The sequence below is a fragment of the Anomalospiza imberbis genome, chromosome 9, assembly GCF_031753505.1.
Source record: "Anomalospiza imberbis isolate Cuckoo-Finch-1a 21T00152 chromosome 9, ASM3175350v1, whole genome shotgun sequence".
Classification (NCBI taxonomy): Eukaryota; Metazoa; Chordata; class Aves; order Passeriformes; family Viduidae; genus Anomalospiza; species Anomalospiza imberbis.
The window spans coordinates 15482441-15554529 of record NC_089689.1 but is presented as its reverse complement, the minus strand read 5'-3'; the positions used below and the strand labels follow the sequence as shown (position 1 = coordinate 15554529).

General features: G+C 40.8%; 1 long non-coding RNA gene across 1 annotated transcript; it reads right to left on the bottom strand.

Moving 5' to 3' along the window:
* Positions 1 to 25903: 25903 nt before the first annotated feature.
* On the bottom strand, positions 25904 to 66728 carry LOC137479413 (uncharacterized). Its single transcript, XR_011002223.1, has 2 exons — positions 66590 to 66728; positions 25904 to 28798 (listed from the first exon to the last, which is right to left on the bottom strand). It is a non-coding gene; the product is annotated as an uncharacterized lncRNA (long non-coding RNA).
* Between the last annotated feature and the right edge of the window lie 5361 nt (positions 66729 to 72089).

The window sequence follows — 72089 nt, the reverse complement described above, 5'->3', positions numbered from 1 at the left end:
TAGTATACACCTGAAAAATATGCTATAAAATATCAGGGGGGTTCCCTTTAATACTGGTGTTCCATTTACAAACTGTCACATTTATAATGCGTCTTTAATCTTCTGTGGTCTGCTAGAATTTTATATTAAAGTCTGCTTTGTGCTTTAAATATTAAAGATTCTGCAGTACTTCAAAAGGTGATAATGCCTGATGCTCTGGTGGTGCTTAAATCTCAACAGCTAAATATATTGAGGAATGTTCGGTGGCCCTGGCTTAATTAAACATGTATGTGTATTTTCAAATGCAATCTTTTTCTGCTTGTTAGGTTTTTGACAAACCTCCAAACAGGTCCAGGTGGAACAAAGCATGTAAACAAGCTTGTGAATGCAAGCTTAAAACACTCAAATTAGCACCTTCTTACAATTAATATGCAAACCCTGGGATCTCTGTTATTGATAATGCCATTTAATATTGTTTGCAGCTGAGCTCTATATTCTAGCCTTTTAATTTTTCTAAGCTGTGTCCACTTTAATTATGTGAAAATGTACTGTTAGAGACAAGTCATCCAATGAGACCCTATTTACTATGAGCAACTTACTCTGCCCTGTGTAACATAGTATAAATTGCAAGGCTGTGGGAGCATTTCAGTACACCGTTGGCTTTACAGTGTTTAATGGTCTAATTTAGCACATATGACTAAACCTGGAGGCATCGAGGTACGCACATAGGTTAACACATAGTCTTTTTATTGTTTTCATTGCTGGTTCCCCACCCCCCGTGGGTTAATAAATTCACTTATTGCATCTTCTTCTAGACTGGATTGCAAGGGCTATAGGGGAGTCGAACTCTCTCTGGTAGGAACAGGCATGATACCCACTGGTGAGGCTCTGCTCAGCGCCAGGGAAGGATGCGAGCCCCTCTCAGCACCCTGATACATTTGTTAGGCATGTTTTCATGGGAACAAAATTGCTCTGACTGCAGTGTCTGCTCTTGCAGGTTTTTAGAAACAGAAGAATGTTTCAGAAGGATTTTCTTTGTTCCAAAATAACAGGACAGCAAAGCTTGATAGCCCCAAAAGATGCACAGAATGTGCCCCACGGCTGGTCCATCCACGTGGCACTTTCACTGGCAGTCGTGGTGGTCTGACTACTCTTGCCCAGTTAATTGGTGCAGTCACAGACAGTGTATATAGTTATGGTCTTGTGTTAATGACATGCTGCTTTGCCTACCTTAAAATAAGTCCATATCCAAATGACCTGACCTGTAATTTCTTTTTAAATTTTGCACTTTAAACTATAGGTTTTCTGATGAGGTGTTTCATATTTGTAAAAGGACAAACATGTGTAAATACAGACATATTAAGGCATAGGCATATGATTTGATGCATATATCAACAAACCAAATAGCTCTGCATGTATGTGGGAACATTGCCTTCCAGCTCTGAATAAATAGAGGCTGGCCATCATTCCAACAGGGAAGGAAACATTTCATATGTGAAGAGATATGGGGAATTATTTCATTTGTTTTGGTGCCAATATGCAGCAATTTTCCGAATGCATTTGAAATATGATGAAAATATCTATGCACGCACCCGAGAAATGTTCTTTTATTCTCCTGTAATAGGTGAGGCGATGGCAGAAACTGGGGAAGCTGAAATAGATCTACTGCAGTTTTACAGGTGAGGCAATGTTAGCAGGAAATGACAAGCAGGCTATAGTTATTATAATACCCAGGGCAAATCAGCAAGCACGCACAGTGATAGACAAATCTAAATTAATCATAGCAAAGGTGGTGTGGCATTTTAATGTAAACTTACTCTACTGTACAGGAACTTGTAAGAATATTGTAAAATAGGTGAAATACCAGTCATCATATGTAGCTAACAAAATATTTTTTCTAGAAAATACAAATGCAAGCTGGACTACTGCAGCTGCCTATTTTTAAGAGAGCTAACTTTTTAAATTTTTTATTTTAGCAACACCCGAAAAGCCTAGTGATTGCTTTTGGCAAACATAGGACTACAATAATTTTAGATCTCTCACACAAGCACCTTGAGAAATCAACCTCCCCATTTTATCTTGCATTTTAATGTACTTCTATTCAGACAGAAGGGGACTGGTTAGCTACTTGTCATTAAGTCCTTATGAGTGAAAACTGTTTGTTTCCCTGTAGAATTCAGCATGTTTTCTCAGCCTGTAACCATCACCTATAATTAAAATGTCATCCTAACAACATCAAGGTGCAGGGAGTAAAAGAGTCAGTTCACCTCTGGAGCTGCACGCTCTGTGGAGCTCCACAGCCCCTCAGAAATGGAAGCCCAGAGAAACTGTCTCTGTGATCTTTAATGGATTTTTAAAGATGACAAGAAAGGAAATGGGAAACTAAAGGCATGGAAGACATAAATTCCCTAAAGGTGCATTCTGAAGTAAATCAGAGCAACTGAAAAAGTGAATTCTTTGAGCCCTGGGATATCTCCCAGGTTTTTCAGCTGGACACTTACAGCTTGTCGGGTCCCTGAACACCTCTGCTCTGGGCATGCTTTGACACAGCAAGTCACAGAAAGATGAACAACATCACCTGAAGTGCTGTTTGAGGGGCAGAAAATTGCTCCCATTGCACACTGCTGCCTTTAAGTCACATGACTTACTACAACCTTCCTTCTATAAAAGAAGTGCCATTTAGGTATGTTAACTTCTCCAGCTGCAATAGGCATCCTTCTCTCCTTATTTCCACAACAGTTAAATGCAGTCAAAGAAAGAGGTGAAGATCAGGTTTTATAAAATCAAACTTGAATTGTTCTCAGGGCTACAGCTGTACGAAAGCTAAATAACAACAGGCAAGAGCAAGAAGCTTAAAAAAGCTCTGTTACCAAATATATGTTATTTAGATATGTCTGTTTCTGTAAACTGGTAGGGGAAAGAAGGAAATCAGTTTGCCTTCCAAAGATATCTGACTACAACTGTGCTTTGTAATTCTCAGTGACTAATACAGGCTGGGGCTGAACATTGTCAAACCCTCTGGAAGAAAAGAAGACTATTTCTAGGTAGTTTCATTTATTTATTCAATTTATGAGATCATGTAATAAGTATTCATCAATCAAATAGAATTTGAATATAGGGTTTACAGGCAAAATTACAGTGTCAATCTCATGTCTTTATAAAGAAAATATTTTGGTGCACGAACAAACACATGAACTGTATATATTTGAGTGGGAAGGGGGTTTGTGTACTGAGGACTCAGCCCTGCTCCCAAGGCTTAGCTCAGCATGAAGGACCCAATACAGCATGTTATGCTGGGGAACTAACAGGACCCAAATCTGTCAGAACCACCGGTGTCTGTGTGGGTGTTATCAGCCTGCTCACATCACACCAGAGCTTAACACTGAAACATTGAAGGAATTACTGCATTATGGTACTTAATTACTTTAGACTCTCCTGGATGTTCATTCTTACGTAAAAAAAAAAAAAATAGCCCATTAAAAAATTTGACCTCTTTCCTCCTATTTGTCTGCAATCTATTGGTAATCAATTTGATTAACTGTGGTTCTTGAGTTCCAAGATCACTTTGGAGAAACTATAATTTATATTTTTTTATGTGCAACACATATGTTGCATTTATGTCTCCTTCAGAAATAAAAAAGCCTTCTATAGAGTGAAAAGAGGGATATTGGTAAAGATGGTGGTGAGTATTGAATAAGGTAGTATTCTGATAATATGTATACAGGAGCAGTACCTGTAGACTACTCTGTTTGGAAGGTGCTATTCTGGCTTTCTTCTCTGGTGTGGATGGGTCCACAGAAAATGTTGTTCTTTTCAGTCAGTCACATTTTTACTCAACTACCATAAATAATACCAGTCAGATATGACAAAAGGAAACATTTTCTCTTTCCATGCTCTTCAGAATTGTGAATCATTGATTCCTATTTCAAGTATGAGCTAAAGCACTCAAGGAAGATGACTTGCTCAAAACTATTAGTATTATAAACCTAATTATTATGGCATGGAAATCAGTTGCAAGGTTCATGTACCAGCATCATTCCTTCAACATTTAAGTAAAATTTGTTTGGAGAAGGACAAGACAGGAGTTTTAAAAATCAGCTTTATTACCAGAGTGAAGCAGTGTGAGAGGTCAGAGGAAGCCACTGAAGGACAGGAATTCAGTGTTTGCTTAGGCTGAGGGCAAGACATGTAACTGCAGCTAAATCCTTTGGCAACAGGCACAGCAGCACCCTTCCCCAACAGGTAAAGGAGGAATGCAAAGGACAGAGAAATTTTGGGTGCAGGGCGACACAATCTATCACTCCACAGGTGCAGGATGAGGCTCTGCCATTAAGTCCATCTCCCCTTTGCTTCAGCAAGGGGCACGAGATCAGCCCCTTAATCTGAGCACCTCCCTGTTACAGCAGGGTTTGGGTTTATTAGCTCTCTAGCATTAGAGCCATATCGATTAATGAGTGTATCTAGAGACTCTAAGGAGGAAGAAATGAGAGGGATATAATCACATATCCCTACCTGATACTGCACATGGGGAATGGCAACAATCATAGTGAGAATTCAGGGTAGATGTCATAAGAATTTGTCATAAATGACTCACAACTCTCTTTTCTTTTTCTTCTTTTTACCTTGTACTACTAGCCAGTTTTCTACGTATCTCTCTGCATTTTTGCTTTCTGATGTCATTATCTCACAAAAAAGTTCCCCAAACAAACCCTTATTTCTGTCAGTCTTTTTTGGCACCTCTGTGTTTAAAGCACCCACTTGTAAGCAATTAATTTCCCCCCACATCCATATACAAGGTAATCACTTTTAAACAGAATTTAAAAGAAACAGATCATGGCATTGTATCAGTCTGTTTTCTCTAATGCTATAATTTTCAGTCTCCAATGCACTTTCTTCTGGTGAAATGTTCCTCATATCTCTCTCAGACTGATTTATTGGATTGTAGCTTTTGTTTTTCTTGGAAGGGCATTATTAGTGGTGGTCATTTTTAGTGGTGCTTTTCCTTCAATCAGTAATACATTTTTACAGCTTCAAAACACTCCAGGATCCACAACTTGTAAATGTCTCCGATTCTTGTTTTCTTTCAAGTTCCTGCTACATTGGAGAAAAGGTAATAGCAATTCCAGAACTGAAGGAAAGAGAAATCTTGCCATGTTTTCAACCAGCTGCTGCCTTTTCTACTGATAGCACTTAATTGCATTTACAATTTCCTCAGATTTCCAACTATTTCTGTCAGATTTGCTTTTAACTCACTACAGATTGTGTGCATTGACTGTGCAACAACCTCACTCAGAGCTGAAATATTTAATCACTACCCGTGGATAAATGTTTTCATACTTTATGCTATGTTGTTTAGAACTGAGGCATATATAAGGAACAAAAAATCTGTCAGTATGCATTTTATATTGGAATGTTGCATAGGTTTTTAATTGGAAAATAGGCTTTTAAAGGTAATCATAGCTGAAGACTAGAGTTAGGAAGTGAAGCATATTTTTGCGTGATTTTTCTTCTTAACATAATGAACCTTTTTGCGTCTGTCATGGAAAACATGGAAATTTCATTCTCTTCTCTGTAACTATCTTCACTTAAATGTTTTAGGTTCAGTTGCTTTGAATGGTTTGCAAGTAACCTAAAGGGCTGTGTTAATATTAGCCTACAGTGAGCACATACTGGCACTTTGTTGCTGTTTGGAGAAATGACCGGTTTACTTGGTTATATTGACAGCTCTACTGTAAAATTTGCTGGCATTAAAGGTCAAAAAGACCCAGTTTTTCCTCCAGTTGCTTCTATCCAAAAGAGAATAAATCTCAGAGCAGAATCACTTCTCTGACAATAATTTATGAATTATGCACTGACTGTGTTTGAATTGAGAAAGGCTTTCATATCCTTTCCATTAGCTCAGATTAAGTTTTCATATAGATGCTGGGAAGCATGCTAGCAATATCCTTAGCTCATTTTTATGAAAATTTTATCAGTGCTTTTTTCTGTACTACACTCCAATTGGGATGTCTCAGAATCTAAAGCTCAGCTTTGGACATGAACTTCTCTCAACCTGGCTGGCTGCTGCTCTAAAGGTTTCAATATTTTATGGGCTCTGGCTAACTCAGCCGTGAGATTCAAGCTGCAGAGATTTAACTCTAATGTAAAATCATGAACGGATGAAAACTGGGATGTCATAAGTAATACATCTACAAGAGCAGGATGCAGTTACCATTTTTAAAAGGTTTTTAAAAAGAAAACAGCATTCTCTACTCCCTCTTTGTATCCTAAAATGAAAAGCCTCTGAGCTATTGTACTAATACATAACCATATTTTCTTGCCTGCTTTTCTTCAATTGCTGCTTAATTGTTGTGGGTTTTTTCCTTCAGGTCCACCATCAACAAGAAAGCCCCTAATGTCAGCTTCCTAGAGAAATGGGCATCACATCGCTTAATGTTTATAGGCCAAATCCATTCCTTAGCATCTTCCCTTTTTGTCTCAAAACTGATTTAAAACATTTGGAAAATCTGTCTATTCAGCCGGAGTGTTCTGGTGCATTCTTTCCTAGAAACAGTGGGGTCAGATGCGATCTGTCTGATGGACTTTTTTGCTGCAATCTATAGCCGTTTCCCTTGAGTCCTGCCGAGTCTAGCAAAGCAGAGCAGCCCTATAATGGCCTCAATGACAATATGTTCTTTGTGTGAAAGAATCCAGGGGGAAGTGCTGGAAGGTGCTCTGGTCAGTAAAAAAATAGTTTTAGTGCTTGCTTATTTTTATCATTATGTACGTTGCCTCCACTGGAAATATTTTCTTGACAGTAAATAAGCGTCACCATAAAACATTTAACAAGCATGAAGAGAACAAATACAGAGTCCTTTTCATCTTAAAAGGCTTCAGTTGTTAATGTCTGTTATTAGCACGTTTCATTTGAGAGGGCATAAAAGAAGGACTGTATCTTGCGTATTTTTGGACTCACAGTCAAGAGTTTAATCTGTTCACAAATGTAAGTCCCTTATGTGTGATGACAGAAAGATTTCTCTCCCTCTTTAAAAATATGACCTAGCCCAAAACTCTGTTAGGACATTACGATGACTGAGCTCTGTAGTTGCATTTTGGCAGGGTTATTCAGGCGTAATGCATAGGTATAATCAGGGAAGCCCCTCTGCAGAAAAGACTTCATCTGCTCCCATAATTGGTGCCAATCTCTGCCTTCCCTAGTATGCTGGTCCAGGGTGCAAGTCTCACCTTCATTTTTTTCTGGGTGCCAGCAACACCTACTCACCCTGTTAACTGCAAATCACGCTCTGCTCTTTCAGCTTTGCACAGTATTCATTAACAGCTATAAATATTCAGAATCAGAAACATCCCAATCCTGTATCAACACTGCATGAGACAAAACACAACTGTGCTGCTCTGCTGTATAGACTCACAGTACACAGCTTAGCATTAAGTCTTCCATCCCCTCTCCTTAAGCACTTGCAATTAACAAATAATTTGAGGTGCATAGGAGTTGGACATGGACAGGTAAGTGGTACCGCTTTTTTTTTTTTTTTCATTTTCAGTCATTTGCCTGATCATAACCACACTGCAATGCTGTCACAAAAATGTGGCTTCTGCAATGAGGGGGTACCAACCTACTGTGGTGGAAGGAAGAAGACATTTAAAAAGGTCAGTAATAGACCAAATTTTACACTTTAACTTCAACCACCCACACCGGGCAAGGCAAAACATTTATCTGGGTTGGCATCACCTCTCTGAGCTTCCCCTTGGCCAGAGTCATCATCTGGGCAAGGCCTTACCATGTGGTCACAAGAGCATGGAAAAGAACTGCTGGCAGCAGCCACACTGAGCACCCGCTCAGCCAGTCCCCACGAGTGCCCGGTGCAGCTCAGTGCAGGGCATCCCCCTCCAGACAGCACCAGTGTCAAACCTTGCCTAATAATTTAAAGCCAAGTCCCCTGACTGATTCAGAAGCAATAGCCCCACAGGGGTGAGCAGATTTACCAGCTGTCCAACTTCTCTTGTAATTGATCTCTGAATGTTTGATGTTTGATTTGCTTTTGCTCCCTTTCAGCTGGGAGGCTATTTGCATCTGTGCTGTCCTCTACCCATAGTCTTCTCTCTTGGCAAAGGGCAGAATTTTCCCTCTGTGGTCCTTTTCTGTATTGAAGATCTGCAGTAATCCCCACCCCAACCTTGTTACTGTTTCAGGTGGGAGTGGGGAAATTGTGTGGAACCAGACTGAAAATAGCCTAAAAAGAAGAGTTTTGCCGTTTGATTACTTTTACTAGATTTCTTTTTTCCATGTTAGAGCTGCCTAAAGTTTTCATTTGATGTTAGGCATTATGTGAAAACCTTCACCCAGGACATCTGGCATGGCTTTCAAGGTTTTGCTGAGTATCCAGCATGGGCACCGTAACTGCACAAGGCCTTATGAGTGTGGTGTCTGCTGGAGACTCCCAAGGAGCATGAAAACCAGGTAATTCCAGGATATCCAGAAACTGCAAGGTGCTGCCAATCCCCAGAGAGGAAAATGTACCTTTACTGAAGAGCCTGTTTGGTTGCAACTATTTGTTCATAAGCATTTTCTCCTAAATGCATCTCTTTAGTGAAGTTCTCAGAAAGTGCTTTTCAGAAATGGTCACAATCACAGAGCTTAGGTCAATATCTGCATATCTTACAAGTGAATGTGATTAAGATATCTTTGTTAGCTGCTCATTAGAGATAAGATGGGTACAACTGGATAAGTAGGGGAAAAGGTTTCCCTATACTATATAACTCAGTGGGATTACAAAAATCTTGTCCTGCACAGTAGGAACATGGATCTCCTCTGGGAAAAGGGGCTGAAAGGGAGAGGGGTGGCATGGAGGAGCATTTGCAAGGTGATTTGCTTCCAGCACAGGGGAGACCAGGTCTGGATATCCCACACCCCAAGCAGGGTGCCCCGTTCCACAGGACGCTGCCAGTGGTGAGTTTGTCCCTGCTGGGCTGGGAGGTAGATGACACCCTCACTGATAATCTCCCTCGGATTTGGCTAGGTCGCTCCCTTTTGGATTTCAGTATGGTGTCATTGTTAGTAGTGGTGTGCCTTTCTTAGAAAGTAGATTTTATTCCTAAAGCTGGTATCAAATATTTGGTACCCATGGAGCCAACACAATTTTTCAGACCCACCAATTTATTTACTGGGCTAATAGGATTTTCCATCATGGTGAGACATGACAGCAGAGTGTAGCAGTATTTGCTTTCTGTTTTGGGGGGTTGAGGTGCTGAGTCTTTGGCCTACTCTGAGGCCTGGCTGTCCCTGACTGTTCCCCAAAATGAAGTTGTTCACTAAAGGCAAACCATATCTTAAACAGAGCCACCAAACAAAAAGATATCCTTGAGAGATCATCTAACTATACCAGATCCTGTCTTAATGCAAGAAATTAGAGAAGATAATCTACTTTTCTTTTCTTTATATTTTCTTACCTAACATTTCTTTACTATTTTTCTTTTCCTAACATTTTTTGGACTCTATATCATTGTCTCTTCATCACACAACCAAGTCAGGCTGTTTCTGAGTGAGAAGGAGGGCTGCCATATAGCTGATGAGCAGGTGTGTTTCTGGTAGCTGCTAGCCAGGTGTTTTGTTAGCAGCAACTCCACTACAATGGCAATATGAAGGCACCATCCCGTGACTCCTGTCCACTTGAGGCCTCAAGTGGAAAAAGACCAAATAACTGTGAGATCCAGAAGAAATGCTGCAAACAGTGTTGTAGCCTGAGAGTTTGCATAGATGAGAGTTTTTTCTTTTCAGAGCAGACCTCAATTGGCTGTCTGTAGACTATGAGACACCTTACTCTGTCTCAAAGAAAGGCAGTGACACACAGTTTTCCATGGAAAAGCATTGTTGTATGTGGGTGTTTGTGTCTTATAGCAGCAGTATGAGGCACACATTGCTGAAGCATACCCACAGATCCAGAGGCAGTCTAAAAAATGCATAGCTATTTCTAAAACAACATAAACTGTCATGCATTTGATGGCTTTCCATATCCAGATGGACATTACTTACATGGCCAATCATTAAAGGTAAACCATATGGCCATCTCTTCTTTATTTATTGTGAAATTCTTTCATATGTCAGAGTCTCAAATACTTTTGGAGTACTTGACTAATATAGGGGCATAAGTTTGTCCTTTCCACCCTACAAGCATTTTACCAGCCGGTGAGCTCTAACTGGCTGCAGAAAGGCAGATTCTGTATGTTTCCTTGCACTGGGTCTCTTTTTCTAATTCCACTATGCTGTCTCCAGACAATGCCATTAGAGCATGTAAAATTTAATTTCCATCTCGTCAGTGTCAGAAGCTGATCAAAGATTGCTCACAAAAAAATTATTGTGCTACTGGCTGCATCCAGAACATATGGGCATAGCATTAGTCACCATAGCCTCCACAGCTCCTCCAGCGATTGTCATCAAGGGGAAGAGGCATGTCGGATACTTTAAAGGCAGACACACTTTTCTCGGCGTGTTTCCTGATAGCAAACACCTCTAGTATGGCAGGATAAGTCAGAAATTGAGCCTTATATAAATCTGTAATGTAAACAGTTGACCTCATTGTCACCTAAACCACAATGCCTAGGGCATTTGTGTTATCAGCCACGTGTGTGTACTTTGTCTGGGGGCAGCCCTCCAGTGCGAGCAAATACAGCTCCTGCCTAGGGCAGCAAGGCTGACGCGGTGGCAAGAAACAGCAGAACTGGGATTTTTCCTCGTTTAATACCAGCTTCTTTTTTCTGCCATAATGTACTGAGGAATGACACATTCCTTACACTCCTCACACCAAGGGGTATTTTCTGTTGGCTAAACAACACAGAGTATGTCATTTTACTTAACCATCTTTGTAATCTCAGATAATGAAGCCACCAGGCATGTATTAAAATTAACATTGCTACCCCAAGTAGACAGGGTTCTGGGTAGACTTCTCCCTTGGCTTTGTTTGGAAAAATGCTCATTAAAGTGCAGATTACGGGAAATGGCCGGAGCCTTTACAACATGCTTATACTGTACCATTTTCTGGGGAAAGCACACACTGCCTTTCTCCTCAAGGCCTTGGTGGGGGACCTTGACTGTTGTTTTTCAGCTGTTCTCTCATCTTGGATTCTACAAGGAATGAAATGTACAAGGGGCTGTCGATGGCTACCTCAATGAGTACAGATTAAGAAGGACCACTGGGACCCTGGAAACATGGTGAGCCACCAGCTGGCAGGGAGGAAGAAGAGGTCTGAGGGTCCTGTCACACTCTGTGTTGCGTTTTAGCAAACTTGTTAGTGGCAGAGGTTTGTTATTTTTCTTGGGCAACCGACCTTCGTGTAAGCATGGCTCAAAGTAAAGTCCAAGTCACCTTTTGGGGCCCTCAAGAATTTACAGGGCACAAGCGCCTCACCTCAAAGTTGCCACTGATCACTTAAAATAATATGCAGAGGAATTTTCATAGCTCATCAATTCCATGAGGACTGCAGAGATAAGAATAAGAAAACTTGCTGGTTGATACACAGGTTATTTGAAAATCATTTGAGAATAGTGCACAGACACGCAGCTTTTTGTACCTTCTTGTCTGTCTTCATGTAGACATGCATCAAAAATGATACCTCCTCCTACCATATCTTGGGTACTGCCTTTTCTCAGGAAATTCACCTTGATTGGATTTCTTTTTCTATAGCCTCACACAAATCCCATAGACTACCATTTTGTTACTGTTTGTTATAAATAACCATTTGTATACTAGATAAATATATAGTTGTATTTTGCCTCCCCTGAGTGCAAAGAGGAGTGAATATATCACTTCCACTCTGACTCTGTTTATGTGATGATGAAGTCGAGAGTTTCCATCCTTCTGTTTTATACCCTCTGAGATAGGGACATGCTTTGAATTATGTAATTTCTTCCTTTCTTTACTCCTTCAGGTGATCTTTCAATAGCTGCTGTGGTCGCCTCACTGTCTGTTCACACAACAGAAAAATACAATACAGAAAACTTCTACTTTGACATTTCCATCAGGAATAAACTTCCCTGTATGCCTGCCCTTTGCTAACTTCCCACTTGTGTTTGAGTTTGCTTCAAAGAGTAAACAGGGAGCCATTCCCAGAAGCACAAGCTCTCTTTGTGAAAAGCCAGTCTACAAGCTAAAGGCAGTTTTTGAATCATGCCAGATTATAGTCTTTTTCTACAACAATGAACTTTTTAAAATTGTTGCCATAGTAAGTTAAAAATTAGTTACCTGTCTGGGAAGTGTTTAGGCAAGATATGTCCTTAGGAGCATACCTTCTAATTTTATTTTTGAAGCAAGATCTGTGCTATAAATTGAACCATCTTTCTCTCCATTGCCTTTTTTTCAGCAGTGATTTTCAGACTCCTTAGGTCTTGCATATCATTGTAACAGATTATATTGACCACAAATGATATGTGTAGATACAGTCCTTTAGCATTTTAAATATATTTTCTTCTAGAGAATTAACATAGAAAAAAGGAGTTTAAAAAAAAAAAATCCATCTGCACATTTTAGGGGAACTGTGCTTTAGAAAGGTGAGACCAAGAGTAGAGGATGTGATTTGCTGAGCATCCTGTGCCTTAAGACCAGATGAGACTCCTCCAATGGAGAGGTTTGCTTATTCCCATGTGGAATAAGCAGTGGAGCATCTAAAGCCAGCAGGACAAAGTGAATCAGGTCATAAATGTACAGTTTGGAGGTTATCTTGTTTGAAGCAGTAATTGCACTACCCAACACTTGCTAAGAAGCTGCTGTTTGCAAGGCAAATATTTTGTATCGAGCCATTACTGGGTTTGTTATGAGCTGTGGACACATAATAAAAAATGACTACAGTAATATCTTAATGATAGTCCCTACACTGATCAACTGCAAATGATCTGATTAACAGTCAGCTGCTGATTCCCAGTTTAATTAATCCTGATGGGCTATTGATGCGCCACAACTGTTTGTCCTAATAATGAGGTTTGAAATTAGACTGCGACAAGCCACTTAGACAGCTGCCAAGGAAAATAATCATTTAGGAAGGCGAGCAATGGAGACGGCAGAGGAGGAATGCCTGCTATTTGACAGAAAATTCACATGGCTGTGTCACATGTGTTTTATTTTTACATTTGGAGCACATTAACTGTACCAGCAGTAAGTGGTGACTGCGAGACACATAACTAGCTTTACAATTAAGAGTGCTACTTCTCATCAGTATGCAAAAGCTAAACATGAAACATGAAGTGTGTTAATAGCAGAATATATGTAGCTACAGACCATTGAACAATTTAGGTCAGTCCTTTGCAATGTTTAATTAGACTAATATATCTGTTTGCAATTAATAACAGATGTGACAAGCTAATGTGTCCATGTACTGACAAATTAACCTTTGCCCATCAGCTGCTCGGATCTGTGAGAAAAGTGCCATGTTTTGCCTCTGTTAACTGAACCTAAATAAAATTGCAGGATAATTATAAACATAAATGTTAATAGAATGTGCTTTCCATGGGAAGCAGAGACCAAAAGCAAGTATTTCTCAGCCAGGTCATCGTACTGTACTTTACCACGTGTCAAAACCTGCAAATTATATTTTTCCATTTGTCTTGGTGCAATTAGTGTGTGGTTTGACAGATGCTAGTTCGATAGTCCTCACCGCCAGTAGACCTGGGACATACCAGAAACCCTAAATTAATAGCCAGGATAAGAATGCTTCCATAGCCATTCAATCTTTGGCTTTATTTGCTGTCTGCAAGCAAATGTGCCCTCAATTTGTGACAAGCCTTGCCACTGAAGTGACGTGGCAGACATGTCTGTCAGGACTTGGGCTGAGGCCATCAGCATATTCCAGACAAGTAATGGGAACATCTCTCACCCCCTGAGCTGGTGGTCTGTGTGCATTTCCAATATCACCTCTCTATCTTTCTTTTTATCTCTCTCCTGCTCCCATCCCCATATATATATATATATTTATATTTATATTTTTTCTATGTATATAAAAATATATGTATCGTAAAATTATAGGCACCTTATATGTATGTTATATATACATATTGTAGGCATCTTTCCCTGCTTTGCATTAAGCTCTGCTAATAAACCCCTGTAATTGGTGGGACTTATTGAGATTGTGTTTGTATATATGAATATATATGTATATATGTATGCACGTGTGTATATGTATGCACATTCATACACATATACATACACATGTAAATGTGGGGTAGACATGTATACCTGTATATGCACTTTTCTATTATTTATAGTAAAGGTAATTGCAAATAATATTATAAGATTTTAAATATCATTAAGTGGTTATTTTCCTCTACATTTGATCTAAACTGCAACCTTTTTATCTTTAAGGTTTCAAAATTGATTGGCATGTCTGGGTATTCCACATCTCCATGCTTACCGCTTCTGCAAAATCAGCTTTTTTGGGCACATTGACATCTTGGCTTCCTTAAGTTCTCTCCGTTAATGGCTCTCAAAGACTATAACGGACCTAGGCAGGCCCAGTACTGCCATTTTTGAAAGTCTTGCATTTTTGCATGCATGTTGATTAGGAATTAATAGCTGGCATCCCTGGAGGCTGCCTTTGTGCTGAGATGATATGAAACTTGTTGTGTGATTCAACATGGCTTGTTCGTGGGAGTAACCAAGCCTGGGACTCCCCCTGGGACCCAAAAAATAAGGCTCTAAAGTGCTGGGCACTTTGGGGGAACTTTCAGTACACACTCTTGATAGGTACTTTGCACTAATACCTGAAGTTTTGGTCGAGCGATCAGCCCTATCTTTGGATCATATTTATAGTATCACATCTGAGATTGAGTAGTATCAAGTCATCAGCAGCCTAGTACTAGCAACAGGGTTTGAAGAAAAAAACATAAAAATAGGGCAACATTAAAACACAAAGGAGTTATCAATTATGTGTGCTTCTGCTCCTTTGGACACTTGCTTTGGACTGGGTGTATATCGACATCCCTCACCCAAATAAGTGTCAAGAGGTAAAGCATTATTATCTCTCAGCCATAAAACCACAGTCTCCACTCATTTTCCCTCCTAAAGGTCAGACATTCGCAGCCTGCATGTACTGCCCCTAAAATGAATGCCACACTGTCATCAGCATTCAGTACCACAGCTGCAGAATAAAGGGAGCCCAGCCAGCCACATGAGAAAGAGGAGATAAAAAGAAACCAGAAAGCAAAAATAAAATGCCTTAAGTCTGTGCAGCAGACTTTTGCCCTCCCTCACTAATCAATTGTCCTCCTGGTGTTCATTCCCTACACCAAGTGGGATGGGCTGTGCAGAGACCAGCAATCACCCGAATACACCCCACAACCCCGGCCCATGCAGGCGAGAGCAGCAGTGAGGCACCCTGTAGCTCTTCCATGCAAAGAGCAAACAAGTGCTGCTTCCAGAGCACAGAGGACTCATCCTCCTAAGCTCTGAGAGACCTTGAGACCCTTGTTCCCTTTCACTCAATATGAGTTTTGTTTTACAGTGAGTTTTGTTTTGCAGTGTTTCTCTGCAAAAGCTGTCCTTAGCAAGGGGAGTGGAGGTGCAGAGCAGCAGGAGCCATGGGTGGCTCCACATGCCTCTTTGGCACCTCTCCCTGCTACCTTGGGCTCTGTTGATAAACTCATATCAGTGATGGGATTTATTCAGTGTGGACCTTGGGCAGGGTTGTCATCTGCCATGCTCATCAGTGTTACAGCAAGAAGTCACAGGACATTCCTACATCTTAAGGCCAAATATTCTGTCCCATAAACTGTGTCTTAAATCAAAATTTTTATTGAAATTACCACCTCACTTGAAACTCTGATTAGGCATTTTTCAATTCTACCTTGGAATAATTTTATTTTTTTTTAATTTTTTCCTTCTGATCTGTTAGGAATATTCATCCTTCAAATTATAAATAAGTTTAGAAAGGTATGTAATCTGAATCAGGCAACAGCTTGGAGTGCAGGTTATTTTGACATATCAACAGTCTGAGAAGAAGTAAGCAATTCCAATCTTTCTCTCAAAGCTCTGATGTGAGGGCAGTAGAAGTGAGGGTAGAAGGAAGAGACTGTGTGCTGAGAACTTCAGCATCACAGATGGATGTTTGCCCAGAAAGGAACAAGCCCTGTGACAGAAAACGCTGCCCAAAACTCTTTAGGTAGAACCTATATGCATGTTTATGGAAGAGGCCTCTGTCTAAGCAACAGCCAGAGTTTCAGGCCCTTGTTTCCCTTTCTGGCCTGAGTTTTGCTCTGTGAGTTTGGTGACAGGACAATACAGGGCACGTTGGTGTATGTTTCTCTTTCCAGAGCAGCAGAGGGGAAGAGTTGCTCCGTGCTAAGGAACTGGAAGTGCCCAGAGCATGACCTGCAGGGCGCCTGTGCCAGCTACACTATGGGCTTGTCTTTTCAGGTTTGCTTTTAATAATTGTTCAACAGCTCATGTGTTTGAAGGAGGGAATAGATTTTGAGATTACACCTGCCCCCTTTTTGCCCTGCGTATCCTTGGGAGCGTGGCAGAAAGGTAGCTGCTGGCGCTCAGGGAAAAAAGAAGTGTAATGGATTGGAAAAGTGTATACTTTACTTTGAAAAGTTCATCCACATGTTCCTGGGTAGGAAAAAAAATCTATAAATGCTACATAACTTTTTAATGAATATGGCCTTTAGCTAGGCTGAACTTCCAAAAATGGATTTGAACCACTACAATACTGTATCCTGATAGCTTCCTGTGTGAGGATGCCTGGGTCTATGTGCTTCCAGGAAACCACTGTCACGACTGTATGTGAACCTAATAGCAGCAGATATAGAACCAATAACTTCTAACTGAAGTGTGAGGCTTCATTATCCCTTTTGGCCCAGTTCTGACAGGCTCCTCACCAGGGAGTGAGTGGTTTACTGCCTTGTGTGGGGCTGCTGAGTTGAGGGATGTACCTGAGCCTGTTTCTGCAGGAAGCCAATACAGAGGTTTGAAAGATGATCAGATTAATGCTGAAGAAAGTCCCTGTCCTTTGGGTTAGCATGATCCTGCCACATCAAATCTCCCCACAGAGGTGCCAAAGGTGGATGTTGTGTGCAGGATCCCACCACAATGCCCAGTCCACATGCTGAACACTGGATACTCTCTTCTGAGTATTTAGGTAGCAAAGAGGAAATGAATTAAAATCTGACATACAGCATATATGCAGGCATAACAGGGTGGAATTAACTCTTTGACTGTCATTCTTGCTATTTTACTTTAAAATGTGAGGCTTTTTATTATTTCTTCATGTGCACATCAACTTCTGTGTCTCTTATTGCAAGACTTGCTTCATTTCTCTGTAGAGCTACAATCAAAGGATACATGTATGAGGGACCTAATAATTTTCAGAGATTTTTATTTCAAGCCATTAAAGCTGAAATACATTACTCCCTTTCCAAAGCTTTCAGAAAATAAGCAGATGAAAGCTCTGGGCTTTCAGTTGTTCTTGTTTTTCCACTTGTACAAATAACACATAATAACACCTGCATTCAAAAACTGGGTATTTTGCCCTTCATATCCCAAACCAGTATAAATTGATGTGGTTCAGATCAGCTATTAAAAATTCCTCCCTACCTTTGTCTCAATTTATAGCAAAGCAATATGGCTCTGGTAGACTGGTATTATGAATAAATGGTATTACTGCATAACCTATCATGTGAAATTAGATTCTCTATCAAAAACAAAAGTTTTAGCAGGATGAAATTATGATTCTGTGAGCAGGTCTCCTGCTCTGGCATCAACATTGATGCAAAATTGATGAAACTTCCAAGTGAAATTGCATTGTTTGATCTTCACAGTCCTGGAATAACATAGCCTAAAGCTACAGTTTCTGTAAACTTACTTTGCACAAATGACTTAGCCAGTACTGATGTATTGACATAGTGTGCCCATGAATGACATTAGGGCTACTTAGAAAAGAGACAAAATAACAGCAAAAGAATGCAGCAATTGGTTCTGAAATTACCTTTTTCCAGTGAACCTCTCTGAAAAATTACCTTTTTCTGCTGAGTCTCACTCAAAAATTACCTTTTGCAACTGAAGCTTTCTCAAAGTGCCTTGATGTTAAGCAATATAGTTTTTAGTTGAAAATGTCACAAGGCCATGAAAAGAAATTGATAGAAAATTTCAGGGTTCCTTGTTGATATTTGAAGCAGCCTGTGGATTTTTGTTCTTTAACACAGATCTTCTCTGCTGTGCTATCACTTTGATTTCTGTATTGCCCAAACCAGCATGTTTCTAGGCTTAATGGCTTCACCGAAAGGAATGTGAAGGTGATTTAGTTATTTCTGTGGAGGTGATGTTCCAGGACAAAATTGGTAAACAGCTGTCTTCTGAGCCCTTTCCAATTGCATACAAGGCATTGGATTGTTTTTAATCATGAATTAGAATAAATAATCTCTCTCGATGTCTTTCTTTTTAATGCATCTAGAAATGCAATAGTACTCTGATTTCTGAACTACTTAGGTGAAGGTGTTCAGATATTTGTCTACGTATGTGGCTGACAGGAAACAGTGATCCAGAGCTCATGGAAATCAATGGAAGGACTCCCACAGCATCAGCGGGCTTTAGTTCCAACCTGTAACTGGAAGTCAAGAGACCAGGTGACTGTCAGCAGGAATTTAGGAGGAGGAGGATTGCAAAGGCAAGGATCAGGTTTTCCTGTACTTGATAAGACTGAAGCCTCAGGCTGTTCATGCAGGTGGATCTAACACCTGTACACAGCCTCAGTGAACTGTGGCAGGCAAAAGAGAAAGTGTATTAGCAAAACTGGGAGCCAAGAGACACCAAGATTAAAGGTATGGGCATCTGAATAAGATACCATGAGACAGCTAGGGGATAATTTTACAGGGCAGCGGCAGTAATTGCATGTGTACAAGTTCTTACTGTGGTACATGCAAAGTGAACTTCCTCTGAGAGTGAGGTACTTTGCATTTACTGAGGGTTTGAGCATGGATGCAGGCAATTACTGCAGAAGAGCTGGCTCTCTGCTAGCTCCCACCCTTAGAATGAGTTCACATGCTCATTACATAGGAGGGAATTCAACTCACTTGCAACACTTGGTCTAAAATAGCAATTAAAGTTCCCTCAATAGTCAATGGAGACAGAGAGACCCCATCAAGTTCCTCCCACCTGCCCTGGTGGAATTTTCATCCCTTCTGATCACAGGTCCTTAGGCAGTTTTGGGCATTCCTGCATGCAGCTGACCTGCCATGCTCCATCCCGTGCACGGTCCTCCACAGAGGTGGCTGTGCAGTACCCAGCTCTGGGGTAAACCTGCAATCTGGCTGGGAGACACAGCACTGCACCTGCTGCGCACTGCTGTCCAACAGCCTGTGTCCAGCTCCTGAAGGAACTGCCTTGGGGCAGCTCTCTCTTCCTATTCAGAGTGGAGGGGCACCAAAGACAGCCAGCTATGACTGGATGGGGCAGTTCCATCACAAAGATGTAGGAACAAGGGCTGGCTGCATGGATGCAGCTGATTTGAATGAGCTGTGGATAGGAGATTGCCTCTGAAACACAGTGCAGGTCCAACAGCTTATGGAGGCAGTGAGCAATGACCTACCCAACAAAAAGGGAGAAATGCAGTCTTGGACTTTATAACTCCCCAAAGGACAGTGTTTCCAGCTGGATTTCATGGGAGGAAAGTTGTAACCAAGTTGTGATTTTAAGCATAAATTGTTTAAAAGAAACAGATGATAACTAGATAAATTAATTTAACACAAATGTATTAGAGCTAATATTAAGAAGATTAGTTACTAATCCCTTTTGGTTGTGTATTGTACTACAAAAGAACAAGAACAATGCATTTAAGAGAGAATACTTGAGCATCAGCTATTGTCAGTCGATGAACACTACTAGATCAGCTTTGAAGTTTATATTTAATTAATATATTGAGCAAATTTAGCCAGATAAAAGCCTACAGGAGGAACAAAATACTCCTCATAGAAAAGTGCATCTTGTATAAGTTTTCAAGGCACTGTAGAATATGTTTATTACAAGTTATAGCATTTCAAACTGATGCCCCTGAATTCAGAGAAAACATAAGATTAACCAGAACCCTAAAAAATGTGAAAAACTCACTGCTTCCCTTAGAAAATCTATCCAATACCTTCATTAATGTCATGTATATTGAGTTAAATCATCAGTCAATGCTTTCTGCCTATGGGTCTGACATTGTTACCAGGATTGTAACTACAGCTGGCTGGAAATAGACAGTTATGCACCGTGAAAGCATTTGAGGCCTCAGAATGTGTTATCAATATCTGTAACTGCAGAGGAATGAACTCTTCTGTGTTACTGCATTAACTGAAGTTTAATGAAACTGATGGAGACATCCTTAGACACTTTGGGCTGGATGTATGTGCCTTGCCAGAGGTGGAGCAGTGCTGTGGTCCAGCATGTGCCTGCGTAGACGTGTGCTGGCTCTGAGTGCCACCTGGGTGGTGGTAGGAAGGTCACAAAGCATTTTTGCATACTTTTGGAACTGGTTTCTGCCTTTGCCAGTCCTCCCTTAGCTCATGGAAGGCTTAGGGGGTTTTTCCAGCAGGGGTGAAAAGAAGGATGTGAATGTAAGTATTTATATTCACAGTATAACAGCAATTTACAGTATGCATACCCAGTAAGAACATTTGGCATGAGGCAAATATTTTTGGTAGAGGATGCTAACTTTTATAAAAATCATATTTTCTTGTGCCAATCCAAATCTTTCTGGGTTCAAACAGTTTGCCAGGACTGATGTGGAGAAAAAGAGTGCACCTTTCTACCTGTGGCTCAGGCAAGGAGCACTATGAAGCCCTTCAGCCCACAGACAGCAGTGAAGGTTCCTCAAGGGTGATGCCAGCGCAGGAGGTGCAGGTACCTGTGCACAAGTGAGTGCTCTGTAGAGCAGGGTGCAGTGACAGCCAGGGAGCTAACAGAAGAAGGTTCACAAGCAAATCCTGCAGAGGACGGCCTCTGCACAATGTTAGTGTGTGGGAATCCACATTGTGTTTTTGCCAAGCCCATCCTCTTCTTCTTGTCAGTAACACTCTTCAGTAGTTCCCTCTTCAGATTGTGCCATAATATCACATGGAGGTGTAACTCTTTACCAGGCCAAAGGAGCAATTTCATTGTAATTTTACAAAAATCTCTTACCAAGTAAAATAATGTAGCTACACCCCTTATCAGGCAGGGCAGCAAATGTCCTACAGTTTTCCTGAAGGAAAGATTATCTTAATATTTTCATTTAAAAGACATGGAATGTATCTCTTTCCAAATCAGCATCCATTTCAAAGGAGTCAGCTCTGGGATCCCACAGTCCAGCCAGGTCTACTTCTGGGTCTGCCTCTGCTGAGCTCAGCTTCTGGTGCTGCATGTGGCCAACATGCCCCAACAACTCCCAGAGGAAAGCTGTTCTGTTGGAAGAATTGTCTGTTTGTTAATCAGGAGACACAGGCCAGCTCTTTTAGCAATAATCAGCATGGTGCACTTGGGTATCCTGGCATAGAGAGATGAGATTTTAACACTCAGTTACATTTCATGCTGAAACAAATCTATTACAAACTTTGGAATTTAAATCGTTGCTACCTCATTAACCTGCTAATGGACACAGAATCACAGAATAATCTGAGTTGGAAGGAACCCAGAAGGACCATCAAGTCCAACCCTTCTGAATAGCCCATACGGGTATCAAACCTGTGACCTTGGCATTATTGGCACCATGCTTCAACCAACAGGGCTCTCCTGTCCATAGACTAAAATCAAGGGGAGAAGTGTGATTTTGTAGATTTTGGAAATCAATTTCTAATAAACAGGAGCTCTTTTCAGGAACTGAATTTTGAGAAAAGCTGAATGCCAAGTAAGTTTGCTGTCATTTTATAAAGATGAGCTGGGACTGAATACCTGGCACATCTAAACCTCAGTGTAACTAGAAGCTGGAGATACACAAGAAATGTAGGCAAGAGCAGCGGAGGTCCCCCTTGCACAATAGTTTAGGTAAGTACACTCCTATTTGAAATTTCTACAGGCTTACATGGATAGGAAAGCTATGATATTTCCTGTCCCATTATAATTTTATGTTCCTTAAAAATGAATACCCGAAGTACAGACTATAAGAGCAGGACTGAAGTCATTAATAGGCCAGATAGGATACTATCAAAGTGTCTGTGACTCCCCACATACATTAGTGGTGGAACTTGCTTTCCATAAATAGCCCAGCAAAATAACTGCTCTCCAAACAAATCCTCCTAAAAAAATGCTCAGCCTAAAGTCCAAATCTCCTAATGACTTCTTTTTAACATCACAGTTATTTCTAGTGTTCTTTCAAGTGTTCCTGACGTTATTTTTCACCTTAGGAGACCCCCAACAACTTGTCGTATGCCTTCATCCCCCGTAATTTTGGCAGCTGTGTCAGTGTCTGGGCAGAAAAGACGCCTGTTTGCATTTTTGGTGGCTCACCTGTGCACCCAAGCTCCCACCCCACCCGTGTGAGGAGGAGGAGAGCAGTGCCGAGGAGTCCAGCCGGACAGACGCTGGGGTTTGATCCCCGGTGACCGGAGCGGTCACCGAGCCGTGCCCCAGCCCGGGGCCATCCTGCGCGCCCCCGGGGAGCCCCGCGGCGGTGCCGGCTCCCGGGGGTGCCGGCTCCCGGTGCTGTTTGGGAGCCCACCGCTAGATGTCCCATGGATTAAGCGGAGGCAAGGAGCGCTGCACATCGCCAGCCCGGCCGGGAGGTTTGCGGGGCCGGCGGGCGGAGGGCAGGGCGGGAAGCGGCGCTGGAGCTGGGGCTGGGGCTGGGGCTGGAGGTGGAGCTGGAGCTGGAGCTGGAGCTGGAGCTGGAGGTGGAGGTGGAGGTGGAGGTGGAGCTGGGGCTGGAGCTGGAGCTGGAGCTGGAGGTGGAGCTGGAGCTGGGGCTGGAGCTGGGGCTGGAGCTGGAGGTGGAGGTGGAGCTGGGGCTGGGGCTGGGGCTGGGGCTGGAGCTGGAGGTGGAGCTGGGGCTGGGGCTGGAGCTGGAGCTGGAGGTGGAGCTGGAGCTGGGGCTGGAGCTGGAGGTGGAGGTGGAGGTGGAGCTGGGGCTGGGGCTGGGGCTGGGGCTGGAGCTGGAGCTGGAGCTGGAGCTGGAGCTGGGGCTGGGGCTGGGGCTGGGGCTGGAGTTGGAGCTGGAGCTGGGGCTGGGGCTGGGGCTGGGGCTGGAGCTGGAGGTGGAGGTGGAGCTGGGGCTGGGGCTGGGGCTGGGGCTGGAGCTGGAGGTGGAGCTGGGGCTGGGGCTGGAGCTGGAGGTGGAGCTGGGGCTGGGGCTGGAGCTGGAGCTGGAGGTGGAGCTGGAGCTGGGGCTGGAGCTGGAGGTGGAGGTGGAGGTGGAGGTGGAGGTGGAGCTGGGGCTGGAGCTGGAGCTGGAGCTGGAGGTGGAGCTGGAGCTGGGGCTGGGGCTGGGGCTGGGGCTGGGGCTGGGGCTGGGGCTGGGGCTGGAGCTGGAGCTGGAGCTGGAGCTGGAGCTGGAGCTGGAGCTGGAGCTGGAGCGAGCAGCACGCGTGCTGGGCTGGGAGCGCACCGTTCCCTCCATCTGGCCAAAGAACAGCTACAGGAAGCCTGCCCAGAGTAATTTCAAGCCCGTATTTAAAGGCACGGCCATACACAGCATTCCTGCTGTCAGACCAGGCTGGGGTTAAGGTTTCCACCGCCTCTCAGCACACAGAACTGCCTGCCCCGGGGTCAAGCTTGTCCTTTAATTTCTTTTCTTTTTAAGGGCGTACATTTTTAATAGAAGCAAGTGTCGCATTTTTCTTTTACAAGAGGAATGTAAGACTTCCCATGTTGATGTCTATGAGACTGAAGACAAATTGAAGATAGTTTTCTGATGTAGTCTGGAGAGGTCCAGGGTTACAAAATGGACAGCCCAAAAGCTCAGAAACATGAAGTTGACACTACCTTCTGCAAACCCCTGCTGCCCATGAGGGGTCCAGAAATCTTCTTTCATACTGATGCTCCTTAGCTTCTACAAACACATATATTTTTTCAAATGTTAGGGCCAGGGGAAGCAAAGGAAGCATTTATCAATATATATTTTAAAATCCATTTAAATTATGGAAATAAAGTCTGAAACACTGCACTTTTTTCCAGGGCCCCTTAAGGAGAGTCCCAGAGAGACAGGTGTAGTTTGCTTGCCAGAAATATGGGACTGGAACTGGGGAAATGAGCAAGCTGATATAACACAAACACATGTGGAGGGAAAAAAATAGAAAGAATAGAAGAATACTCACCTGGAGCCCATTGCAATGGACCTTTTTTTTATGTGCTGGAAAACCTCTGACAATGCATAGCTGGCTGAAAAAAATCAGAGTTGATAGCAAAAAACATGCAGCTAGTATTTATGTCTTGCTCTTTAAGCAAAATTTAACAAAAAAAGAAAAGGAATCATGAGTTATTTTGTGATCATTTATCTCTTACAGGGAATATGAGACTCACTTGATTAAAAACTAGCTGAAAGAATAGACCTGTTTAAAAATCCCAGTCGAATTACTTTATATAAGGCCAGGGATTAAGGATATCTCCAATGTCATCCACCTTTATTTTTTGCGTGCTGCATTATGGCAACCTTGAGTATTTCTGCCCTAGCCATAGGCAGTGACATCCAGTAGTGAGGGCAAAAATTAGCAACTACAACCTTTTTTCCCCACATCTAAGTTTACCTGATAAGTAGCTCAAAATATGGTTCTCCTCTGTGACCACCCTCAAGCTTGTAGGCAAAATGCCACCCAGCCCTTTACCCAACAAGCAGGGAACAAGCAGCAACAGTAGAAGAATTAAAGGATTGCCTATTGAAATTTATTTTGGGGGATTATTATTATTATCGTTGTTGTTGCTTTGTTGTTATTGTTATTATTGAAATTTCTGGGTTTGTTGCTATTAATTTGGTTACCAATATCTCAAAGGAGGCAATGCAGTTTAAAACCTGGGACTTTCAGTACAGCAGCAGAGCCAAAACTCCTGCAAACAGAGCTGAATCCTGGGCTGCTGCAAAGGGTGAGAAGGGGGAAAAGGTCGAGTCATTCATGATAGGAGGGGTCTGTCAATGACAATGGCTATTGTGCTTATCTCCACTGTATGAAAACCTTCTTTATTTAACAAATTAATGTTCCCTCTGTCGTGCACAGAAATGTAAAGCAAGTGACTCAGAGCTGGCTGCTTGGCTCTGTCAGGGCCAGCTGGTCAGGGGTTATCCTGGTACCCTGGAGGTCTGAAAGATGAAACTGGAAGAGACCAGGACAAACCCTTCTGGAAAGCAGACCACAAGGTGAGCTTGGAAAGCAGTTCTGCTTTCTGCTGCTCTGCTGGCTTTCCCAGAGACAGAAAATTTTGGATTTGAAAATGTTGCTGACAAAAAGGGAGAACCAGGAGGAGGAAGCCTATGGAGCAATTCTAACTGTCTGGGTTAGAGGTGCTCATGAGGCATAACAGCCCCACAAGGTTCACCATAAATCTCTCCGTGAATTACCATGTTGGTATGGATGCATTGATGGCTGATGTCCTTTGAGTTAAGTAGCAGAATAAACATGAATTTGTACTCTTAAACCCCCTCCTGCTGTGTTTAATGAATATTTAGTTCAGGATGTACATAAATAATCAGGCAAATCAAATAACAAGAATTACATTTTACAATAAAAATAATTAAACCTAAAGTATAGATTTAGTCTCTGTTATACAAAGAAATGTAAATAATCTCTGCCAAGAAGTGCAGGAGTTCACTTACCGAGCTTTAACAGTCACCCACACTGACGGGCGGGAGGCTTATACAAATATTGTCTTTTATTATAATGTGGAAAATATAAAGCTGTATCAGGAGTAATGATAATTTCTGAAAGCTATTGGAAAATAACATAAATTCCTGCATTCAACAATTACTTTTTTACATAAATAACAATTTCAATCAAGTTCATTAGTTAAAATTAAAACCAGTTTATTAGAAAAGCATCATTAAAATGTGTGGTGTGAAGCAGAATATTCTTCTAACTGGGACATGAAGCAATAGTGAAATAGCACTGAGTCATATTTATTATTGCTCTTCTGAAAACAGGGAAAAATTACTGTGGCTGAGACTTGATACTCCATATGCTGGCTTGAGTTTTGCTTTGTGTCAGTTTGTTTTTTTTTTTGTGAGCGCACTGTTATTTCATATTCTTTTTTTCATTCCTCTGTTTAGAAAGAAAAAAGTGAACAAGCGAATCACAACCTTTGGTAGACTGATCTGTGACACCCCATAATCTTTTGATACTGCCTTGATTTCTAATTGTGTTTTTCACATTTTTAGCAAAAGAAATATAAAAAAATCAGAAGTGTAACCTATATTATTATACTTTAATGTGATGTTCTACTTTTCTGTTTGTAGTTCTTGAAGTTTTTGTCTTACTTCATTAAACATTTAATAAATCACTGCCAGTTTTGTGACAGATTTTAACCATAACACAAACAGCAGGAGGTGTAAACTCAGTTCAGTTCGTATAGGCATATAATATCCGTGTCGACATCATCATCCCCTCAAGGCATATTGGCAAAATGGCCAATGGAAGCTAAGCTTTTTCCGACAAAGCTTCGAAAATAAAGTTTTCTTCTTTTATCTTACTACAAATCAATTGGAGCCCTTACAGCAAAATCCTATAAAATAACTTCAAACACTGCTTCTTAGTCTAAAAATTTGTATTATGGCTAAAACTCTTTGAAGTTTTATGACTGAAGTTTGGAGAAAAATGATTTAAGTGCTATCTGCTAGACATCAGAGTGTCAAAATTTCTCTCAGTTTTCTTGACACATAAACTGCTACCTACTGTATGTTTTCTAGAGGTTTTTTCTTTCTTTTAACCACCTAACCCAGCTTGCTTGATGAAAGTTTCTTAACTGCAGTTTATCCCATTGAATTAATACCCTTTTAAGCTTTGGCTTAAAATAACTGATTGCTTTATTTTTGATTTTCAGCATCTCTGACAACACAGGTGGCAAGGAGGTGGGGAAAAGAGCTGCTTTGCAAGTGTCATATTGATTTTTTAATATAAAATAAACAGGTAAGGTGCCCAAAACAACACATTTGCAAAATGCACAAGTGAGTCCTTGCTTTGGGGCAAATGTTTGAATAAGGTCTAGTGCAGTAAGCTGTTTCTCAGAGAGGGGAAAAATTCCTCCTGCAGGAAAAGCTGTAGCGTGCGTGGCTCATAAGACACCCAGAAATGCTAGCAGTAAATAAGGTTTCATGCTGCTCCTTTTGAAACGTGTCAGTGAAAGAGAGCCCCTTGCATGCTGCAGCACAAGTGGGCAATGGTTAAATTGTTAAATACTGTTTGTTGATCCTGAAGTACCTAAAGGCCTGAGGAAGCCAGGAGCAGGATGTATCCTGTCCAGCTGCCATTGCTCTTTTCTCTCAGGCAGAGTTTGGTCCTTTTAACCCAGGCCCTCATCAGTGCCCAGCATTGACGTGGTGGTCTGGGTACAAACATCACCATGAAATGTCATTTGGAACAGCTTTATTTGGTTAAAATTTCCAGAGTGCAAAAACCTGAGGAAGAACTTTGAAACTAGCGGCACAAAAATAAAAAAAATATCTAAATCATACCTTTTGTTTACATTTTTTGTTTCATTAAAAAAAAAACCATAAAATACTGTCAAAATTCTCCATTGAAGAAAAATTATGTTGCATTGACAGAATTGCATCGAAGTGACATGTTTCAAAATTCAGTAAGATGGTTACCACACAAAAATTAAGCAAGGAGCAGAAAATCTTCTGCAGAGAACAATGGCAAGAAAATGTAAAAAAAAAAAAACCAAACCAACAACTCTGCCATTCTGTCTACTGAGACCTTGCAAAATTTTATTTACCCAACATGACTGATTTGTTTTGATAAGACAGGCAAAATATAATAATTTAAGGGAAGAAGGAGGAAAAGGGAGGTGGTCCATTATCATCACCTTGGAAAAGGATGGGTGAATAGATTTTGTGCCTGAGCTGGTAAATTCATAGTACATCTTCACGTGGCTGGAATAACATAATAAAGTTACTTAAATATAAATGTCATGTAAGAACTACTCCATAGTGAACAGTTAAAATTATGGCATTCAAAACAACTTCCTCATCAGAGTCTGCTTTTGCTGCTAATTTGCTGAAGTAGATCTGCTGTCTTTACTTCTCCATTCCTCTTGCTATACCTCAAGGCATGCTGGGGGCTCACCCATCATGTGCTGGCTCATGTTTAAGACGAGGGAGCTTGATTGCAGCATACAAGAAACTGAAGTGTAGGTCCGAAGGGTTGCAGGAAACCATCAACTGTTTAGAACGGGAGAGCTGGAAAAAGATCTTGCCAAGGAAAACATTGCATGAAGTCAGATGGCATGTTCCCCCAGAGCAGGCATGGAGAGCACTCTGAGCAGGGGGTGGGGGGGAGCAGAGCTGCTCGGGGGCAGGGCACTCCGGAGCACACTAAGGACAAAGCCCTCTGGAAGGCCACATCATGCTTGATGGGCTTTTAATGCTGAACAATTGCAAATTGCCATTAATGCTCCAATAGAACACAGATACACAAGACTATTCCCTTCTGTCATAAGGCATTAGGTCAAAAGACTGGATAATAACAGCAATATTAGTCCCACCAGAGAGCTGGGCTGACACAGGCTGCACGGACATGTGGGCATGTTTTTGGCACTTCAGGCAGAGCCATGATCTAACTTTCTGTCTCTCTCATGTCACATAACACATGGTGTTGAGCAGGCCCTGGGCTCTAGGAGGCAGCTCTGAAAATGTGCTTTGCCTTTTCATGATCTTTCCACCTGGCCTGTTATGATATAGTAGGTAAAGGAAGCTGCAACACAAGAAAATGGCTGGGTAGGTATCAAACCCCCAAACAGTTTAACACACTCTTCCTATACTGATTCTCCACTATAAAACACCAGGCTGCAAGGCAGATGATAAAGCTCCATCTGACAACAAAATCCTGACTTCACACTACCAGTCACATCGATCAACATCTGAACTAATGTCAGAGTCTTCTCTTACTAATGAGCTGCTGCACTGAGATGCAGCTTTGCTATCAGTCAGATACCTGTAATGAGGTAGAATGAATGGCAAGACCCCTCTTCAGACGCTTTCTCTCATCTAGCCACAGAGGGGCTTCGTTGTTCACTTATTTTTGGTACAGATAAAGAGTTTCTTCCTGAAGGTCTCTACTAGCATCACACAGTTACTCTAGCACCTATTTTATATGTTAGCTGCAGCTGTTTGGAAAATTTCTACCAGGAATTAATCTTTTTTTTTCCCTTCTAATCATTTGCAATCCCACTGCTTCCATATAAGGGCTGTAGTCCCAGTGCTTGCATATAATGACATTTTAATGTACACTTCAAATTCAAATGAAAGTACCTTGCCACTTTCCCAAGTTGGACATGTTCATGTAGCACTCTGCTTTCCTTAGATTATCTGGCTACAATGCACATTTGTCCAGCTATTTATGCTTTGATTTTAAGCCATAGCTACCATGCAGTGGTGTATTCTATTTACCCATCCCATAATATCACAGGAGGGATATGCTTCAAATCCATAGCTTTCCATCAATATAAAAAAGCCACAGTAATGATTTCTTAATTTTTCTTTGCCTGCCATGCTATTGCTGAATGGTCTGAGCTGAAGTTGCTGTCAGATCCAGAGGTTATACCCAAATCTGATCTAAGGCAGTTTGCTAAGAAGGTAATTCACAGCTGCAGTGATTGAAGAAGCACCCTAAAACTGTAATACAGAAAAACTCAATTAACAGTAAGGAAATCTCCCACATTTGTTACAAGCACTCTCTTCAGGTACTAGATTAAGAGCAGAGTGGTTTTCTGTACTGGGGTTAAGTCTCAGCACAGACAAGTTACCTGTTGTTTGTTACTCCTATGAAAACAGTCATTACAGAAAGGCTGGGCTTGGGTTTGTGCTGCAAACTGAGGTTGTGACTTGAATCTTTCTCATCTTCCCAAATACTTCAGTCAGGTTTTGTTTTTCTTTGTCTTAAACCAACATCTTATGTCTCTCAGTGGCAGGTCTCAGCATGCAATTATTTATGCACGTCTCATTCCGTGCCACATAAAAAGGGTTATCAAGTTTGTATCTTTAAGACTAATGAGATGTTGGTTAACACTTTTGAGGCAATTAACCAGAGCTATCACTTCTTATCCACCAACAGAGACATTGTTGCATTCAAATTTCTGCACGGGGCAAGACAGGTCTGGAGTTCAGCCCCTGCTTGTTTGCCCTGACAGAAAGGCTGCAGATGACAGGCAATGGGAAGTCAGGAGTGACTCCTCCACCAGAGCCCTGGTATGATGGTTTATGTGGTCTCTGACATCAGCTGAAGATATCTTGGGGCAGATACCTATCTAGTGGCACTCAGCAGAAGTGTTTGTATTTGTTCGGCCACACATGCAGCCCATCTCAGAGCAGTTATCAGAGCATGGCAGTTTTTCACACAGCCAAGCACCTCTGCTGCTGCCTGCAAGGGACCTGGCCAGGACTTCTCAGTGCCCTGTCAGTGTCTGGATGCTGCATCAATCCCTCAGGGCCAGTGGCATCTGGCTCAGGCTAAAGCCACCCTTCAGGCTCCTCTGACTGCTGCCAAGGGACCAATAAACAGCCAAAATCAGGGCAGAGCAAATACTCTTCAACAATGGTTTTAACCATTATCTTCAACAATAAAGATACAGGAAAATCTGCTGAGGGTGTGATGAAGTTTCCCAGGGTGTGTCTGCTGTGAAGATGCAGTGACTTCTATTTTCATAATCAAGCAGTTACTGGGAAGTAACCTGTAAGGTGCAGAGTTTTCTTCTGCCTTTAAAATACATGCCTTCAAAACACCTACTATTATTTCCTGAACAATTGAGATTTTTTTGCTGTGAAATAATTTTTTTTGTGAAAACACTAATGCTTCAAATGCACCTCATTGAAAATATTTTTTTCCTGTTTCCAGGATTATTATTTCATTTGAAGTTAATTTTGTATTAATACAAAGAGAGGGTCTTATTTTTCTTTTCAAGTACATCCTTGTCAAAAGACCATTTTTTGTCACAGTGCACTTCGCAGAAACCTTGTGGACCCACTTGGCTGTGGGAGGAAAATATCCTGGCTGCCAGGAGCAGCAGTCCCCCTGTGGCCATGGGGGACTGCAGTCCCAGCAGACACGTGTGTCCCGCAGGTGCCTGCGCTGGACACGCAGCCACAGCTTCTGCAGTGCTTGGGGCGGCGTGGGAGGAACAGGAGGGAGCTGGTCCCTCGCTGGGGCAGAGGGGCTGCCTGCACTCCTTCCCTGCTGGAAGTGCCAGGGCCCAGCACCGGCTGGCTGGCAGCAGAGCAGGCATGTCTGCAAAGAGACACAGCCACCACTGCAGCGCTTCGCGCGGGTACAAGCCTCAGGAGCTCTCGTCTGCAGCCTGGACTGAGCATCCCACCAAGACAGAGGACAAGGGTAAGTCCTCAGCAGCAAACACAGCCTTGCTGCAGCTGGCAGGGCAGTCCTCTAAGGAGACACAGAGTCAAAGCCATGGTTCATCCTCCTTGATGCACATCCTGCTCACAGGTTTTTGCTGGTAGAAGTTTGCATAATCCTGGGGTGCACCTGAGAGAGGGATTCTGCTACCTGGGCTCTGGCTGCCATTCCCTAGTGGTACAGAAAAGCACTGGTGGGAAAGTGTGGCAATTCTAAAGATATTGTAAATAAAATAAATCCATGAGGCTAGAGGGAGGTGATGTTCCACCTGAGATTCATATGCAAACTCTGAAATATTAAAAGCACCCTGGTGAAGGAATGCTAATTAAAAAGATAAAATATGCACGCATAGAGAACAGATTATTTAAAACACAAATTATTTCTTATTAAGATAATAATGTCTAACTAAATGTTGAAAGAGCTGGATAGTAGTTTACACTGTAAAATGATCTGTTAAATATGTTCCTGTTAACATCAATACAGCTATTGACAAGCAGATCCAATTTTGCTTTACTTTGAGAGAGCAGACAATAGCAAGTTTTACGTGCTATCTTATTTTACAAGCATTAATGAACAATTAACCAACACTAGCACTCTTTCCATCTGTAATCCTGTAGTAGGATCACTAATCTCCACCACTAGCAGCTAATGATGAAGGTCTCTTAAGCTTTACTTCTTATCTCAGCCAGTTCTTAATACTCACATAAGTATGCTTTCTGAGCAGGGCGGCCCCCTATTGCTCTGCGACTTGAATACAAAAGACTGGTGAAATTTTTGAAGGGTTTTCTGTTCAATAACACTTCTATACTTATGTTTGCCTTCCTACAACAACAAACACAAGTGATCAGCAGAGGACTAGCAAGGTCACTAAGGGCTCTGTGTTTCCATACTTGCTCTAATACTTATAAGAATGTATTCATGCCCTATTATATATATTCCCTGGCTGCTCAGGCAGAAGCTCTAAACTAAACTAAACTGAAATGAAATAAAAGGGAAAAACCAGAAGACTAAAACAGTGTTTACTTCAAGAACAAGTCTGCTGTTTGTATCGAACAAAAGGAAGCTGGAAAGTGGCTGCCATTAAAAATACATGCAAGATAAACTGAAATTTTTATAGTACACAGTACACATGACATTTTCTAACTTCTCTTTCAGAGTGTTCTTGTGTATACCATACACATGAGATCTGTGTACTGGGATGGCAGGGGAATTCACCATTCTGTTAGGCTTTTCTGGAATAGCAAGTAAAGCAGCAACAACTTCCTAAACAGGAACAGTGGGTTCTGTTCCAATCCCCATCAGAAGATCCTCCATAGTCAGGGCAGCCACCCCAATAGTAAAATTTGTGCAATTAAAAATGAGATACACAGTCCTTCATCTCCTTCATCTTTTGCTTTCAAGAAAGAGAGATGAGCCTAAGTAAGAATAATAAACTTTCTCTAGTCCATTTCATTTATTCCATGAACAATGCTTGAATATTTTGGCCCCAACCCAAGCAGAACTCAGGACAACTCAGGGGTCGTTTCCTGGCCTTAATGAAAGCCTTGACAGAACTACTTCAACTGGGCTCAAAACATCCACTGCAAATACTGAGATTGATGGAGATAGGGAACAGTAGCTGAGTAGCAAAAGACTGGTTCCCATCAGGGAGGTGATCCAGTCCTGTTAAAAGATCACCCTGACCCTGTTTGCATTAAGCTGTGTGGCTGATGAATGAGAATCAAGTTGCCTCATCATGTTTGGAGCTGGAGGTACATTATCAAATTGCAACAGATTACCAGGATCTGAGAAGAAACATATCTCCAAGCCATTCCCAGAGATGTTTTAGCAATAACAAACAGCATGAGGTATTGCTGAAGAAATGTGCTTTTTAAGCCACTAAAAATTGAGAATTAACATTTCTAATGCAATCAAAAGCTGCCATCTTGCATGCTCTGTTCCAAGGTGTATTCTACTCTAAGGCATAAAGGAAGCTGAACTCACCTGGCACCATGCCTGAGAGATGTCTTGGGGAAAACTCCTACTGAGTGTCACAAACGCTAACTACCCTACACAGATACAGCCTGGCTTTTTGTTGTGTTTGTACAATGCATATCAAAATGCTGACCTTTTCCTTCACCAGGGCTTCTCAGTACAGACAATAAACAGCATTACTTAAAGGAAAAACCCCCCACTTCTGTACTTCTGCAGGAATCATGACTAAGTGTTGCTTTTACCACATGGCTTCCTTTTTCTGTGACTGCCCATCATGGCCCAGGTGGCTGTGGCATTTGGCAGACATGCAGAAGGAGAGAAGTGCTTGCTTGGGTCAGCTCTGCTACCTTCAGAGAGGTAGCTCTCTGGCTGGGACACAGGGGCAGGCTGGCCAGCCTTACCTGAAAAGTAAGGTGCTAAAGTCACCTGGGTGCATGTGGTAAGTGTGGGGATGAAGGGAAGAGAGGTTGAGGGACTGCCTGCAGTCTTTATTTATTCAAGTAAAATTTATATTTAAGTCCAGACGAATTTCGTCAAAGTGAAGCCAACCAAGTTGTCAGAAGCAGACCTTATCAGGAGGCCTGAGAGAGATGTGAGTGAAATGACTGCTTCTGGACAAATCACCAACCATTAGGAAAGAAAAAAGATTTTAATATGTTTCACCCAGCTTTTCCATTTTGAAGTCTTTGCTGTTTGGCTTCATATCTGACGTATGGAGATTTCCTTGATGTGACAGTCACCCACAGTGTGGGCGGAAAGCTTGTTCCCACTCCCCTCTGCAGGCTTCAAATCTCAGCAATGACTCCAGGTGATGATGGCAGGATCAGAAAATGGGGAAAAGCTAAGTGGATGGAGCTAATTTCAGCTTGACAGAGTCTAGCTACTCCCATTACATAGAATACAGTTTAGAGGGTTTATTTGGATCACCTGTATATTTGACTGTGAGACTCACCTCTCATCCTGACCACACAGCAATATTGGAGCCATCTCAAACCAAGCTCAGTCATACTAGCACCAGAGAGAAGCAATTTAAGTCTATTGCCCTGCATTTCTAAACTAAAAGGGCAAATTACTCAGGGCAGAGGTCTGGAGTAACACAGTTAAACACATTCTGACACTTGACATAGAACCTAGGTACAGATTTTCTTGCATTGCACAACATACTGTCAGCATATCAGGTAAGATGTTTGGAGTAGAGGAAGAAGTACAACCCTGGAACATCTCTCTTCCACAAATCCTCTTTTGTAAGTACCTGTCAGGATTCTGGGAATACCTTCCTGGAAAAGTCATGTGAATGTCAACAGCTTGCAAGATCATCTGTTAAGAGAAGGATTAAGAAGAAAACAAAAATCTGATGCTGTGAAGCATATTCTGGATAGTGGACAGAGGGTGGCCTGTTTGTCATTACTCTGCACCTCCTGCTCATTTGCACAGCTGTCTGCCCCAGGGCTGTCAGGGGCAGCTGGATCAGAGGTACAGTGATGGGCTGTTGCAGTAGCTGAGCATAACCACAACCTGGTCAAACAGATCCTTGGATCAAGCATAAATAGTAACTATTCTCTTTCAACTGCTCTCAAAATGCTCATTTACTTCCATTTAATTTTTGTGTTTTCCCACAGGGATGGCATTTTTACTCACACCTGCTGTACAAAGAAAATGTCAGTGTTTAGTGCATTGTTTTCATTTTTATATGATAGAGGTGAAGGTAGAAGCAAATTAACAATACTGTTTCCAAGATAGCAAAAGAGCTTGTCTGTGATGTTAGTGCTTTGTATTAACCAGGGTGAAGCCAAAACCTTGGTTCAACATTTCCACTTCATAGATAATATCAGAGATACTTCTCCACCCCCACCAGCTCACATATTCATTACCCAAATTGCCTATCCTCAAAGTGATAATATAGTGTGGTACAACATGCCCCGACAGGACACAAATTGACTCTGTGCCTAGATACTATACAGACAGTGTAAAGCAAATATCTCACTCTATTATCTGTTGTCTCTATGAATCAACAGATTATATGGTTCACTGGGTAGCTGAATAACTTTTACACAGTTTGCTCATATCTATTTACACATATTCTACAAAAAATACATTAACACCAAAGGACAAATGTAAAAAAAAAAAAGTATACCTGCAGAATCCAGATAAATTACACATGTGAAAAAACACAATAAACAGTAGTGCTTAAATTTCATATACAATATCTGTAGATATGAAAGCAGACTCTTCCCTCATGACCGAAACCTGAATCCTGTGGAAGACCCTAAAAGCCTTAAGAGCAAACTTTAATTTGTGACAATTTGTTCATAGGTAAGATTATGCCCTCTTATGTAGGTAAGAGACTTCAGTGTTCCACAGAATAGGGCTGTAACCACAAAGGGTCCTTCACTGATGATCTCCATGGAGGTACACCTCCACCCACATCTAAGTTGTGACTATTCAGAGCTCCACCTCTCTTGTGTTCACTGTTGTTCCTCGTCACTGATTTGTAAAACATGCCATTTTTTGGAAGGGAAAGCAGTATGCCATGTCCTCCCTTTTCATACCTTGTGTGACAATATAGTGAGCAAAGCAGCCTGTCCATGTCACTGTAGAAAGGAACAGAGCTTTAGCAGCTGGCTACGGCAGGATTTACACACGGCTCCCAAGCTGTGTGTGGATACCACGCTCTCTGGATCACTTGGCCTGGTTTGTCAGCGCCTTCCAATGCCACACTCAAGAAACAAAAGTGAAGACTGTGCAAGGAAAGTACAAAATGTCTATGCCTTGCAGCGCTGCACCTTACAAACCCCAGAATGTACAAATTCACTGCCATACCTATATACCTGTATGTATGTATGTATGTGTATACATACACACACACACACACACTCTCCAAGTTACATTAAAAGCTATTCCTTCTTTTCTGCTTCTCTCTTGCTTCCAGCTCTTCCCTCCTAAATATCTTTTAAACCGATTCCCTGATTAGGTCAGAACTCCACCTTTACCCTGTCTTACTCTCCAGAGTAATTCTTCCAGGCAGTCACTGGCTTGTCTTCAGACAGTGGCACTTGAAGCTACTGCATTTGGCTCCTGCCCTATTGCCTGTCTCCTGTGTCCCTGATACACCTTTTCCCAGCAGGGGAAGCAGCTCTCTTCAGTAGAGATACAGGCAGTGAGCACTTTGGTCCACCTAAACATCAATTGTTTCTTTCCTTTTTTCAAAAGCTTAGTTTGCCTTGAATTTCTGGGCCAAATAATTGAAATTTAATACTATAATGAAGCAAAATAGGTCAACAATGTATTGTAACGTGGAAATTAAGTGGTAGTATTACAAACTTGCAGCTATTCATCCAATTATATTCTACAATATGGCAACAGTAATTAATTTTAAAATTAAAACTAAAAAGAGGGATTCATTTAACTAAATTTAGTAGCATGCAGTACTTGTTTGCAGGTATGAAATAAACAGTTTTGAAAGAAAGCCCTTCAGTGCTAATTAAGTGACAAATGAACAGTCAAAACCTGCTGCATATTGGATTTTTAAAAGAGCTCACGGGTAAGGGCATTTTTGGTACTCTGACTTGCTTAATAATATTTAATTTGAAAATAAAGATTTGTTAAAACTGGTAGATTTTCCTTTGTAAACTATGTCTGCTACTTTGTGCAACAAATTCTACATGTTTTTGGTAATGGAAGATGCTGTTGCAACAGCCTTTTGTGCATCCTGATTGAAAATTCAGCTACATAACCCTCACTGAACTGTTTATCTTATGTACTTATTTAACTAACATTCAAACTGACAAGTCTCCTATTTCTGGGCTTTCTTTTTATACTTTAATGTATGCCTTATCAGATGAAACTCAGATACTACCAAACTTTGCATGTTTTTGATTTTGCACATAAACTGAAGGGCAGAATTCCAGTCTATGTCCTCAGTCATTCAATCTTTCAAGATCTTTGAACAAGACTTCAAACCCTGAAAAAATACAACCCAAACACAGACTTGCTTCTCTGTACAAATACGTGAAAGAAACTGGTATGTCAAGTTTCAATGTAGGCAAGCCTAATTGAAGCTTTAACTACATTCGAACAAGAGGCAAGCAGCACCTCCAAACTGCTTTATTCAAGGGCAGGAAGACATTCAGGAATAGAGCTACTCGAATTATTCATTACAAATAAATTATCCAATTAATTTAGGCAAATTTTCTTATCATTAATAATTCAAAAACCACTCCTGGTAGTAGTGGATGTGTGCATCAGCCCTGATCCTGACAACACTTAGACACACATTTAGCTTTTCATATTCCCCATAATCCCATTGAATTCCATCAATTTTCTCAGTGAGCTGCAGGTGAGCCTATGGAGAGTTGGTGAACAGCTTGTTTCTCTGGGTAGTTTTTTAAGGAATAATAATTTGCTTGAGTCACGCAATATTGTGTCTGCACCTAATGAATGACAGCTCTCCAAGAGAAAACTGAACGCTGAATAGCAAAAGATTAATGTTCTTGTTAAAGTCCATTTTTTTTAAAACACAAAGAAGATTTATGTGAATAAAGCAACACTTTCACAAACATTTGTGTGAACAAATCCAAATACTGATGCAAATATTCATAATAGTGAATAAAGCAGGACACACTCTATACGAATGCAGACCACAGGAATGAAGAGTTCTGTGTTTGGCTATAGTACCTTATGAAGAATAATGATCCGAAGAAAAGGTGCTAGGAAAAATGCCATGCATTGGAAAGCACTGTGGACTGCATTTTTAAGGATGATAGTCATTATAGGAAGCCTGTTGTGTAATGTAGCTTCCTGGCCTATGTGTATGTTTTATATTTTGTCCATAAATATACAACAGGTCCTTGTGCTAGCTCTGCACAGAAGTCCTCACACTTCCAAGGAACTTTAACAAAAATAAAATCTCACCTGGCTTCTTCTGTAGTGATCAAGAAAACTGTGAGATATTTGCTGTCATGCCTATGTTCTCTTCATAATTCATGACTCCTGTTGCCATGCACTTGTGGGAAGCTTAAATGGTTGCCACTGCTAGTTCTTTAGGGATATCTTATTATGAAGTACTTCTGAAAGAAGAAAATAACTATCAGCAAATTTATAATGGGCTTTCTCATGTTCTGGTTCCTGTTTTTTCTATAGGTTCAAGTTTTTGCACCTCAGTTAACACTCTTTCAAATATAGAATCATAGAATTGTTTAGGTTTGAAACGACCTTTAAGATCTCTGAGTTCAACCATTAACCCAACACTGCCAAGTCCACCACTAAATCATGTCCCTAAGTGCCACACCTACATATTTTTTAAATACCTCCCGTGATAGTGACTCAACTGTTTCCCTGGACAGCCTCTTCCATTGCTTGACAATAAATCAAATATTGGAGCAAATCCCCAGTAAATAAGATGTAATTAAATGTAACAATTCTCATTGATGTTCTGAACAATTATGCAAATCCAGAGCTGTGCTGACAGCTAGGTATAATGCCTTGCAAACTTTCAATTATCTGCTGCCCACCAACGGCTGTCTCACTCAAACCAGCAAAATCACAGATCACTTGGGTTCCTTCTCAGGGGGACCCATCAAACATAACATGATCCCAGAGTCCGACATCACAAAACACAATAGCTAAAACACAAAGGGAAGCAGGCTTATTTTAGAAACTGATATCTGACAAGTTGGATATTCTGAGTATTTGATTCAATTTTGTGTGTCAGATGGCAGTGGAGCAGGCAATAAGGTGTCCACAGTATTTATGAACAGGCAAACACCACAGTTCACTGATGAGGCAAAATAAATTTAGGTAGCACTGAACCTGTCTGCTTGCATTAGGCTGGGGCAGATTTCTAGGTTGGATTGCAGAAAAGCTGCAATTCATTTTTTTCTTTAACAAAACGCTGATAACTACTCTCACTGATAGCGCAGAACTTAGGATAACTCTGATCACTAGGTCCTTTTGTCACCCTCTCACTGAACTCTTCTTTTAACAGAGACATTCTCATTTGCACTCAGCAAAATGCCAGGCTAGATTTCAATCATATTGATGCACTGTCCATGTATCATAGGAAAAAAAGCATTACCTCTAAGGTCTCAAGGAGGAATAACCTACTGGAGTTTCAAATCACATTTCTCTGGACAGTGCTGGGGAGGTATGATGCTCCATTGCACGTATGCTCTGTTACCAGTTTCTCTAGTCTTTCTCACAAAACACGTGTCTTTCAGTCATTGCTCCACTGACCATCAGTTAGGAATAAAATTAACACAACTTCTACTGTATTATTAGGGAAAGTCTTCCCACTAGAATTTTCTTGTGCCTGCAGAAGCAGCTACCACAGTCTGTGCTGTAGCAGTCCCACTGCCCACAGTCCACTGTGACAGTGCGTGCACCCATGGGCAGTCATGGATGCTCCCTTCAGTTTCACAGAGGTCAAGTCTTTCTAGAAGGACCAAAGGCAACAGAGCTTTACACATGAAGACCTGGGGCAAGCGTGATACTCTAACCAATTCAGTGCTCTTACATCAATGCAAAATCCAAATAAAAATGAGCAACAAATGCTTGCTTGACTGAGAGAAGCAGGTCTGTAGGTACATTGAAATTACATGTTCAGGGGTAAGACATTACTGGTCACCTCAGGCAAAAACTCAACATTCACATGATCATGGGGGATGAAGAATTTGGGAAACTGAATGTCACTGCCAACTGGGCAGCCACTAATGTGGTGGCAAAATCACATGTCACCCAAAGTCTCTGGGTTGGAGCCACAGCCTGGAAAAGGCTAAAAACACCATGTCTGCCTCAGCTTCCCTTCAGCTGTTGTGTGGAAGCAGCTGCATTGCTTGTTGATTTGCAAAGATGAGTAGTGATGCTTTCCTTGTTCAGCAAGGACATTTTGGCCCAAGATAGGCAAAGGTGCCTTGCTCTCTATCACCCCAGGCTGCTCAGGGCATGTGAAGCAGTGGAAAGACACTGCCTCTCTGCTCTGCTAAAGAGAAGAAGCCATGGGGAGTTCCTGGTGCCCATCAATGCCCTGAAATCCACTCCTGCTTCCTCTCTGGTGCCTTTGCTAGGGAGCTCTTTGATAGGTAGCCTGCCTTCTGTTAGAGATATAGTTCAATCAGATAGAGGTTTTCCCTGGGGAGAATGGGGGGTAAGAAAGGGGGAAAAATCAACTATTCCCTCTGAGAAAGTTTCACAGTGTTCCTGTGCATTATTATTTGAATCTGACCATATTCAGAAATATATTTCTCCCCAGAATTGCCAGCTGGAGCCGAATTCTCTGCCCTGACTGCACTCAGAAATTTTCATCCTAATCCCAAACTATTCATCCCAACACTTCTGCTGCCATCAATAGATTTAAGATGTTTTTAATGCCTTCCTTGAACTTGCCTTGTCTCCTGTCAGCCAGCCAGAAGTCGTTTTTATCAGGAATAAGATTCAAAGAGTCTGCCCTGCAGCAATCCCATCGTGCACTTCTTTGTCAGAATCCTAATGACGATTTATATATGCTTAAGAGACTATCTCCAGCTGTAAAACTGAAAAGCTTCTGGGGGTCTGTACAGTTCCCTGACCTCAGACCTATTTTTATATTTTGATCTTGGGGATAGTGCCTCCCAACACTCCGAATCCTCCAGTTATCCCTGCGGTAACAAAGTGCTAGCTTAACCAGTAGTAGCAAGACTTAAAACAGGGCACTCAGGATCAAAGTGACTAACAAACTTGAGTATTAGCCACTGTGTCAGCCCTAGAGACAGTCACGTTAAACCAAAACATGTATATGGCTCAGTCTCCATGCTGAAACTAAACATTGTGCTCCAGAGGACGTGCATCTAAAGAGCCATTTTCGCTGAGGTAGGTATGAAAGCATGCTCAATTTAACATGCTAAACAGGCATCCACCACAGACACTCTCCTCCCAGAGAGGAATTATACTATTATGTTGCTTTTAGGCTTCATGGAGCTATTTTTAGGATTTTTCCAGCATTATTTGCTTTTAATTTCATCCCAAACATTTATAAAAGAGATTTTACATTTTTGATTCAGAGCAAGTGAGAAAATATGAAAGAGTGTGAGAGCACTGATGAGTCTGGATTAAGACAAAAACATAGGCAGGATAAGGTTCTGTCAATGAACTGATACTTCATTTTCCTTCCATTGTCTGATTACCACAAGAGCAGTACACTAGCAACAAGATGATCACATGAAGGCGGGAAAACACAACTGTCAGGCTTCAAGGACAAAGCCTATTCTTACATTGCCATTCCTTAAATCCAGACATTAGAGCAAAAGGAATGAGAAAAAAGCAGCTCACTCATGGATAGCTTACTGAGGATACTGCAAAAGATTATGCTAATCTTCACTTCATTGTCCTCTGCAAAATGTTTTCATACCATGCCTTTTATCTTTGGAAGGGATGCACAACCTCTCAACTCTGTGACAGCGAGCACTTTCTGTGTGGTTTCTGTGTAATTAACACCAGCACTAGACCTTTTCATTTTTGCTACTCAAGCTTATGGCCTTTTAAGGGTACCCACAGGGGAGCATCCCTCACCCCTTTGCTTGCGGCCTAAGTGATAGTCTCAGCTTATCCTTAGCTACATATACCATCTGTTAATAGCAGAAGGATCAAAAACTTTTGGCTAGCCTGCATTTTTCAAAGAATGGGGGCAGGCAGCATAAACAACACATTAGACAAGATTTCTAAGAGTTTTAATTCTGAGTTGGGGCCTAAAGACTTTCAGTTTTATTTAAACTGCCATTGCATTATTGTCTAGATTATGTTCACATGCACAGTCATCTTAGGAGGTGGCTGGAATTAGATAAAAGTCTGCATTTAAGATTAAATTTATTCTAATATAGTCCAATTTTATCAAAGAAATGTGACATGTTGGATTTTTGGTCGATCTGAGCACAATAAACACTGAAGCTGCAATTTTGCCCCTCAGGAATCATCCCACTTTTGACAGTAGAATCAGGTGCTTGAGAGTGTATTTAATACCAGTGACAATGGGAATTGCATCCCAATAGTGACACAGGAATTGCCCCTGAAAACACAGACCTAATCTGACACTCACAATCAGACACTTTTCTTCCTTATTTCCAGAAACTGTGGAATACTTAAAAAGTAAAAAATACCCAAATTATTGTGGTGTTTGAGCATTAATATTTACTTTCACCAGCTTTCTCTCAGACATATTTTATCTAACTAAGAGTGGGGTTTTTAAGGTTTTTTTTTTTTTCCCGGATACGTTTTTTTCCCTGGTCCATTTTCCCACCAGACCTTGTCATGCTGGTGCCCTGGCCTCTGGACACAGACACTCCATTTCTTTTGAAAGCAGAAAGAGCAAGAGCAGCACATGTTTTCAAGGCTCCCCATCTGCTTTGCCTCTGCCCAGGAGCCTTCATAGTGGCACAGCAGCTACACCTAGGAGCAGGGCAAAGACCTGCAGAGGTTTGCAATTCCCAGACCCACTGAGGCTCCATTAACTCATCTTTGTCTCCTGCCACTTTTGACTTTGTAGGAAAGCTACCAGTGACCCACTGAACAACAAACAACAGTGATATTTTGGTGGCATGATATTACAGTTGAAGCTGCCTTGGAAGTGGACTGAGCTGCAGAGAGTGCTTAGACTTCTGCCTTGCCTTTCTGGGCATCGCACTGGGTAGATGGAGCTAATCTCTATGTATGTCCAGAAGCACCAGATGTGGTTATGTGGTAGGAGTGGGCTAAAAGCACAGCTTTTTTTTTTCCATTTCCAAGTGCATTGACATATTCTCCCCTCCCTGAGAAAGACAAATGTGCCTTGAGATAGTTTGGCAACATGACAGATGGTAACTACCACTGTGGCTTATTATAGTGCTGCCAATGTCTCAGATGTGCTTTAAACTCATACACTGACAGGAAGTCTCAAGGAAATGTTCTACATTTTTCTGCACAGGCATAATCCCTTAAAAAAAAAAGCCAAACAAATAAACAAACAACAAAAAAAACCCCATGAAGATTTAAAACTCTAGCTGTCAGGATGTCCTGCACTAAAGGGTAAATACTATAGAGAAACTCATGTTCCTGATCTAATGTAACACCATGTTCTTAAACCTGAAACCAGCCTGTTCATTGCTGCAAATAAAGAACTCAAAAACCTCACAACTGCATCCAGTTCTCCTCCAAACAATCTGAAGTTTCTATCTACAATACTGAGAAAAAGGATGCAAAATAAGTGCTTGAAAGAGAGCATTTTTGAAATCTTACAGGTGGACAGAAACAGTTACATTCACGTCACTTCAGTGTTCAGAACTAACAAATATAGCTTATTACTTTTTTTAAAATACCACCCTTTGTTAGGACCTTTTATGTTTTCAAGTGCTGTCAAAACCTATGCAAATTCTTTGTGGAGAGTACAGGTCATAGTATGTTTGTGCTCACCTTTCTTCTTGGGAAACCTGAGCCAAAGTCCTGCATTATGTGGCAATCTCTGTCCATACCTGAAAAATCAAACTATAATTTGCCATTATATCTTCTTTGCTTAGTGAGGCTGCCAAGAAAGGACTTTTAGAAAACTGGGCCTAGGCTACCAGGATTTTGGCAGTAAAAAGCAAAGGTGAAGAAGTTTTCCAGCATCTAGTCACACTTTGTCAGGCTCCAGCTTAGTCCTATGAGACTTCTTTTTCATCAGCGTCGCCAATAACATCTCATTTACAAAGAAATTTAGGGAAAAGGAACTGCACTGAAAACTGTTACCACAGACTCGACTGCCATGAAGCTGTCACTGAAAAAAGTACAGTAAACATTTTTTTACATTTTGAAGATGCTGTGCAAAAAATAGTTAAAGATCTAAAAAGTAGAACTGGAAGCCACTTTCACATTCTCTGTAAAACAAGTCACTTCAGAGTTGTTATCATTATAAAAATAAAAATAATTTTCTAAAGAGATAATTCCAGAAATAATTTTGGTTGGGGAATTCAAGCACAATTCATATAATCTGTGGAGAATATTGAACAACAAACTGTCCATGCAGTGTACAAACTATAAGATAGGTGGGAGCAACCATATAAAATTAAAGATCTGGAAAAGTCAAATGATAAGTTTTCACTCTTTCTTCTACAAGGGAACTACCCCAGTGTGATATCTCAGTGCATGCAAAACACTGCTACCCATCAGACAGGATTTTTTTCTCTGGTTCTCATTCAGCTCAACTGACTTACATGGAATAATTTCTACTCTGCACCAGTATAAATGAAAAGAAAAGGAAACACATGTTTCTGTCTAAACACTGAAGACCAGATTTTCAGTCTGTGTAAACAAGAACAATTTAGATAGCCTCGGTGTGATGTGGACAATTTTAAACACTCTTAATAGGACTATTTTATATGCAAATATAAAAATATAACATAACATTTCCTTGTTGCTACCATTCACAGCAGGCTTACAGGCCTTATAAAATAACAATTCTTGTAAGCTGTCTGAAACTGAAAGAGGGCAATTTCCTTTCCTACCTTCAGTCAGAATCCAGGTACAGTAACACTCCAAACAAAATTAAATAAGTCTGTGTTTGTGGGAGGAAAATCTTCATTAGATTCAAACAAATAAGGTCAAAACCTTTGTCTCGCTGCCCATAACTCTGTTGTCTTTCAGAAGTTTCAAAAAATTTCCCATGACTTAGAAAAAAAGGAGATAAATTTGCTAGCATCTCTTTGTATGAGCTTTTAAAAAATCCAAAATGCCACTCTCAGTAGTCAGTCTATTAAATCTTCTATTAACTAGAGTGAAAAAGCCTCACCAGTAACTCATTTTCCTGTAATAAATACATCAAAAATCTAGTTTGAGTTTCATAAAATTGGCAGTCCACCTAATAGTCACTGTTCCTGCAAGTGCTAAGAGTCACTAGTTTCTGTCTTCAGCAATGCAATTTTGTGGAATTATATTACACAATACCTCGTACACCTCTGCAAAACAGCATTGCTGTGAAAACACCACTTACTGGCTACCTAGAGTTTTACTTGCTATAAGCTGTTTAGACCACATGAAACCTGCAATACACTGTTAGATCTTTACAAATTTCATGAAATCTTTTTCGGATATCCAAAAAATCCTGAACTACTTGAATCTTTTGTCTCCCAGCACTGGGGACTGACCCATAATCTCTTTCCCAGCCAGTACACCAAATCTGTAGCCAACCTTGTCACTGACTCCAACAGCTGCTTAAATTCACCAGAGGGGATAGCAGCAATCCCACTTCTAAAAGAACACCACAAGGCTTACGTTCATGATGCCTTGAGGAGACACTGAAAGGAAGGTCAAAGGTGAAGAAAAGATAAAGTGCAGTACAAGAAGATCAGTAAAGTTGAATCTTCTTGATGGAAAACTCATGTCTCCTTCTTCGTGATGCAAACAACATAACTTCATTTCAAAAAGCCTCTGTTTTTTGTTGATTTTTTCCCCTTCTCTTTTGCTTTGGAGTATTTTGAAGTTTATTGAAGTTTTTTTCCTTTTTTTTTAGGTCAGAGCTCTGTGCATCTAAAAGCCTTATTCAGTTGTTCTTGTCACGAGTACTTTGTCTTACACAGGCTGCATTACTCTTGTAAACAGAGGCAGCATCAAAGTGAAAGCAGATAGAGTCACATCAGTGGATTAAGGCCTTCTGCATGATAAAGTAGCTACCTAGGGTGGGATAAACTTAATATGTGAAAGAATGTTATTGAGGAGGAATAAAGTGCCAAAACTCTGTCATTCTCTTAGTAATGTCCTAATCTAATGCCTGACACCAAGGCCTTAGGCCAGTGTTAGTGTTAATCAATGAAATACCCATCTGTGTTCCCTGTCCTTATCGCTATTTAGAACTAGCCTAAACTCAATTATTTTCCCTTAGAGACCAAGATGGGATATTAAGTTGAGTGAAAGGGATTGTGTCTCACAAAGAAATCCCAGTGTTAAAATGCAGAGGTGTCAACATTGCTAACTAAATTTCAGTTAAACAGAGATTAAATGCTAGTTCTTTGGACACGAAACACTGCATAGATTAAATCTGGTTAAAAAATCTTATTTAGAGAGTGGCTAAAAACTGTTAAGCAGTTTAATCAACTTATAATGTAAATTTTCTTCCCTCGTATGCATTATTTATCCCCTGTAATAACCATTGTACAATAAATGTTTGAAGAGTACACTCACTAAAGCAATAGGAAAGCAGAGTCTCTCGCTGTTACCCAGCACTGTGAATGATACAGACATTGCCAGATACATAATGGTTATCTGAGGAGTATGTAATTTATCCCATGAGTGAACTGCAAATCCCATAATTCAAAACTGCCTTGGTCACAAATGAGTTATGGAGGTGTTTTTTACAAGTGGGAATAATCTCACATCCCATCGATATTCATGACTGTATTTTTGGTTCATATCGCCAAGCTAATATTTTGTATCTTGTTTATTTTATTAAAATTTCAAACTTGTTTAGCTTGTCTTTTTGTGTCTTTTTTTAAATTTTAAATGAGAACACTCTAAAGACAGGAAGATTCTGCAGAAGTACACAGCCATCTTTCCTATATATTCAAGTGCATATAAAGAAGAGAAATTATAAAATCTCCAAATTAGCAAGGAATAAGTGCTTTCAACTGCTTTGTAATGAGTACTTTATTTGGGTTAATTTATGAATATTATCTGGGCTGAAATCACTATATGCATTTCTTAAGAATTTTCTCTTCTGATTTCTTTTTTAATTGTAAAATAATTGGGAGCGCCTTATTACTACAGGCATTCACCCCCCACCATCTCCTCCAAAATTTAAAAGTTAATAGTCAAAACTGCTACAGAAATGAGCAGCAAAACCATTTTTTTCTAAATGAAGAGACATGCATTCCCTTGGGTGTATATGAATAAAAAATGTAGTTAAGGGACTAAAATCAGGTAAGCATTTCTAAGACATCATAGAAATACCAGAGGAAAAAACAGAAGGAACATCTCCTTGGCTCACTTTCTCTGCTAATAATTCACCAAATGCAACTATCCTCATGGCTCTGGTCTTACTCTCACTATTACTTTTTGTTTCTCTTTGAAATACCACTATAGCTTTTTTGATTGCCAGTGTGCATCTTTGTTTAGCATCTCAAGCAAATTAACTGAAGAGAAAGAAATAACATTTTTGTAACAGTGGTAAGCACATAATGCTGAGAGGGCATTTGGTGCTGCAGATGTGTTTCTTCTTCATAGCCAGAAGCATGGGCATAAATGCACTGAAGCTCTCTGACTGTGGAGATCCCTGCTCTTCCTCTTCTCTCTCCAGCAGAAGTTACATTTAGTATGTTCTTTCTCATTGGTAAATAACATATACATCTTCTCATTTGCAGGTTAGCCTCTACTTTTATAAACTTTGAGCATTTTTCATTTAAAAAATAACAGATTTCTGTCTTGGTTACTTGGGACCCCAGACATGGCAGCTGGTTTTATGTCACATGCAGTCAAGAAGGAAAAACAAACATGATTGTGTGAGAGCTTGGGGTTGTGGGTTGTTTCCTTTTTTCCCAAGACAGAGGGATACAATATTTCAAATTATAGCAGTTGTGAAATTTTGGTTTACACTGTGCAAAAAATGTAAGTAGTTCTTGGGTCATTTAGCTATTTCTCAGGGGGACAGTTGGAAAAGTTCATAAAAAAACATTGTTTGAAGCCCAAAAATGTAATTTGTCAAGATTTACAGGCAGTATTAAAGACTTGAGGAACTAAGGGATTCAAAAATCTGCTTCTAACATAGCTGAGTGAGCTTTAGCTTCACTTTAGAAAGCAGCTTGTCTTCCTGGGTTAGCAGAAATTGTTAATGATAATATACAATAGAAGGTTGGTGCAAGGGCTTCTCTTAAAAAAAATATGCTTTTTAGATCAATTTTCCTCTCCAAGGTCTCAGTATTACTTTGACTGAATAAAATTGTTCCTAGAGGGTTGTATTACAAAGGCTGAGTCTACCCTATTTTGATGATTCCCAAACTTAAAGAGAGGCACACACCACAATAAATAAAAACATGCTGCTAGTAGCAGGCATTTAGAAGTCCCATACTGATGAAAATTTGAAGCCAGCTATTCTCATCACAAATCAACATTTCATGTTCTCAGCAACAAATACTAAAAGAATGTCCCGGTTTAAAATTCTTAATACATTTTTACTTTTTTCCCCCCTTTTAAATTTAGGGATACTTGAGTGGCTTTAGGTGGATTTAGGGTTACGATGGCAGTTAGGGTGGGTGTCTGAAGAGGTCATTGAAAACCTTACACTCACAAACTAAGGAAAAGTTTTGTTACTTGCTTCACTCTCCAGACTGGCATTAGAAGGCATTGTGTTATTGTGGATCCCATCTCACAAGACAGACATAAACCTGGAGATTCATCCACATGTATGTAAGTGAATGTCCAGACTCTCTGCCATGAGTTGCATCAGTTTTATTAATACTGAAGCTCTAATTCATTTTTCTTGCTTGAATCCCCCTGAAGTTGTTATAAGCAGTGTACTTTCTGTCTGTAATTGCTGGATAATATTTCTGTATATGATAAATACATGCTATACTGCACAAGTGGCTTCATTACAGTGACAGTTATAATATGCTTCCCTGCTTATCAGTTTACAAAAAGTATGGAAGACCTCTCAAAATCATTTTAGGAAACATTGTGAGCTTTGAGATTCTGGTGGTGATGGAAACGAAGGCTAAGCTCTGAACATTCACAAAAAGCACTTGATACAGCACGGTGTTCTGCTTCTTTTAAAATTTTAGAGGTAAGGGGTCCCAGAAAAAATGAGGCAGTAGCACAGATTTCCCTGAGCACTTCACACATAATCTGAATCCAAATCAGCAGTAGATCTATAGAAAAATATCTTCCCTTGTAGTGATGGAAAATTGTTTTCATTGACAGAGAACCGAGACAGGGAACGTACTTCAGGCAGAGCAAGGAAAGGCTCCCCAGTCCCATGTGAACCCCCACTCTCTTTCAGTCATGGGCCAATCTCCCAAAACCATGCTAGTGCAGAACGGCTCTGCCCCACCTCCATCAAAGGGCTGGTGCTATAAGCTACAAGACAGCCAATCTCATGCAAAGGACACAACCTAATGCAATTCCAATATAAATTATGTATGAATATTGTAGCACAAGACAGCTGGAAAGCACATTGTGTAATTCGGCAATTCAATCACATTTGTTGTTAGTGTACAGTACTGTACACTGTGGTTGGAGAGGGAAACTACCTCAGAGTCAAGTGGATCAAAAACAGACTATGAGAGCCAACTAAAAAAGGCTATTGTACTCAGCTGACTGAAGTGGAGAATGAAGTACTCTCCCTCAATTAAGTAAAGTGTGGTGGAGCTGATTAACCTGCTTGTTACCATAGTAACCTGAGATTTAGATTGTGAATGAATACATAAGGCTGTGGATACCTTTTATCAGACAAGAGTCTGGTGAACAGTTTGAGTGAGAGAACTGCAGGGCTGGAAGGTACTGGCACTTAATCTGTTTATGAGCCAACACTTAATTTATAAGAGGTAGTCATTACTACTGTATATGCAAGTCACCAATAATAGAATGACAGCTATGTGCTATGCTCCAATCTGCCATGTAGGTTGTGCACACAGACCTAAATACTCCAAACCCTTCATCACTGCAATTCCTCTGAGCCACCACAAAAGCTACCTGGCTTTGGGTTGGGCTGAGATCTCACAGCATCCCCTGAAATCACCAGAGTTCCTGTATGCAAAGTGCCCATGCTTTGGGCACTTGTGCACCTCATCTCTCTGTTCACTTCATTCCTTGTCTTTTGTGCATCTCAGACTAATGGATAAGACTTCATATTTATTAACATTAAGCATCTTTCACTAGCTCTCCACCCTTTTGTAGAAAAGGCCTGAGGCTACATTCTCCCCTCAGTTACACCTGTCCAATCCCATTGACTTCAGTAAGATTGAACAGGTGTAAGCAAGGAGAAAATTTGGCCCCCTGTTGTCTATGAATTGCATTATCTGTGTTCACCACTGCCTTGACTTTATGTTGCTGGTGAGTATAATTAATTTATAGTTTGTCTTATTCTCTTAGTTGTTTAATAAATAGATGAAAACAGAAGACTCCTGAGGGACTTACTCTAGTTACCTGTAATAGAAACTCCCATACTGATACAGCTTCTTCAGGAATATCACTAATACTTCCTCTTCTTTTTATCAATTCTTTATGAATTTTCATTATCTTTGGATTTTGCAGTTCTGCAGAATCACATTTCTTGTGTGCCATGACATGATTTGTTTGGAAAAAAATGGGAATACCTCTAGATTTTGAAAAGGGAGCTATCTTAAACTGAAAATATCTTCTATATGATTTTTGCAAAGATCAATATCTGCACAAGGAACACCATCAACTAGCACTTAGTTACAATAAATCACGTTGCCATAAAGATTGCTGCTTGAATTAAACAAAGACAAAATCAGGGAGTATTCAGGGAAAACAGTTGATTCTTTATAATTAACTGGGTTTCTGAGCCTAAGTTGAGGCTTACTGAACAGCAGTTACTGTTAGTCTTAGTTTACTATCTGATCACCTTCCTAATGCTTCAGCACTAAATCTATCCTTTATCAAACTAGGAATGTATGAAGCTGTTTCTTGGTACTAGCATAATCAGTCAAATGTAGGCAAACAATCAACTAAAGCAAGAAAAAAAAAAAAAAACTTCACCACAGTGAGAAAATCCCTCCAATAAGATCATCATTACTAATGCCACTCGAATCAGCAAATTTAAGGTTAATATACTTTAAGCACAATGAAAGAAATTAGAAATTCTTATATGTCTTCCATATGGGATTTTTTTGCTTTCTAAATGCTTTCCAATAGGTGCTATCATCATCCCTATCCTGGAAGTGTGTCAGAAAAAGGTACACACAAGCTAAAGATCATTCAGCAGGTCAAAGGCAGAGCAGGCTTTCCAAGGTCCAATTTAGCATGCTGTTCTCTAGGCCAAACCTATTGTACACTACAAGAAGTCAAATGAGTTGAATCCCATTCCAACATGCTCACTTCACAGACACTGAAACCTCTGCACATTCCCGTGCAGAGAAAAAAAACAAAGAGTCGGACTTGCCTAGTATAATATTTTCATGTTGTGCATTACTTAAATACTATCCATGGTTTCCTCTAAACTTCTAGCATTAATAAGCATTAATTCTAAGCAGCATTAATAAGTTTACAAAGTCAGGGTGTTGATTGATTGACAGTGCTTTTTGCTGTATTAGTGATGCATTTAGAGTAATTATTGAATGGCCATTCTGTCAAGAGCAGGCCACCCGCTCCACATGTGGCACTCTTCTCACCTTCTACTAAATTAATGTCTTTCCTCCTAGACCTATGGATTTCCTGTCAAGGAAACTATCTCCTTCTAGTAGAGATACAACAGACTGTTTTGCCAGCATTGTGCAACTTTCAGCTGATAACTAGAGTTCAATGTATTATGCATGTTCTACTGCTCTAATAAATACAGGATTGACTTGTTTACTACCAGCGCTGTTGTCTTGATTAGCACTGTGTTTCTCTAGGTCATTATTCATTGGTGAGAGGAACCTGCTTTGTTCTCCATTAATCCAACTGTGTGAAACAAACTGGATAATTTTTCAGCTTGTGTTGTTTGTTACTTAATGAGGAGAAATTGATTATTTCATTGCTATCATTAACACCCTATTTATGAAGAGCAACATCGTTTATTTTTCTACTTTGAGCAACAAATTAGAATTTCTTGTTTCTCCATGGAGATTCTGTCTCTAAAGTTACCTCACTGGGGCAAAATGGACATCCAGAGTCCACAGCACAGTGACCTGGAATAGTCTTCAAGACAAGCTCTTTGGCTATGAATTAGTCAGGAATGATTTTCCCTTTTCATTGCCGGAGTTGATACAGGTTTGGCATCTAGGATCCAGAGCTCATGCTCTCTGGTAGTTCATGAATCTCCAAAGATTCTAAACAGGAAAATAACCATGAATCTAGCCAAACTTTGAAACTCCACCCATATTTCTACAGCATCTAACAAAGAATTCCCCAGTGGAACAAAAAGTGTTCTTCAGACTGCCAATAAAGTCACAACAAACATTTGCATTTTGTTTAGTGTAGATAATAGAGAGCTGCTGGCCAAGGCCTGCTCCCCTGTCTAGGGATAAGGCTGCTCACTTGAGTACATGATGCACCAAGGCCAACCAGACCGCTGGCTATTGTCACTGTGAGGTGGGAAAAAGGAATTATAATGAGTGGGGGAAAAGCCCTGCAAAGAAGTGTCAGGAATGAAAGAGAATGGACTGAGAAATGAAGGGAAAATATCCATAGAGGAAGCAAATCCAAGTATAAAGCTGTAGATTAAAAGATTAGACATAATATTGGTAAAACACAGGCGTTAAGACAGCCACAGCTGCTGCAGGAACAAGCTGCTCAGAAGCTGGGTATAGGATAGCCCAGGTTCCCAAACACAGAGGCCCTTAGCATATTAGATCTGTAAGCACCCAGTCCGGTTATGTAAAGTGACAAGCATCCAGCATGCTCTACTTAGCCTTCCACAGATTTTAGACAGCCATTTGTGAAAACTTAGGTCAACACAGTATCCACTGTTGAGTAGCAGATATATTTCATTACCTTCTAAACATTATGGTCATTAAAAGTCAAAGATATTTTTCCACAGTGCTGCCAATATTGTGACTTGTCCACAAACCTCTGATGCCATCTTAGAAAGCTATATTCTGGGCAGAAAGGAAGCCATGGGTCTACTTCTGTTCTTTCCAATTCTTTCTGGACGTCTCTTGAACCCTGTAGAGATTAACCTAAACTTTATTACTGTTAAGTTTTCTGCTATGGTACTTACTGGAATGACCAAGCCGCTGGATGAGAACTAGCCCTCCAATTTTTTTGGCTTGTTTCTCAGTCTGCCACAACTCTGATTCTTTTCTTCATCTGTTCATCTGTGACGTAAAGCATTGTAGAGTCAACCTCTCATTGGCATTTGCATTAGATTGCCACCTCTGCTACACTGCAATTGTTTATGGCTGTGTTTTGAGGGGACACAGAGCATACTGGAAGGACCAAAAAAAAAATCTACAACAGGACCATTTCTGTAGAAGAAAAGAACTTTAACACCACACTTCTTAGTAGTCAAAATATATACACCTCACTTTAATTCTGTGAGTGTCAGCTGGAAGCAACATACCTGTAAAACTCGTCATACTTCAAAAGAAGGATGGGAACTAAAAGGAAGAAAAGTCAACCAAAAAACATCTACTTTTCCTTCAGATCTGAGAGTCCATTGAGTGCACGCTTTTGCATTGCACGAAAACACAGCAAGAAAGAGTGTTCTTGTAGCATTTCAAAGAGAAGCCAAACATGCAGAGATCACTGTATCTCATGTTACTTTGGAGAGAAGAAGGATTGTGGTGGCTGGGAGACTCCCAGGGAGCAACAGAAAGATTTTCTTAAAGGATTAACATATAGTGTCCACAGGACATCACTGATTCAGTTCACTGGCTCCCTAGAAACCTGAACTGTCCTTGGTGGCATTATGTGAGGTGACTGTTATTGAACAGGATGATATTGCTGTAAGAGTTCTTTCTTGCAGTCCTCAGAAGCACTTGTAAAGAGAATCACAGTACACTCAAAAGTCAGAAAGTTACTATGTGGAGACAGCTATCTTTTTACAGAACATACTGTATCAAGGAATCTCTGATGTAAAGCTGTCTTTGCCTCTCTTCAGCTTGTCCTAGAGGTTGTCACTTGAATAAAAGTATGATTTTGTTACAGCATGCTTTCCATCTTGTTCAGTTTTTACAGGCCAATGTTAAACTATATCTCCCATATGGTGTCAGCAGTTCATAAAAACAGAAAAGACCAGCCAATCTACAATGAATTGGTAGATACAGGAGAAAAAAAAAGCCCACAGAAATTTAATGCTAGAGGTCAGGAGAAAAGACATGAGGGAAGAGGTTGGACGATTTTATTCCCAGTTTAACTAAAACCTGCCATAGTTTTCTGGATAAGCCATTTAAGCTCTGTGCCTCATGCATGCTCTCTCCTCTGAGCACTGGATCTGAAGCAAATCCATTTTGAGAACAGAGTGAAGCATCACAGCTCTGGCCTGGCATGAATCTGCCTAATTTCTTACATGTCAAGTTAGTCTAAAGGAGGGAAGGTCCCAGTCATGACTTTGTTGAGCAGAACTTTGTTTCACTCTGTAGATATAATCTAAGACTGACCTTTTCACTCCAGTGAGGTTCTTCTTCCTCCCACCACCAAGCATCCAGCTAAGGGTTGTGAACCAGAGAGCATGAACACATATGGATCAAAAACAGAATACAGGGTACACCTTTAGATCATTACATAGACAGATTCCTTAAGTACTGCTGGAAAAGATCCTGCTTATTTTAGGGAAAATAGACACTTTCTTGCCTTCTAGTGGTGTTCATGTTCAAACAAATGTTCTTCATCCCTGTAAAGGCTACACTCACCCTGGACATGTGAATTATTTTCTCTGTATTATTCTCTATTGTTATGCTCTCTTGATCTGCAAATTCTGAGCACCTATCTCACCACTAAGCCTTCCTGAAGGAGTAATTTGTTACAGTTTTTTACAGTATCTTCTTCCTAAATAACATTTGCTGTGTTGTGCTATTCTGAGAAGCGACATTATGAAAGTGGCAACAAAGGGCTCCATGTTCAGAGAGGCTTACTAGATTCCTAATTAAATATGGTTAAAAAACACCTCAAAGAGTGCCAGATATGTAACTTTCATCCTGAAGACTCAAGGTGAGATCTGACCAGCCAGGCTCTCCCTTTACTTCACAGCATTACCAACAGTGTTGCAGCTGCAGCATGATGCTCTGACTGACAGCTTCACTGGGGCTCAGACGCATTACAGCAGTGAAAGATCTGTCCCGTGGGATCCCTCACCAATGTTCCCCTAAGCAAGTGCCTCACTGGGATCTGCAGCATCCTCTGAAATGCCACAGCTCAGCCACTGCAGCAAGCAGGAGCTGAGCATTTTGGGGAACTACATTCTGGCACAATGGAGCAAGAACCAGTATAGGGTGCATCCAAGACCTCCTCTAATGACTTAGCTGAAATGGTTTAAGAATTACCAACACAGCAGTTTGCTTCAGCTTCATGTGCCGCCACAGTGTTGCAACTTCCTTTATGTGGACTGAACCATTTTAATATAATTTAAATTTACCTGAGTGGGATTGCCCTGAAACAGTCCAGGAGGTCACACAGGATTTATTTGACATCTGATCTGTAGGCTGGATTATTCTTCAGCTATGGGGCAGTAGTCAACCAGAAGGAGTAGGTACTTATGCTACTCAGTCATATCTGCACCTGCAACTGCCCTGCTCTGCCCCCTTCATAGGAGTTAAATGTATTTTTTTCTAGATAGCTGAAAGGTAAAGGTCCTGTTTGAAATAGTATTTGAGTACTTTAGGTTTTTATTGTAAGTCATATATGTGATAGAATAGCCACAGTTCCACATAGGCAGCTACTTTTATTACTTAAATCAAAATAAATTATATATAATAAACACATGCTTTAGATATCAAAGTGGGCAAACACACCTATTCATCCATATCCAACTGATGTACTATTTTTCAGAGCAGAATCACCTCTTGAACAAATAAAGATGCTTTTAAAATGCTAAAAGCAATTAATTTTTTTCTTCTTACTGTGCATTGGCGCTGAGTGTTAAACTATTCTGTTTTCTCCATTTCTCTTTCTCTTCTAATGGAATGATCCATGGCAATTGCTACCGAGGTTGCAAATAGGTTCCCAGAGATATATAACTGTTTTTCCTGGGGACCAGCAGCAACTGGTTGGACAGGAATGGCCCTTCTCCCATTAGATATTATGCTCATCCTGCCCATAATATGCTAGAAGTCAGAGTCTCATCTAACCTAAGGGAACTGTTTCCTTTATTCATTTCCCCACCATACTGAAAACACTACAATAATATATTCTAAGAGAAATAAAAAGGTTCCTGTAGATATAGTTTGGGTTTGTTTGTGCTGCTGAAAGAGGTCAGCCCTGTTAATGGCATGTGAGAAGTACGTATACAAATGTGCTCACTGCTGGGCTATCACTAGCCTTTAATGTGTGGAGAAATCAGCAGAGACTCATATGTATGTTTTATTAATTCTTCCTCTATCTTGGTCTGTGCAGGCCTGGTGCATGCAGTTATTTAGGAATTTACATACCATTTGTTCTAAGGTTTGAGGACAGATAAGGAAATTGATGAACTACCACACAAATAAATCCAGCCATGTCTTTGAAGAGTGAAGGACTCCACATAGTCATGCTGCTGTACAGCTGAAAAACTGTGAAGGAGGATGCTAGCACCTATCAAACCAGGAAGGCGAGCTACAGCTCACAGTCACCTTATTCTGACACTGAAAAGAAGAATCACACCCAATTTCCCATCTAGCCCAATGTTTTGTTTGCTCTGTGAATTTTATAGACAAAGAGGAACAAAAAGTCCAACAATTCAGGGACATTGTCTAAAGACATATACAAAATTTTACTTCCCTTATAAATAGAGTTACTTTCTACTTGCCTAAAAAAAAAAAACCAAACCCAACACAAACAAACAAAATATCCCCACTAACAAAATCACCAGAACTCTGCAGCTTTTCCTATTCTGTTTGACAAAAGTAGAACATATTGTTCTCTGTGTAGCTTTTTTCTGGCTTGCTTTCCAGCTCAAAAGCCTAAATTGGGGAACAAGGACAAATTCTCCTAGTTTTCTAAGGGAAGCTTGGAAGAGCAGGTTTATTGCAACAGATATATGAAAGTAGGTCCCAGAATACAAGGCAGGTGATCAAGACATGGATTACAATATCAAGCAGCACAGAAATAGCAAGAGAACATGGCAATTGATTCTGAAGAAATAACTGCCATATGTGTAGGGCAATATTCATATTTCAGCTCTTAAAGTCACTCAAAGCAGTAAGCATGATCACCAGCTGCTCTGTAAGAATCATATAACAGAGAGGTATTTGAATCAGATATATGGGACTGTCCTTCATAAACCAAGTTACATTATGTTCAGGTTAGTTCCCGTATTTCCACACAGAACACCATGGGCAGAGAGCTAGATGTGTTTTTACTCTGCACATATTAAATAAACCCAATGTACAGACAACAACAGCTGCTCATGAGCCTTACTCTAGAGGAGGGAAGAGCTCAAATGTTTGCTCCCTTATTCACAAAGACAGTAAAGTGTATCAACATCTGTGAATAGCCTCTACCATCAGGAGAGTCTTTGTCGAGGATAAACTAAATAAAATCTCCATAATGTGTGAAAGATCAGTCTGATTTCTTATTCTGACAGAATCATGAACAGTCAATTAAATAAATTTTCAATGCCAGCTGTAATCTCACTCCAAGAAACTTTTCTAAAACCAAGATAGCTTCTTGATCAAGAAGACAATAACTGCATAGAATCAGGAAAAAGGTAAGGTTTACAGAATGTAGTCTTACAAAAATATAAAGGACAGTGTTTGATTGCATAGGTACATCCATGGTAGACAGTGAGTCTTATGTACAAGAGAGATTTGTTTCACATACCTGGTTCTGAAATGTATGAGGAGCAGATCTACATCCATTGGGATGTCTCATATGTAGAAGACAAAGGTAAGCTTCTTCACTATGAGCACCTCTCTTTTTGCCATGCCCCTGCAAGGCTGTAAGCAACTTGGCAAACAGGAACAGAATAGTGAGCTTCTGTCCCTACGGACTTTACCTGGAAAATTTCTTGGTGGAATGAGATTCTCTTCTCCTCAGAGGACCCTGGCCAGATGAGGCCTTTAATAACCTGTGAAATTTTGCCATCAGAAAAGACAAACCACTAGGAACTGACAAAAATAGACACCTGATTTTATGGTATGGTCACTGAGACTTACAGAGAAGTAAGTCTCTACTTCCAGCAGAAACGTCTAGATCTCTCCACAGAGGAGTCATTCTCATGCACTACCTCAAGGGGTCTGATACCAACACATGAAGAAAACAATTTAAAGTTATGTAAAAAACTTAGCCCTATCCTATTACATGTCATGGCTCAGTTGGGACCAAGGACACAAAATGATAGCTTCACTGCCTTCTGGTTATACCACACTTGTGGCAGCAGGAACTAACATCCGATAATGCCACACTAGTCTACACCATGGGTGTCTCTAGAAGGATGTAAAACCTTGACACAGCATGATATATGCCTCCAGTGAATCAAATTCTATTCTCAGGTGGGAGGAAATAAACTCAGAGTAATTACATATGGATTCACATCAACACCAGTCCCGAAAGCAGATTTTGACTGTATCTTCCCTATCTGATTTTACTAATGACTGATTTTTTTTAAATGAGCCACACGTAAATCTCCCATCAGTGCAGAAAGAACTCTGCACACGTTGGCACAAAATAGGATCTTTTCTGCTCAAGTTAGCAGTGGTCCTGCTGGACAGGGCTGAGCTGAAGTTTCCTGGAATCCTAGGCAAAGGCGAGGATCACTATGGACTCTAGGACCCAAGCAATTCACCCTGATTAAACTACTTACCTTTGGGAAGGTAGGGCCAATGGTGCTTAAAGCAGGGTGAGGCTCAACGTTTTGCTGACTGCTGTTGAAATTGGTAACAGACTTTGCATATTATATCACCAGTTTTTTTTGGTTGTATTTCACACGCGGTGTTTTTCTGCTTTTGACTTTGAGGTGTGAGGGGGAAGGCTCTAATCATATGGCCTTGTGCAGATGCTCCATTTGCATTTCTATTAATCCAGGCCCTCCTGGAGACGTTTGAGCATAGGCACAGCATGCTCTGCGTTTGAACTTGTGAGAACCCACACCACTGCTTAATAACTTAATACATATGTATAGCCTCCTTCAGCAGCCCACTAGGAGGCAGAAGCAGGGGGAGGCGCTATTAGTGCATAGGCTGCAGGGCTCTATGTAAATGCATTTTGACAGGGAGGATAACTTGCTGAATAAAGAACCCAGCTCCTTAGTGCTGGGCTGGTGCTGATTTAGGTCTGAAAACTTGTTTTACCAGAATTTGTACAAATGAGAGCTCACATGGATCTGCTGGAGAATGTTTAAGGTATCTTAGCAACTTTGCTCGCAGCACATGACTGTAATGACACTTTCCACACAAACCATCTTACAGAAACAAAAAATACATCTGAGTCTTTGTTGCTCTCTACTTTTACCTTTCCTGAACACATCTCTTCAGAAGGATACCCAACCCTGTCCCAGTAAAGTGCCACAATAACCACAATAAGTGGCAGTATCACCATGTTTGAAGTGAATAGTTAATGACTTAGAGCAGCAACCTCTAGATACAATTGAGCTGAGATCTCTTAATAAAAGCCAGCTTTCATTGGAAAACAGAGTCAAAAGGGAAAGTTTTTTTATAGAAGATACACTCTGGAGCCCATTTCTGCAGAACACTAGAAAGAGGAGAGGTAAAAGTCCCACAGATGTCAGCAGAGATGGGTGTAGACAGGGCATCAGGGCTGCCACCATAGCATGCCTGCAAAGCCTGTGGTCTGTCAACCCCTGCAAAAACCCTCCAACCCAAACACACCCTTATCAATGCAGAGCCACCCAAAACCACTGCCAGCCACATTTCTGCTACTTCTCCCTGGAACATCCTCATCCAATTCTTAATCTGAAAGAAGCCAGATAGGGATCTGAACAGGGCTTGACTTACATCCAGTGAGAAGCAACAGGTGGGAGAAAGAAGGGAGAAAGGACTGATCCTGAATGTCTCCTTTTTTTCTTCTCAAAAAGTTACACCGTTTATTTTGATGTAAAATAAAAACTAAACACCCCTCAAATTTCTTCTCTCCTACCACTCGCCCCACCATAATTCCTGCTTTCCAGCCAGCTCCAGCAGATGAAAGCAGTTAATGTGAAACTCTCTGCAAGGACAACACCATAATTTTCCTACACTTAAAAAAGAAAGTATCCCTTACTCTCTCCACACCCAACACACCTCTGAAGTCCCCATTAAAGTCTTCTCTATACAGGGCTTGCTCACAGTAAATTTACATCAAATTCCAGGAAGAGGTTCCTAGCTGTCCCATACTAAACAAACTGGCAGAAGCGAGGGGAATACCAGCCTCCAGGACTGACAGTGGCTGCAGACAAACAGCCACACAGGCAGTAACTGATTGGGCTGTAGCCTTTAAAGTAGCAGTGACAAATGAAAAAATGACATGCTGAAAACAACACTAAGAGAGGAGAAGAGCCCAGGTCTGAGAGTCAATCTTAGTCCATCAGGTAAAGAGAATAGATACGCATGGGGATAATTGGTGATGAGACACTTGAAATTAGGTGTATGATAGGTCCCCCACTGCCCAGCCACATTCATTTTTCCTACACTCAATGAGCACTGATGGGCAGGGGTGAGCTAAGAATATTTCTTAAACCTTTGCATTCACCTGTCACATTTCCATGACTCTGTCTATTCCTCACAGACACACAGACAATTGCCTTATGCAGGCTGTCACCCACACTGCTTCTCTGCGGATGTGTGGCTGCAGGCAGAGCTCGCGGCACAGGCCCTGCTCATGTTCCCACAAGTCTCAGCAAAAGAAAACAAAGCTCAGCCTGCCTGCGTCCATGTCCATGTCTTCACACCAGCACCACGTGTTACTTTCAGCAGCCCAGCACAGCAAATGAAATGGGGGCCTGAGACATGGCAGGATGCCCAGTTTCCAGCCAGTGGGGAGCTCTGGGGGCTCTCAGGGATGAAGGGCAAGGGTAGCCCCAGCCTGGTCTCACCCACACCTGTGAGAGGATGTGACAGATTAAATCCCAGGCTGATGAGCAGTGGTAGATGGCTGTTCCTTCACATTGCCACCCATGTCAAAATTGCACATTCTGACTTCTCTCATCTCAAAGCCCACAGATACAGGAGGAGGGGGTGGGTAGGAAGGCTGGAAGCCCACAGGCCAGGCTAGGTACACTGGTTTGAGTGGAGCAGTTCAGGGTGCTCTGGCCACCGAAGCCTACAGGGCCACCACAGTGTGCCACCACGCACGCTGCTCCCAAGGATGGGCGCTGGCCCCTGCCTGCCTCACACATCCTGGGGATGGGCACTGGCCCACCTCACGTATGCCAGGAGGCACAGCCAGCACACGTTCTGCAGGGCCAGCACCCCACTCCTGGGCTTGGTGCCAGGGTCCCAGAAGAGTAGAAAGTAGCCAGACAGTATTAGGCCTCTTTTCCCCCTTCCAATTAGCAGCCAATGGTATGAAGTTGCCCTTCAAACTACAAGTGCCACAGCTGAAAAAGGCAATGCCCAGCCTTGCAGGGATGGCTCCTGCTGTCCCACAGAGGAGCAGCTATTCCCTCTGACACGTGCAGGCAGCAGCTCGCCTCACTGAGGCCAGCAATGCCCACTGTTCGCTTTTCTTCATGAGCTTCTTGCAAATGATGTGAACCCATACTTATTAATTTACATTAAGTTCATTTAACACCAATGAAAGAGACCAGAAGTGTCTAATGAGCAAACTGTAATGAGCTACCAGAAACTGCTAATCACGTTCAGTTTATGCATTCTTGCTTCATTCTTATAGAGTATTGTTGTAGAATAAATGCTTTGCTCTTATCTTACAAGAGGAAATAACATCTCTAGGTATTGCACCAGTGAATAACAAAGGAATGAACAAGCTTCTGGTTTTGCACTGCATATAATGATAGAGATTCTGTGAATTCTATGGACAAAGTACATGAAGAAGCACCCACAAGCACTGAAAATTTAATTAAAAGTCAGAAAGCCATTGCAATGAAGACTCAGCAGAAAGCCATTTATTTTTAAAATCTAATATATTCTTCATGACTAAAGGCTAAAGCACACGCTGACTTACACATTTAGCTGTAACTGATTTAAGCTACTTGATGATTTTTTGCGCACAGGGTGGCGCTCAATTTGCAATGGAGTAAATTGGCAGAATTTAATTTGGTGGATTTTTTTAACTCTGCAAAAAGAATCCTCATTAAAACCTCACGATAGGCTGTATACTTTTTTCATCATTAACCAGCCTAACTGCAGGTAAAAGAGATACAATTATGGATTTATATAAATCCTATTGTCAATTTACAGCTCAAAGACTGGTGAGTTACCTCATTTTAAATAGGTTCTTTTTTCCCCTTAACCTTTCTTTGTTTTAATGAGGATTTGGTTTGTCATTGTCAGGGTGCTTGTTTGCAGGAAAGTTTCTCATCATGTGAAGAAGGTGTAAAGAAAAAGGATAGAAGACCTTTTACTGAATTTCAAACCCCATCACAAACCCTGTCCTGGACATTCTGTCTTTAAATATTCACCTTTTCATGAAGACAGACAGACCTCAGCTGCTTATTCCTCACTCTCTCAGCCTCACAACTGCTCTATCTCATGCTTTGGTGCTTTCCACCTTACTCACGCCCAATTTTTTCTTCTTTGCTGCACCTTATTTTAATCCCACCTCCCACCAATGCACCATTGAATTCTTTGTTCTGCCTCATTCAGAACCACCAGCAACTCCAGGTTCAGACCACACAGGCTACATAGAAAATTGACTAAAAAATGCAACTCAAATCTGGAACTCTCAAAAGATGAGGATAGCCAGTGCTGTCATTAAGAGACCCTTCTGTTCAACAGGAACCCAAGGTCCAAAACAAGGTCCCACATATTCAATGAGGCAGATTCTCAAGTGACAAGTTACACAAGTTACTCAAGAAGCTGAGCAGCTGTCCCACTAAATGTTTGTCCATTAACAGAATCACAGAATCATTTACGATGGAAAGGGCCTCTGAGATCATTGAGTCCAACTTTTGACTGAACACCACCTTGTCAACTAGACCATGGCACTAAGCATATGTCCAGTTATTTCTTGAATACCTCCAGGGATGGTGACTCCACTACCTTCCTAGGCAGTCCATTCCAATGTTTAACAACCTTCTCCATGAAGAAATTACTCCTGATGTCCAGAACTTCTAAGACTAATTAAATTTCTGGTTTTAATTCTTAGTCTCCAAGTAGGTTGACAATGTTAAGCAAGAGGAAGGCTGTCACATTTATATATTACTTCATAACAGCACCTGGAAATGCAACTACTCCTCTTGCCTGACTGAAATGATGCCTCCCCTTTCCTTTAGCAAGCTCCTCCAGCAGCTTCTGAAGGATAAGGTTGAGGACTGAAGGGATAACACCAGGAGGGAGCTACTGGCTAATGTAGTCTTCTACCAGTCTGTTACCCACACCCCCTTCATTTGAATGCTTTCAGAATTTTGCTTAGTATTTCATCACCCATCTGCATTTTAAATATCACCCTGCAACATACGAGAATGGATACAGCAAGCCAAGGGTGAAGGAATTGTTCCCATAAGTAGACTTAGAAGAAAGAAATGAAAAACACAAAGAAAAGGGATTTGTAAGAGGGTCTGGATTTTAACCTTCCTTGGGGTGAGAGAATAAGCATGGCTACTACTCTAAGCACTTAGATGTTGAAAGCTGTTGTTTTTCCTCTTTGAACTTTTTACCAGTTGTAGCAATTAAATGATAAAGTTGTCTTTAGCTCATTAGATGATGAGTTAATTATATGCCAAAATTAACCTTTGTTAAGCTCTTAATAGAACATCTTTTATCTGAGTAGCCATAGCCTGTGTTAAAATTCTTAATGATCTGGGCTAAAAAATCAATAATTTGTATGACTTCCATATATGAACTGGGAATTAAATGTATCTTTAAAATGTACTATAATGATAACCTCAAGCTGAAATTGAAATAAAGATATTCTTTGGTGATTTCAAGGACAACACTTTCACCAGTGTGAAGGCCACTAAAGAACATTGCCACTGGGGACAGCTCTCCTGCCTGCAGCACAAAGATAAATCAAGCCAAGACTAAGTCCAAGATTTTGATTTTTCAAGTATTTTTTTGCTGCAGCCCTGTATTTCACATTTATGATCCTCCTATACATATCAATGTTCAGTCAGGACTGACTGTTCTCTTCTTAAAAGTTGGAGGAGTGAATTCGTTTTGAGAACTTATATATCCCTATCAATGATCAAAAGAGTCTAATCATTCCCCCATGTAGGGAGCTGATAGATGCAGTGCCATGCTTTTCCCCATGTAATCAATTGCTAGCTAATTTGACAAGAACTCAGCAACCATTCTGTAGTTCAGGTCACATTAAGGCTTTTATGTTTAAAGAAGCAAAAGTCCTATTGTTTGGCACTTAAATTGCATATGTCTTATTGAATATTACTTTGTATGATATTAATATATGAACTGGGGAGATGTCTCATTAAAATAACATGCTCAATCTGAAGTGTCAATTATCAATAGTTTAATGCTTTTTCTTCCCTTGGATTCCCATTTGAGCCACCCACAAAAGTCTAATTTCATATATTTTCTGGTACCCACTCAGAAAACTTTAAAACTGAAGACCGGTTTTACTAATGAGGCCTAAAGGCCATTGAAATCCTTGTGATTTCAGCAAAGTTTCATTCAGAGTTATTAAGAATTATTCTCCATAACCTTGACTTATACGGTGACTATCATCTTCAGGTTCATTTTCTTTCTCTAATGCCAGAGAACATCTTCTCCTTGAGAGATGAGCAAGCCTGGCTCCCTGATGATGTTAAGCTGTGACTTGCCACAGTGTCTTGTAGCCTGCACCACACCTCAGTTAGCCTGTGTGGAAGTCTGGTCTGGGCAGAATTGAGCCAATTTTTAAGCCCCACCATTAATGCATTAATGGTTATGAATTGAGTGGAGAAAAAAAATAAAAATAACTATTACTTGCTAGTTTTTTGTCTGATAACAAGTTTAAGTATTTATGAGGTGATGAAATAGGAAGAAAATAAAGATAAGGTTTCAATTTCACAGTTAAGAATAAAAACAATGTTATAAAATCTTTCAAGCATCTTTCAGCTAAAGGAATTCTGTGCATATTTTTAACAGCATGGCCCTATTTACGACATTTACTTGCAACAAATCTGTATGGGGTCCATACATCTCAGACCTCCCAGACATGCCAGGTTGCTGGAGAATAGACTGACCTCTCACAACTTGACCTTGTAGCAGAAGGTGCCTCCTTGGGTGCTATTGCTAGGACAAGTCAATTTGAACAGATATGGCAAGGCAGGCTGAAAGATGGGAATTATCAGTCAAGATTGCTCTGCCAACAGGCACAGATCACTGCATGATAGCAGGCTGAAGGTTGTACTATTCCCTGAAGGCAGTTTGGTAAATAAGGAGGTTATGGATATGTTACTGTCAAGCATGAAGAAATTTTTGTTGATATATTCTCAGAAACTAAATTTTTTTTTCTTTAATAACCTGCAGGGCTACTCTTCAGTAAAATTACCAGTCAACTCTGACAGCCTAGGCTACAATAAGCCGAATCACACCCCAGGTCTTTAAACATTTGGTTTGCTTTTTGTTACTAGCTTGCTTTAAGTGTGCTTAGAAGAGTGCAATACAAAGTAAAACTGAATCTTTTCAGCTAATCAAAAGAGAGAAGTGATCAGAGAAAGACTACACCTGTTTAAAGATGCAAATTGATAATGCAGTTGCATATCAAAACAAGACTACTGTTCATTTTTTAAAAGTTGCAAATTACTAATCTTCAGCCTTTTTTAATAACTTATTAAAAGTTTCTATCAGTGAAATTTAACACAACACTAAACAAAAAATACAGTACACTGAGGATACATAGCCTTCTTCAGTCCCACATTTGAAATGCAGTGATCTTGGTTACCAACTCTGGCCACTTTTTCACTGCAAAAGAATCAAAATTTAAAATTGCCCTTCCTACACCTATAGAATAAAGGATTGTGTTTTTCCTTTCCCATCTCAATATGCACAAACAGGAAGCACAGCACCACAAAGGGACTTAAAGAGCAGAATCTGCCTATACCAATAACTGGGTCAGGAAGTGTTACCCTCAGAGGGAAGGAGACCACCTAGTCAGGGCGTTCTGTGTACCTGTATGCAAAGTCCTATTTTCAGTTAAAGCATTTAAGAGTCTGGTAAGGACATCAGAACACAGGAGAGCCTTATAGTTGGCCCAGAAAATTAAAACCATGGATGGCAGATCATCTTCGGATATCTTCCTTCTTGGTCAGACTAACTTAGTTTAATTTAACAAGTATTAATTAGAAATTACCTTTCTGCTCATTGGTGATCAGCTGAAAAAAGAGCCTCCATGGAATTCTCTTTCTTGTGTCTTACTGCAAGACATCAGACAAGGCACTAGCTTTCCTGCAGTGCTGAGCAGCCTGGCTCCTTCGTCCTCTAAGAAAGCAAATCCTACAATTCAACAGCAAAATCTTGAGCTGCCTTAAGAAATTTCAGCTCCCCAAAACTCTATCACACCCAGAGATGAAATCTGTTGCTCTGCTTTTTTTAACTTTTTTTTTTTTAAGCTACAGACTCCCCAGCTTCTTGCACAGCTCCTTTCGATTTAATTTCTCACCCACTTGACTAGAGACAGAATAGGAATTAGCATTGCTTTCACATCCTCCACTTCTCCTCACATCTCAGAGCAGTGATGTTTTTTGTCTCTACCAGACAGCTCCAGAACCTGACCTGGAGCCAGCTGGACAAGGCTACAGTTCTGCTCTCCAGGGGCCTGACAGTTCATTCAAAATCATCCGGAAACTGCCCACAGACCTCCGTGGCCTATAATGCCCACACCATGTGGGGCAAGCAGCCAGAGTGACTGTAACCCCAAGGCCCTACTTTGGACACCAGATATTCAAAAAGTCTGTTAGTTGCTTAATTTAATCTAAATTGCCCTAAACAATCACATTTTGATATAACTGGTGCTGGATACATTAATTTTGCTCTGAATGTCAGGCAGGGCAAGGCAGAATGGAAAACTAAATCAAGCCACAAAATGTTGATCAATCCCAAAATAAGCCATTCAAAGGACATCAGTTTTTCAACCACATTCTTTGGAGAGGTGGTGAAACTTAGAGGTGTGGGAGAAAGGCATCCCTCATGTACACTTTGTCAGGCCCAACCCATTCTTCACTGAAGCTGGGAAAGGCAGCCTCTGAACCTCAGAGCAGTGGAATGCAGGCAATGCTCTCTCCAATTTCTCCTCCAGACTAAACTAAAAGGTCCCTGCCTCTCAGTCAATCCTCTTGCTGTCCCTTTGGCCAATCTCCTCGCTAGACTGGGTAATATAATTCTGAAAAGTAACTTCACAATGAATCAGCCACAGAAAAATCTAAATTTAACCTTTGACCCTAAGCAATCACCTACACAGGGATATGAGCAGGTCCTGGTTTTATAAAGCAAAATCTCAGATTGCAGGTAAAAATACATTCTTTCATGAAAGAAATTTGCAATGATGCACTGACCAAAAAAATAAAATCAAATAAATAAATTGTTTTCACTGGGTTGTAAAACTGGTGAAAATGCAAAATTTCCTAGCTTTGTGTATAGATGAGATGTCAAGATGATTTGAAATACTTAGATGTAAGAGCAAAAAATGATGAATAACATACAACATACGTGGAATATAAACCAACGCTGCAATTTGCCTCATTTTTTCACAGAAAAGAAATACATAAACATGAACATGCCAAAGATAAGACATGGTGCTAAGTTACTGCAGTAATATGTCCGTTAGGTATGTGGGTAGGGGGAATGGATGGATCCAGCATAAACACATATACACTTTATTTATTACCTGTCTCTACCCATATGTTATTTCCCACTGTCCTCAGCAGATTCTTTTGTGTGTACAGAGTTCAAGTAAAATGTTGAATGTTATGAATGCATAAGCCAGTGTGAGATTCAGCAAATTGAAAAAGACCAAGCTATCACCCCAAAGTTGCCTCACTCTTTGCTTGCTCTTTTTTCCTCAAAAACACAAGTTGCATTTTGTTTTGGTGGACCAAGGAAACTATGTCATCCCATGACTGTTTACTCAATTTTCAAGTCTGTTCAATTTTCTTTTCTAGAGGACAAATTGACTGGAGTGGGGCTGTTATTGTCCTGCTTGCTATAGCCTATAGGGAATTGTTTTGTATAGTTGTTTGTACTTGACTTTTTTAGGTATCAATCTTGTGACAGCCTGTATGTGTATAAGTACATGCTTTGTCTCCTCACTCCAATAAAGTGATCACCATGAAGGGAACTGGACAGGTAAGAAAACAACATATTCTGTGTCTATCAATCATCAGCATGGTTTGAACAGTTACACACATATATAGAAAAATGAGCGTTGTCAGCAACCACCATGAAACCATCACCAGTAACTGCTGCACCATCCTTGCTATGTGTCAGACCTTACCAAGTAATTGCACTACACCAAGTAGATAAAACCTACACTCCAACTGTGTGGTGTTTATGTTACAACATCAGTCTGCAGGTTCTCTTGACACAGCTTCTGTCCAGTGACCCATACTGAACAAGCCATGACCACATAAGTCTCCAATACAGAGCAAACATCAAGCCTGAGTTTCCCCTTGCAACTCCTTCACAGATGAAAACTAATCCAGGCACATCTATTGTCAATTGTATCTCACCTGTGTGGTGCAAATAAGAAATTAAGTCCAACTTTTTCTACATTGCTGAATCAGGAGTGCATATGTTTGCACAGTTGAGTGACAATCCAACCTTTACATTCTTATAAATAATGACTTCTCTGTTTGGATAACTTACACGTTCTGCTGCTCCATGGAATGTTACTTACCTTGGGATCCAGTCTGTCTGTAACTCATCATCGTTGCCAATGTCAGCTGGTCCACCTGGGGCATGGGGACAGCTGGAGGTGTGCGAGGACTCATCTTTCTGAGTATAAGCACTCTTAGAGCAATCATAAAAATGAGTTGAAGACACAACTCACCACCTGAAGCTGAATAAATGATGAGTGGAGTATTAGGTGCAGACTTATAATCCCTACAATTATAGAGGAATCCTCTTAAGGAACATGATTAAAATTAACAAGTGTGATCGAATTAACCTGGCCACCAGCAAAGTGATCAACTGCAGAAGAAACCTTATTAAATGGCTAAAATCACTGGCTAAATTCACTCCAACTACATAGAAAATTTCTTCATTATCTCCTATGAGTCACAAACTCAATATGCAACTGGAAAATGTTGTTCTGTTTATGTGGTTGTCAGATTCTTATTAAAGGCCAGATTAAAATAGGGAGTTGCCATTTGACCCAGGGTTCAGAAAATACTTTTGATTATGCATTAACTTTTTTTTCTTCATCAGAGGAAGAAGGATTCAGATAAGTGTAAATTAAGACATAGGGGCTTTAAAAGTAGCAAAGGCTCACTGTCAGCTTCTGCCACTATGTCACTGCATGCTTTGTACTAAGTTGTTTTGTGTTGCTCATTCTGCCTGCCTAGGCCAGTGGAAGTCTGCTCTGTCTGTCAAGAGTAATCCTAATATTATGAGACTCCAGGCAAAGGACTGAACATGGTCTGGCACTCCCTGTGGCTGTTTGTTTGATGCTGATTTCACAGCCATCGAATGAGCCCTTAACCTTGTCACTAGTAGCTCCTTTTTGGCAGAATGTCAGGTAACAAAATTGGCCTTGAGAAAATGCCAGACTTTTCCAGTTCCTCTTCAACAGAAGATCCAGTTGTTTTGTCAGCAGTTACTCAGCCCTTCATATTCCCAGGTCATTTTCACTAACTCAGAAGCAGAATGCACTGTCCCACACTCCATTTCACTAGTGCTAAACTACTCAAAATTTCCAGGTTAAGAACCTAGATCAGTAGTAGGATTTAAAATATAATGCTACTAATTCTCAAAACATGTATTTTGTACTGTAGAAAAATCAATAAATAAGCAATTTACCTGTTATGTTAGACTACGATGATACCAATAGGTGGAACTAGTTACACTCAGACAAGGAAAGGAACAGTGACTGGTTCTAAGCCACAAAAATTGGGAAAAATATATTTCTATGCAGATCCACAATGGAGAGAAAAATGGTGAACTTTATTGCATGAAAAGAACTTACACGTGGTTTTATATTAACGCTGGGTTTTTTTTTTCAATTTTAACTGTCTGACTAAATGCCCAAGTCATCTCCATACCAAATCCTTAAGGTACTTATCAGACACAGGTCAATATTTTTGATCTCGTAGGCTTTAAGATAGTTCCAGATTTTAATTCTCGGTAACTCACAGTAAAAAGGATGGATTTTCTCTTCTTGTTTAATTTCTGGGACAAAGCAATATGTTAGAAGTACCTGTTGATGAGCTGGCATTGCAGAGCTAATGCCATGACTATAGATTTTCTCTCACTGGTCATGTATTTGTTCAATATGATCTCCATTTTTTTCCTACATTGTTTGATATATGTATCTATATATGTATTTAGATACCTATTTCTTAGCTGTTAGAGCAGAAGGAATGGAAACTCCCTCTAGCTTCTCTTCAAACTCTGCAGAGTGCTGTTTCAAATCAAAAGTCCTTATTTATTACTAAACTTCCTTCATAGATGTATTATGTTGGTAATCCATCTTCATGTTTATAGTTGCTCTAAGACAAATAAATCCATGCACAGTAGACTTCAGGGTGTTTATTGTGTTATTCAGTAACATGTAACAAGAACTGCATGTGAAAGTCATCATCTGGGGAGTTTTACCAGCCTGTCTCTGAGGCCAGCACAAAAATAAGAGGATGCTGGTTTCAGACAGGAACAAATTGCTGTGATGTTTCTGGTGCCCAGCAAAATCTGCTAACCAAGATGGTTCTAATGGATTTATCTCCTGTCTGGGGCCCTCTGCTCCCAGTGCTACAAATCACCAAACACTATGTGGTCAGGTGAAAAGCCTGACCCTCAGCATTCCTCAGTGAGCAAACTGAAAGAGCATGGGCACTTGATGAAGGTTTGCCACAAGGGAACCTGCTGGTTCCTCCATTCCTTCAAGGGACTCATCCACAGGGGTGATACTTTGTTCTTGAGCTGTGCATGAATGAAGGTTTCTCCATCTTTAGTGACATCTCCTTTAGCCTGGAGATGGAGCAGGCAACAGCAAGGATAAGAAAACCCCAAAACTGGCACCAGAGATTAGGTAGTAACTTCAACTCACCTGAGCATTGCTAAAATCCTACAAGGACAAGACAAGAATTCCATGTGCCCCAGCACTGACACACAGCTTGCTCCTAAGACTAACCACTGAAACCAGCAAACCTCCAGAACCTGTTCACACTCTCTTGCAGGGCTTCACAGCTGCATTCTACTTGCACATGTCATAAGGAAGAATCACAGGTGGATCTCTGCAACAGTGAACCTTTGAGCAGTGCAAATGGTAGAAAGTTGCTGACTATCTAGATATCTGAGTCCTCCCATTCAGCCCTCCAACCCGCCTGGAGTAAACATGCAGGTTTTCAAAATGTGCAGCTCTTGATTCACAGGTTGGATGCAGGGTCAGGGCTAGAGGGACTCAGTGGGGCTATCACAATGGGAGATAAAGTAGAGCAGCACAGAAAAAGTGTCACTGTCATTCTGTATTGAAATCAATACATTCCTTCAGAAACCTATTAAGCAAAGTATAAACTATGACAGGAAGTTTAGAAGACTTCAACAGAGCACCCAATGCTGCGCCTTAGATCTGAAGTACAGTAGTGCAAATGGGAGTGCAATTTGCATAGAGTGATCTCTATCACACTGCAAGCACAATTTCT